At 37.8% G+C, this 66,642-nt stretch overlaps 1 protein-coding gene across 5 annotated transcripts, besides 7 other annotated features; it reads right to left on the reverse strand.

Moving 5' to 3' along the window:
• Positions 13,434-13,573: an enhancer, noted in NCBI's record as "active region_20240". NCBI's record gives its function as "activates an Ori minimal core promoter by ATAC-STARR-seq in GM12878 lymphoblastoid cells {active_cell/tissue: GM12878}" and the evidence as "EXISTENCE:reporter gene assay evidence [ECO:0000049][PMID:35858748]".
• Positions 13,885-49,543, reverse strand: BTLA (B and T lymphocyte associated). Of its 5 annotated transcripts, none has more exons than XM_017005748.3 (6): positions 49,491-49,543; positions 49,190-49,389; positions 29,374-29,688; positions 21,131-21,274; positions 19,677-19,723; positions 13,885-16,302 (listed from the first exon to the last, which is right to left on the reverse strand). In XM_017005748.3, exons 2-6 carry the CDS (start codon positions 49,275-49,277, stop codon positions 16,027-16,029), a joined length of 870 nt encoding a protein of 289 aa, XP_016861237.1. In that variant the 5' UTR covers positions 49,278-49,389; positions 49,491-49,543; the 3' UTR covers positions 13,885-16,026. The 5 variants fall into 5 exon arrangements, with proteins under 5 accessions (XP_016861237.1, XP_011510749.1, XP_047303452.1 ...); XM_011512447.4 differs by having other exon boundaries at positions 21,131-21,292; XM_047447496.1 differs by lacking the exon at positions 21,131-21,274.
• Positions 16,011-16,526: an enhancer, noted in NCBI's record as "NANOG hESC enhancer chr3:112184939-112185454 (GRCh37/hg19 assembly coordinates)". NCBI's record gives its function as "activates a minimal SCP1, AML or CMV promoter by ChIP-STARR-seq in primed H9 embryonic stem cells {active_cell/tissue: H9 hESC(primed)}" and the evidence as "EXISTENCE:reporter gene assay evidence [ECO:0000049][PMID:30033119]".
• Positions 23,583-24,083: an enhancer, noted in NCBI's record as "H3K4me1 hESC enhancer chr3:112192511-112193011 (GRCh37/hg19 assembly coordinates)". NCBI's record gives its function as "activates a minimal SCP1, AML or CMV promoter by ChIP-STARR-seq in primed H9 embryonic stem cells {active_cell/tissue: H9 hESC(primed)}" and the evidence as "EXISTENCE:reporter gene assay evidence [ECO:0000049][PMID:30033119]".
• Positions 42,043-42,092: a silencer, noted in NCBI's record as "silent region_14604". NCBI's record gives its function as "represses an Ori minimal core promoter by ATAC-STARR-seq in GM12878 lymphoblastoid cells {active_cell/tissue: GM12878}" and the evidence as "EXISTENCE:reporter gene assay evidence [ECO:0000049][PMID:35858748]".
• Positions 47,855-47,974: an enhancer, noted in NCBI's record as "active region_20241". NCBI's record gives its function as "activates an Ori minimal core promoter by ATAC-STARR-seq in GM12878 lymphoblastoid cells {active_cell/tissue: GM12878}" and the evidence as "EXISTENCE:reporter gene assay evidence [ECO:0000049][PMID:35858748]".
• Positions 48,843-48,892: an enhancer, noted in NCBI's record as "active region_20242". NCBI's record gives its function as "activates an Ori minimal core promoter by ATAC-STARR-seq in GM12878 lymphoblastoid cells {active_cell/tissue: GM12878}" and the evidence as "EXISTENCE:reporter gene assay evidence [ECO:0000049][PMID:35858748]".
• Positions 48,983-49,112: an enhancer, noted in NCBI's record as "active region_20243". NCBI's record gives its function as "activates an Ori minimal core promoter by ATAC-STARR-seq in GM12878 lymphoblastoid cells {active_cell/tissue: GM12878}" and the evidence as "EXISTENCE:reporter gene assay evidence [ECO:0000049][PMID:35858748]".
• Positions 49,544-66,642: the final 17,099 nt, after the last annotated feature.

The raw sequence follows: 66,642 nt of genomic DNA on the forward strand, positions 1-66,642 counted from the left end.
AAGGCACCTCTTACATGGTGGCAGCAAGAGAAAATGAGGAAAAGCAAAAGCAGAAACTCCTAATAAACCCATCAGATCTCATGAAATTTTTCAATGTCATGAGAATAGCATGGGAAAGACCAGTCCCCATGATTCAATTACCTCCCCCTGGGTCCCTCCCACAACATGTGGGAATTCTGGGAGATACAATTCAAGTTGAGATTTGGGTGGAGACACAGCCAAACCATATCAATGTGGAATCTCTCAGATACTGGGAGACAGTTCTCCATGAGGCTCTCACTTTCTGCATACCTTGTAAAGCAAAACATTAAATACTTTGTTTCAGATTCTTTTCCAGGATATTTGTATAGCAAACAACGTTGGAAGATAAAGATAGTGTCTCCCTTCAGAGCAAAGGAAGGCATGCTTACTACCCTTTATAAAAGATTTAGGTTCCCTATGTTTGGAGTTTTCTCCTGTAATGTAACCCACCATTTGAAAAGGCATTTATCTGAACCCATCTGTATCACCCCACGGGACTTGAGGGGCAAGGCAAACTGGCACAACTGTGCTGATGGTTATGTTACTTGCTGGGCTGTGAGGAATGATGTCCTTTGTCTCAGTCCCAGGAGTCTCATGTCTTCTACCAGCATTCATGAAATTATGAGACCCCAGTTTGTCAGCTTACAAGCAGGGTAAAAATCTCAGACCTTTAGGGGTTCTTGATTTTAAACTCAAAAATTACATACTATATGATTCTATTTATGTCAAGTCCAAAAGCATTAAAACTAACATATGATGTTAGAAGTCAAGATAGTTTCCTTGGGGAGCAGGGATGTGGCTTTAAGGAGGCATTGGGGAGTTCTGGTCTTCTAGTTGCTAATCTGGAAGAGTACTGATTACATAGGTTATCCCATTCAAATTCAACAATCTGTGCACCTGTTATTTGTGATTTTTCTCTATAAATATTTATTTCCATAAAATTTCTAATTAAAAATTTTTTAAAGCAGAAGAAGAGTTGGTGACCAGAATACCACAGATTGCCAAATTAACTAATTAAAAAACATGTGCAACTAATTATTTAGAATTCAAAATAGAAAGGATAAAGAACTGAACAACTAAAAGGTTAAAAAAAATGGAGGAAAGATCCAAGAGGAAAAGTATGCTTTTAGTTGAGATTCCAGATGTAGACAAGAGTCAAGAAATTGACATGTTTAGATATATGCTGTTTGAAATTCAGAATTGCAAAGATAATAAGTGATTTCTACATAGGAAGAACAAAAACAGAAACAAAACAACAGGGTACCTAAGATGAAATATATATATCTCTTATTTAGAACAGACTTTATGATGCTCAATTGCAGAACTAAATAAAACTAGCTACAACATTTTGAAAGAGAGAGAAAAAAGTTACCTTATCATGTATATGTGAAGACAATGGAAGTATATTCTCAGATGTAAATGTACTCAAAAGATACATGACTCACTTAACTCACTGGAAACAAAGTAGGGGAACAAATACTCCAGCTGCCTGATAAAGGAATCTAAATCAATATCCAAGAGTAGGAAGACATGGTGCAGAAGAGAAACAGCAAACCATAAAAACAACCCTCAGTACTCTTAATATAGTTATATATTACTCAGAGATGCATACTCATAGTTAAGCCTTATATTTGACAAATATGTACAGTTTCTCTTAATTTATTTTATTCTTTCTTTTTAACAAAATTGCATGTTCCTACAAGGCAGAAACCATGGTTTATATGACTTTTCTGTCCTTCCTTGGGCCTGTTGTAGGATCAAAGACATGAAATATAGGAATTGGAGAGAACCAAATAGCCACCCAAGTGCTTGGAGAGAACCAAGTAACGATACCAAGCCCCAGTATGGCATGTAAATTTTGTCTTGAAGACAAACTCGTCAACAGAAGTGGCTTTTTGGAATGTCATATAGATTGATGTAACTGAGTGTCATGGGCATGATAGGAAGGTTATCTCTACAACTAGTTTTTGTAAACCTTCATTTTTCATCTGAAAAGTTGGTACCCCAGAGAGGATGAGGTAAATGCCTTATTTGCAAACTATTCAATCTCTCCCCCGTGCTTATTAAATATGTTCCATATTTGTCAGCATGACAGTTAAGACCCAGTGTAGTCTTCCTAGGGCTAGGGATATGGGAAGATCCAATAATATCTTTTTTCAGGTATAATTATTTTCAGACGTAAGGAATTCATTTCTTTTCTTAATTTTCTCCAGAGGCCATTCCAGGTACTTCATTTCTCTGGAAGTTACAGGCATAACCCACACTTGATACCTTGAATCATTTCTCTCTAACACACATGCAGATGCATGGGTTAGGTTTGTGAGAACATAAGCCTGTAGATTAAAATGGGGACTAAGAAATTAAGAGGAAACAAAGCTTAAGCCAAAAGGCTCTCTAGACCAGATCAAGACAGAATCTAGTCTGGAATGTCTATTCGGTCAAACTTTAAGTAAATGATCAAAAGTAATTCTATAGGTAAGCTTTAAAAGTTGAGATCGTGGACATGTCAAGTAGAAATAGGAACTCAGTTATGGAAGACCATAGAATAAGTATAGAAATTCCATACCCTTGGTACTAGGAAATAAGGATAGATTGTATTGAAAAATTAGTTAAGGCCAGGCACAGTGGCTCATGCCTATAATCCCCACACTTTGGGAGGACGAAGCGGGCAGATCATGAGGTCAAGAGATCGAGACCATCCTGACCAACATGGTGAAACCCCGTCTCTACTAAAAATACAAAAATTAGCTGGGCCTGGTGTATGCCCCTGTTGTCCCAGCTACTCGGGAGGCAGAGGGAGGAGAATCGCTTGAACCCTGGAGGTGGAGGTTGTAGTGAGCCAAGATTGCACCACTGCACTCCAGCCTGGGCCACAGATTGAGACTTTGCCTCAAACAAAAACAAAAAAAAAAGAAAGAAAAAGAAAAATTAGTTAAACCAGATTATACCTAAATGTAAGAATAAATAATGTCAATTTAATGGAAATTGTTGATTCAGTGGATTTCTATATAAAATAACATTTATTTAAAAATAAATATTTGTGGTGTTTCCAGTATGTATCAGGCATTATTTTGGAAATGAATACATATACATGAAGAATACAATCCCTGACTTCAAGGGATAAGTGAATGAAAGGGTCAGATTACTTTCAGAACACAAAGAAATAATCATAATCCATAATTGTGAGGAAACACAGAATGGGGTAGAAATAATTCTGCTGGAGAACCTATGGAAGAATTTATAAAAAAAAGTGACACTTGAATTAAATCTTAAATGAGTGGGAATTGTCCAGGATGCAAAATGATGGTGGAAAACATGCAGTCAACAAATGGAAGAGAATGCATGTTCAAAGCTACAGAGGTATAAAATATTATGGGAACATAAAGAGCTTACAGGCTGTGAATTAGCAGGAAGCCTATGGAGAAGAGTATCTTCTTGTTTCCCCTATGCACATGCTGGAAAAGTAGAACTCAACACCAATTTTACAGTGCTATGATTATAAAGACTTAATTTTAAAGACATGCTGAATGCAGTGTGAAAGCAAGCATTACTGTATTCAGGATTTGACTGAAATATCAGTGACCAAACTATTGTATAGAAAGACAATCAAGCTGGGCGCGGTGGCTCACCCCTGTAATCCCAGCACTTTGGGAGGCCGAGGCAGGCGGATCACGAGGTCAGGAGGTCGAGACCATCCTGGCTAACACGGTGAAACCCTATCTCTACAAAAAAACCAAAAAAAACAAAAAAATTAGCCAGGCATGGTGGCAGGTGCCTGTAGTCCTAGCTACTCGGGAGGCTGAGGCAGGAGAATGGCATGAACCCGAGAGGCCGAGCTTGCAGTGAGCCAAGATCGCGCCACTGCGCTCCAGCCTGGGTGACAGAGCAAGACTCCGTCTCAAAAAAAAAAAAAAAAAAAACAGACAATCAAATGGTGATCCCCATTTATGTGCTTGCTATCTCTGCAAAGATGCAAAGATTCAGGGACTCTAAGGCTAAGATGATTTATGTTTTCTGTTCTTAGATACTGGCTATGCTTTTCTGTCTATTGGATATGAAAGAAAGTGGCAAAGATAAAGCTGGGGGTGTAAACTGGAACCAAATTGCAAAGACTTTAAAATGTCCTGCTGAAGAATGCGCAAATTATTATCCTTATCCGTGTTGATGTTTAGGAAAAGAGACTACAGAGAGTTGGCTCTGTGACATACAGAGAGAAGGGAGCCAGAAAGCACAGGGGGCTAACAGAAATATGAGAACTTAATGAATCACATTGATAAAGTAAATCCCTATGTATAACAACACTTATTTTGTGATAACATTTATTAAAAACTTTGGAAGAGTCTAGTTACAAACCAGGGCAGAGAAAGCATCCCTGGCAAAGGCACTGAGAATCTGCACTTAAACCCAAACCAATATAAAGCCAATATCCTGCAGTCCCAGGCTGAAGTGTTTACCCAAACAATGTCCTAAAAGGACAAGAAGAGTGGAGCTGTGGCTATAGATATCCAAATTAGAGAGACCGAAACCATCAGGCAGGGCCAAGTCCTGTGAAGAAACTTTCCCCAAAATAGGGCAGGGAGGTCTGGGAATAGAGACCAGCTCCAGGAAATTGGGCTGACCAGAATAAATAGGAAAATAGCCCACAGAGAGGTGACCAAAATAATAAGGCAGGGCCCTCTTCCCGCTATTCCCAGGGTCAGAAGTGAGAGTGGGTGGAAGGAGAAATGTTTTGTAACCAAAGGATATGGGCAAATTGGCTTTTCAGAGTACAATATTTTGACAGACTACTGCCTCTATTGCTGAGTGTTCACAAATTCATTTCTCAGTCAGGAATTAACTAATACTGCGTTTCAGCCTAGGCAAGAGAGTGAGACCCCATCTCTAAATTTCTTCTTTAAAGGAATTAGCTAAGACTGCGTCTAAGCCAAGTTGAAACACTTCAGGAAATTCTCTCAATAGCCAACCGCTCTTGATTTTCTGGGTGTCAAGGGGTAGTGGAGTCACTAGGAATGTTTTGAACTTCATTGTCAGGAGGTGGGATGATGCAGAGGTGAAATAACTATACAAGCAAGGTAGTTCTCTCCCTGACCAAGGATGTAGCCAACAGGGCTCTTTAAAACCCAACCATACACATAAAAAAAAGTCTCCTATTCTGGCTGATATTCACTGGCAATGTGTACATTTAACAGAGACCTCATCAGAAATGTTGATTGGAGCTGAAAGCCATTGTCCTCAGATATGATTTAAATGTAAAAAAGAGCCAAAGGTTGAGGAGCCTGAAGATCCGAAAGCTTCTGGGACTTCATTAAGAATCTTCTAGGGATGAACACCTTCACTATGTTTCTATAATACAAAGTTTTCCTCAAAGCTTCTTCACTTATCCTTTGCTTCAAGCATGCCACCCACTCTGACCCAGTTTCTTCCCATTTCCATTTCTCTCCATTTATTCCCTTCAGTCAGACAACCTGGTTGGACCATCTGCCTGGACATGGATTTAGATTTGCTCTGCATACTACTTCTCTGATGTACCATTTTAGTTGCATATCCTATGACCCATGGGCACCCCACTTGCAGTGCCATGGGCAGCTCGAGCTCTCATGACAACACAGCCTTGGTCTATCCTCCTTTGCTTCCACATCTTAGGTGGAAGATCTTACAGGCAAGGAAAAATTCATGAAATGTTCCAAACAGAAAGCATCATTAATTGGACCTGCTTTAGTAAATACATGAATTAACATTTTTTCTTGCCAATGACAGAATTCTAACTTTAACTGGCTTATGCAAAAGAGCAACCTCTTTAAGCACTGTTTCTCATCAACTGAGATTTTCATTGGCTCCTACCTCATAGGGATGTTGTGAGGATCAAATGAGATAAACTATGCAAAACCTGTAGCACACTGCCTGGCACATAGCTGGAATTATATAAAATTAGCTACTTATATATCCAACTGTATTCTGATGGATGGCCAATGATTTTGGAATGTTTGAGAAAAGTAGCTTTTCTCTCACATTAGTTTTCATGCTTCAAGACCTCTTAATTAAAAGCATCTGTGAGAACCAAATTGTAGTTTCTGTCCTTGTTTATAGTGTCTTGATTTTGTATCTTATGAGAAAAACTGCTTCTGAACATGCTTGACCACACTAAGGCCAGATTGATGCCCTTCCATGTTCTCAGAGCACTCAAATGACTGTTAATCTTCACAGTTATCATTAGGTGAGACAATTGCCTATTTATGGCTCTTTCACAGGCTACAAGCCTTCTAAAAATTTGTTTGAACCCCACAGAGCTTAGCACAGGGCCTGGCATGTAACAGACTTACACAAAAATATGTGTTGGGTGAATTAATGAATGACTAGAAGAGCAATTTTTTAGCATTCTGGATATGATACAGAGCTGTAGGGTTGTTTTTGTCTTTTACCTACTGGAGGTATTGTTTTTGTTGTTCCTGGAGATGCGTTTCACTTAGTTCTAGTACATTATTCTTTAAATATTTTACTGATTTTCATTCGGAAATATTTCATTTAAGGCTTTAAAAATCATTAATGATTAGAGAAATGTACATGCCCTTTTTCTTTCAACTTAATAAATAAAATTAGGAATTTATGTATATACTTCATATACATAAATTCAAAACTTGGATTTCAGGGCTCTTAATTAAAATCTTTAATTCCATACTTCTGTTAATTTTTAGCATACAAGAAAGCCATATTTCTAAATATATTAACATACATACTTGTTGTATACTATATTATCCACATATTATTTTTAAACAATAATATCACTAGGCATGGTGGCTCCTTCCTGTAATCCCAGCACTTTGGGAGGCTGAGGTGGAAGGATCACTTGAGCCCAGAAGTTCAAGGCTGCAGTGAGCTATCAGCACGCCACTATACTCCAGTATGTACAACAGAGTAAGACCCTATCTCAAAAGAAACAAAGAAACAAACAAAATAAAAATAAAAATATCAATATTACCATGACAAGCACAAAATGAAGATTAAAGTATCTTTATGGTTCTTTCTGTTCTTATAATATATCCCTGCAAGTTTGTATAGTCAAAACACTGAAGTCACTTGACATAATTATTCTATGTGGTATGCCATCAGTCTAATATACATTTAAGTTTGTTTCAGTTTGTTTTCAATTTGAGGAATTGCGTTTTATTTATGAAGTATTATTATTTAATTGTGCAAATAATTTTCATTATTTCTAAGTCAAACCCTATACCAAAGTACATTCACTGGAGTCTCCTTTCCATCCTTAATCATCGCACACTATTCTCTCCTCCCTCTAACAGGCAGCCATTTAAAAATTTTTAGTTTTCATTATTTGAACTAAGTGTATATATACACCTATTAATTTTTATGTCTGTATGTATACGTGTGTGTGACTGTGTGGATAAGTGTGTTATATCTACTAATAGTACCACTTTTTGAGATTTCTGAGATGCTTTAAGATATTCAAGATACAATGCAGAATAGGCAGTTTTGTTTTGTTTTTTTTAAAAAAACAGATTGTTTGAACTTGGAGGTTGTTCTGGGTTCTTGTAGAATCAAATATACCACAAAGTCAGTATATTTTAAAGCATTATCAGCGAAAAGAGTTTAAAACTAGGACATTTTGTGTGATATGTGGGTTTTAACAAATGGAAGACACTCTGGTTTTCCCAAGACCACTAAGGTGCATTTTTAGCTTACAGATGACGAAACTTACCCTTAACTGCAATTTTGGTTCAATGGTTTATTCCTAAGTCCTTGAGTCTCTTCTTTCTTTGACTTTGTCACTGTTTCTCCTGTTTTTCCAACATATCGATGCTTCTCCAGGGGCAGGGAGCTGTGGTGAAATATGTCAGGTCTGCCTAAGCTCCATAACTTCTCCCATCACTGTTGTTAGGAACCTCTAGATTCTCTAATTCTTCAATTCTCTTCTCCTGACAAATCTGAATACTTGTTTTTATCTGGAGATTTAAGCCCATCTCAGTCTAGGACACAGTCTGAAGGGGAATTATGTTAGAGACTCCTGCATTAAAATGCAGTTGGCTCAGAATCCAGCCTTTTTCATGCTGTTGGGCTCTGTGCTAGTTTCTCATACTACTTGTCTAATCTCTGGACATTGTCATTTAGATTCCTGACCTCCTGATTGTAGACTGCTCATTTTTGTCTCCTCCTGTGCATAGTCAACCTGATGACCATCTTGTACTCTGTCCTTGCCATGAGCGTATTATTTCTCCAATGTAGTGCCATATTTTTGCCTAGTTCAATTCCTTCCTTCTACTGATGGCCCAACGCTGATAACTGGGCAATTGCAAGCATCACCACTCTTAAGCAGGGCTTAATGAGACAATCCTGAGATGGTTTCAGCACAGATCCAAGGCTTTCTTATGCATACTACAGAGTCTAGAACAATCCCAAATTCTTCTCCATTGCTCCTCAAGTTGGTGCTGTGGTAAGAACATAGGTTCTGGAATCAGATTACTAGGTTGGGATTTAGTTTCTATCACTTATTAGTGATGAGAACTTGGACAAGTTACTTGATGACTGTGTGCCTCAGTTTCCTGATCAGTAGAATGAGAATGATAACCGCTTACTTCATAAGGTGACTGTGAGAATTAAACAAGTTGTACATTTAAAAGACTTAGAGCAGTGTTTGGCACATAGACAAGCAATAAATAAATGGTAGATATCAATTGTTATAAACATTTTATTATTGTCAAGGGATCATCAAGAATTACAAGAGGTAAAATATTGTGGAGTGCTTATAAATATATGATTACGAGCCATAGAAAGCCCTAAAGCATAGGTCTCAATTTCATATAGCAGTTAGTCAATCTGTGGGCCAGCTCCACTATTACTTGGAATACTTCCTTGGAAGAGATTGACTATAATACTTCTTAATTTGAACTTTTTAACTTTTTTTTTGAAAGATGCATAATAAACACCAATATTATTCAAATAAACTTAGGAATCATATGTTGTCCAATCACATTATAGCATACTATTCAAAGAAAACACACATTTCCAAAAGTTTAAAGAACAACGCAGTCTGTCATTATCCAGTTTGGAGCTAACATTTTTAATTGTTTTAAGGTAGATTGTCAATGGCAAATAAGAAAGTTTGAGGTTTCTAACCTCTATTTGGTTGTGACCTCATAGGGTTTGCTAAAATTCTACTCAATACTGTTCTTCCTTGTATTTAACCCCAAATAAAATCATTTATCAACTGTTAAACATAAGACTTGGATAAGTTTTAATAACATTGTCTAAAATAAAAATAAATTTTATGCCTTTATCAGCATGTCAGTTGTGCACATCTGTGATAGCCAAGAAGCTTAAAGAGAAAATCGTTGCCAATAGATCTTTCACAATGTTTTGTATAATATACAGGAAAGAACTTTGGCTACCTACATTGTATTTAAGTGGCAATTACAACCAAAATTGGTGTTATATTTTGTAATTCCCTCCCCATAACCTACTCTACAGCCACTGGCTGCCTGGCCAACAATCTCAGAATGTGCCATCCTGTTTTGAATGGCTCTTTTCTGCACTTAAAATTCTCTCCTCCCTTTTTTCTGGCTCTAAGAGAAGGCACAAATGACATTTTTTGACTTCCCTGAAAGAAGTAGTTGTTTCTTGTTTTTAATTCATTCAGTTCAGTAATTTAACATTCAGCAATTACTTACCATATTCCCAATCTAGGAAAAAGTCATTGTTTCTCTTTCCTCATGTTCTCACTTTAGCTTTGATATAAGGTCCTCCTATGATCTGCCCTCTTGCAGGCTTCTCCTTACAGAAAGAGGATTGATTTAACATACTGGTGTGATGGGCAGAGCTTCTCACCCTTTTAACCACATTAACCTCTGAAAGAACGTCTTGCATCAAAGGCAAGGAGGTTGTAGTTATATCTCTGACCCTCATCTGCAATCAAGGAAACTTGAAGCAGGCTGACATTCCCCACATGACTGGCTAGGTATCTTTCTGTAGACATAACTCTCCTATAAAGGGGTCCCAAAGTCAAGCAAGTTTAGATGGGGGAATGGGTAGGAAACACATTTTGGTTTGGGGCCCAAGCTGTGCTTGTCAATCCATCTTTATTATTAATATTATCCCCAATCTGACTCTTCCATTTTTCAGTTGGCTAACAATCTGTAGAGCCAGAAGAATGTGATTATTTAGGGTTCCCTCAAAACCCTCAGTCTCAGAAACATGAACTCTACTACAGTGAACAATATACATAGTTCTTATACTCAAGAAACTTAATATTCGATGGTGTTTTCACAACATTTTGCACCTATCTCCACAACAGAATTCAACAATGAGATTATAATTTTTTGTTTAACTTCTACTTCTTCATCTATACCATAAGCAGTGTCAGGCAGGAATGAAATCTTTCTCAACCATACTAACCTCAGAACCTAGCAAACTGGTAGGTGCTAATAGGTGGTTATAAATTGGGTGCAGATAAAACAATTGCCATGGAATGTTTCACCTGACCAACTTCAAAATAAGGGCCTGATTTTAAAGATTAACCCACAGAACTTATTTTTGAAACTGTAAGTTGATTTCTAGCACAGGACTTTCAGTTCTCATGTTCTCAGGTTTAGCAAAACTTCTATAAAATAGTACTGTGCTCTCTCACTTGTCATTTTTACTTTGTGGCCTTTCCTGTTTCTGCCTAAAATAGAACTTTCTAAATTAGTCTATCCTATAAATGTGACTTGGAGTCCTACCACACCTGACTTTGGGTGGGGAAAGATGGGTTCATAAAGGTTAAGTGGAACACAAGATTCACAAACATCAAAGTGCATACTGATTATCTGAAGATCTTGCTAAAATGTCGATACTTATTTAGCATGTGAAGGCTGAGATTCTACATACTAACAAGCTCCCAAAGGATTCCCATGTTACTGATTTGAGGGCCATCTTTTGAGTATCAAGAGAGTAGATGACTCACTTTGCAAACACAGTCATTCATTAATTAAACATTATTTAATCATAATATGCGCCAAACACTGAGCTAAAAAACTGAGGAAGAATGTGACATAGTCCTTGCTCATAAGAAGCCCACAGTCTAATATTATAGGAAACATAATAAGAAATAAGTGCTATGAATTATACTGAGAGGAAGAGAAGCCACATACTGAAATAAATTGTTTGCCAGTGGGAGCTAAACAAATGGCACACATGGATGTAAAGATGGAGAAAATAGACCCTGGAGACTGTGGAGATAGTGGGGAGGAGCTGAGGGTTGAAAAATTCCTACTGGATACAATGCCCAGTGTTTTGGTGATGGGTATACTACAAGCCCAACACTCACCATTATACATGTAATACCCATGTAACAAACATGCACATATACCCCTTGAATCTAAAATTTAAAAAAGAAAAAAAAAAAGACTACATGCAATCTAGAAAAAGAGACATATTTGATAAAGGTTGTTATCAAAACTATACAGAGAACTCTTAAAATTCAACAAGAAAATGAACAACCCAGTTAAACAATGGGCAAAAGATCTGAACAGACACCTCACTAAAGAGGATACATGGATTACAAATAACTATATGAAAAGATGCACAACAGTGTATGTCATTAGGGAATTCCAAATTAAAATAATGAGATACCACTACACACCTATTCGAATGGCAAAATTCCAAAACACTGACAACACTAAATGCTGGTTAGGATGTGAAATAACAGTAAGTCTCATTTATTGCCGGTGAAAATACAAAATGGTACAGTTACTTTGGAAGATATTTTGACAATTTCTTACAAAACTCAACATACTCTTACCATACAATCCAGCCATCATCCTCCTTGGTATTTACCCAAAGGAGTTGAAAATTGAAATGTGAGTCATAACCATAACAATGCTGTCTCACACCTGTCAGAATGGCTACTATTAAAAAGTCAAAAAATAAGACACTGGTGAGGTTGCGAAGAAAAGGGAACACTTATACACTGTTGGTGAGAGTGTAAATTAGTTTAACCATTGTGGAAAGCAGTGTGGCAATTCCTCAAAGAGCTGAAAACAGAACTACCATTTGACCCAGCAATCCCATTACTGGGTATATATCCAAAGGAATATAAATTGTTCTGTTTTAAAGACAAATACATGCTTATGTTCACTGTAGCACTACTCACAATAGCAAAGCATGGAATCAACCAAATGTCCATTAATGGAAGACTGGATAAAGAAAATGTGGTACATATACACCATGAAACACTATGCAGCCATGAAAAAGAATGAGATCATGTCCTTTTCAGGAACATCGATGGAACTAGAAGCCATTACCCTTAGCAAACTAAAGACTATTGCATGTTCTCACTTATAAGTGGGAGCTAAATGGCCGGGCGCAGTGGCTCAAGCCTGTAATCCCAGCACTTTGGGAGGCCAAGGTGGGCGGATCACAAGGTCAGGAGATCGAGACCATCCTGGCTAACAGGGTGAAACCCCGTCTCTACTAAAAAATACAAAAAAAAATTAGAAAATTAGCCAAGCGTGGTGGCGGGTGCCTGTAGTCCCAGCTACTCGGGAGGCTGAGGCAGGAGAATGGCGTGAACCCGGGAGGCAGAGCTTGCAGTGAGCCGAGATCACGCCACTGCACTCCAGCCTGGGGGACAGAGCGAGACTCCGTCTCAAAAAAAAAAATAAAAAATTAAAAAAAAAATAAGTGGGAGCTAAATGATGAGAACACATGGAAATATAGAGGGGAACAACAGACATTAAGGCCCACTAGAGGGTGGAGAGTGGGAGGAGGGAGAAGATCAGATAAAATAACTAATGGGTACTAATAGGCTTAATACTTGGGTGATAAAATAATCTATACAACAAACTTTCCATGACACTGGTTTACCTGTATAACAAATCTGCCCATGTACCCCTGAATTTCAAATTGAAGTTTTTCTAAAACCCTGCACACAAATGTTTAGAGCAGTTTTATTCATAATTGTCAAAACTTGGAAGCAACAAAAATGTCCTTCAGTAGATGAACAGATAAACTGTGGTACATTCTGACAGTGGAATATTATTCACCATTAAAAAGAAATGAACTATCAAGCCATGATAAGACATGGGGGAAACTTAAATGCATATTACTAAGTGAAAGAAGCAAATCTGAAAAGGCTACATGGGGCATGATGCCAACTGTACGGCACTCTGGAAAAGGCAAAGCAATAGAGGCAGTGGTTGTCAGGGGCTTGGAGGGAGTGATAAATGAGTAGAGCACAGAGGATTTTTAGGACAGTGAAACTATTCTGTAAATCACTATAATGGTGGATACAAGTCATTATACATGTCAAAACCCAAAGAACTGCAAGTGTGAACCCTCATGTAACCCATGAACTTTGGTTGATAATGACATGTCAATTCTAGTTACTGATTGTAACAAAGGCACCACTGAAGTACAGGATGTTGATGATGGGAGAAACTGTGCATGTGTGGGGGAAGACGGTATAGAAACTCTCAATGCTCACCGCTTAGCTTTGCTGAACCTAAAAGTGCTCTGAAAAAAGTTTATATATTTAGCAAAATAGATATGATCGCGCCAGAGAATTCATTCTGGGGACTAGATAGTTTTGGTTGGTGCACAAAACTGATCAAATAAACCACATATACCAAACCTAGCCTCTACTAGTTTTCTCAAATTGTGGACACTGGGAAACATATTAAAATTGGTTGGCATGTCTTTTAAAGATGATGATTAAAGAGCCATTTTCTAGACCTCCTGAATCAGAATTTCTTAGTGCTGCAAGTTAATAGTCTGCAGTTTAGCAAGTTATTCGGGTCGCTTTTATGTGTCAGGGGGTTTAAGAATCAGTATTCTATTCATGTCCACACATTTTGGGGTACAAAATCAGATGCCAAATTGATTTCAAATAAGTTTTAATAACTTTACCTTCTCATTGAGCACAATCACAAGCTTAAAATTTGTGAAAAACCATTAAATTATCTACATATTCTTTTTCTCAAACCCTCTATAAACTAATGAAATAAGCCATGTAAATAATAGTGAAGTAGAGTCATTTGGGAAAATGCATGTATGTCTCTGACACCATTTTGAAAAGGAATAAAAACATAAATGATTTGTGATTTTGGCAAACAGTACAAATATATTAATACATCTTAGAGATGAAATCATTATCAGCATTATCTTTACTATAAGACATACTAAGGATATTTTAAATAAGACAGAAATATTTTGCTTTTAAGTTTGAGAGAATCATGAAGGAACTGTTCAATTTCGTGTGTTCATCTGATAAGAGGACAGCTAAATGTATCCTCCCCATATTTCCTGTTTCTATTTTTAAGAATACCACAAGCAGCTATTCTAACATGTCTTTCTTACATAAGTTGTCCACAAATGCAGCCTGGCTAAAACAGCCTATCTCGAATTGGTTGCTTGAAATTCTAGGTGTAATTGGCAAAATAACAGTGACTCAAAAGAATATTTGCACCCCCAAATCTAAGGAGCTAAAACTTAATGCCAGTGTTACTTAAGAAAATCTCTCCACCACAAAACCTCAGTTTTGTCTTTTTGTATATATACCCCACTTGTATTCTAAACTCCATAATTTCACATATTATTTTCTTTAATGACCCATTTACTCTAGTATTTTGAGCTTCATAAGCAAACTGAAAATATAATGTCAATTTGATCAGTTTCTCGTGCACCATTTCTGTTGTCACCCACCCCACCTAACACACACACACACACACACACACACACACATCACATTCCTTTGTGCAGCAGCTCAGCTCACATATTTGTTGAAATGGATTTTAACCTTTGCTATCCACTTTGTATGAAGACTATTACATTATTCAGTAGCAGCACCTGAGAATTCGAATAGCCTCAAACTGTTGAATAAAATTATAGGCTATTTTTGAAATAGTTTAACTCAAGTACTTTGGAAAGTCCAAAAATCTGAATCCATCTTTTGCTATACTCTTAAGTGGCTGCAACCTCAGTATTTTAAAATAAATGATTAGCAAACTAAAATATGTCACTACAGATGATTTGCCCTGATTCCTTAGTAAGAAGAACAGCAAGATGCAGATGTGGTGAATGAAAGCAAATTGACCCCTACAGACCAATTAAATATTCTGGGTTTTCCTCCATTCCATTAATTGCACTTTAACTTGCTATCAAGTCAAGCATGAAGCAGTTTAAGCTATCTTCACTTGCCCAGTGATACCTATTCTGACTAACTTTTAAACTATTCAGATGCCCATAAGTATATTAATTCAGCAGCATTATGTCACATTCCTATCCATTAGTCTATGTGACCCAGTGAGTCTCTACTTTCCTCATAAATGTGCTATACGTTGACTGCTCCATTAATACCTATATTTGCTTATCAATCTAACAGAGTAGATATAAGCATTTGTTTGCCAGGTATGTGGAACATCTACCCTATATCCAATTGGTATATTCTATATTTTTATTGCACCATTTATTATTTTCATTTTCTTACATCAAGCCTAAAATGATTTCTCCTTTGCATTTAAGAAACACCATTCTTAGACTGACACAGCAAAAATTTCTTATTTTGGAAGACTGACTTGAAATATACAATCATTACTGTATTTATGGTTGGTTAGTCAAATTGGGACATTTTGTTTTCAAGAGTGTGTAGTGAACTGATGCAGGTAACACAAACCTCTTTTCCCTACAAGTCTTTCCAATAGCTTCAAAGGCAAGATCGAGTTTGTATATTGGGTAAAATGTAGCTAAGTTTAAACGTTCTACTATTCTGCTACTCATGATGTCAACCAGTTTTGGAGAGATTTTGTTATTCAAGGCTATAATATAAAAAGCTCCCAAATAAGTTTCTGAGAGAAATTTTAATCATTTATCCTATGGACCCTTAAGACCCAAGCACTAACATGAACATTTCTAAAGTAAAAATTCTCAAATTGAGAAATATTATTTGACATCCTGTTGAGCCCAGACAATGATGTCAACATGCTGATCATTCAATGGTCCCTGTTGGAGTCAGAAACAGACTTAACTCCTCACACATATGGATGCATATTCTGTTGGTGCTTCTTTTACATTTCTTGCCAGTCTTGAGTTCGGTCCAATGACAGAATGGTTCAGGGAAGCATAAACAATGCCTGGTTTGTTTTCTTCCAGGCATGGATTAGAATAAACTTCAGACCCTTCCTGCATCCTGAAACAAAGGTCAGGGTCATTATCATAAATTCCAGTTTCTGATAGCAGTACTTGGGAATTTTGCCTGGTGCTTGCTTCTGTTTGCTCACTCTTAAGGTGAGCATCAACCTACAATAGAAAAAAAGATGGTTTTAAGTGACACTTACGGCCATGGTAGTGCATATTCATTAGCAAACTATGAATGAAAAGCTTAAATGGAGTCATGTCCATTGTGAGAAATAATCTACTGTTCCTCACATACTCTGCTGACATCTACACTTTCAGCTAAATTTCAATTATTAAAGGATGAAAGGCTTGAGAATCACTATGTCACCCCTAAATAGTTATTTTGTGCTTTATTACTGGTCACTTTTGAGGTCACAGAACATTTTTTAATCCCCCTTCAAGATAAAAAGCATAGCCCAAATTGATGGAAAAAGCAAAAAATATCCTATGAAAACTTCAGGCAGTTTATAACATGATGAATAGTATTTAATGCAGTTTAGAATAAAAAGATTAAGGATAAAGCAGAACAAATACCCCCTAAGAGGGCAGAAACAATAAATATTATGAGTTAGCCAAGATATATTATTATAATTTGAGACCTTAAATTAAAAAATTGATGTCAGTTTTGGAAAGATAAAGCTTAGAAAAAGTTCCAAAACAGTATTCCAGTTGTTATTCCTATCAAAAGAAAATTCTTCTTTTTTTTTTTTTTTTTTGAGACGGAGTCTTGCCTATAGCCCAGGCTGGAGTGCAGTGGTGCGATCTCGGCTCACCGCAAGCTCCGCCTCCCGGCTTCACGCCATTCTCCTGCCTCAGCCTCCCGAGTAGCTGGGACTACAGGCGCCCGCCACCTCGCCCGGCTAATTTTTTTTTGTATTTTTAGTAGAGACGGGGTTTCACCATTTTAGCCAGGATGGTCTCGATCTCCTGACCTCGTGATCCGCCCGCCTCGGCCTCCCAAAGTGCGAGGATTATAGACGTGAGCCACCACTCCCGGCAAGAAAATTCTTACCGTTTCAAATATAGCCAAATATCTTAGAGCTTCTAAGAAAGAGGTGAATTTGTAAAAACAAAAAGTAAAATTAGTCCTGATGTTTTCTCACTCTTCAGTTATTTATTAGCCGCTCCTACCTATACAAAGGTTCACCTGACAAAGAAGATGTGTTCATTCTAGGGGCTATTTCAGTTTTTTAAATTCAAGTTTTGCCCATCGATTTCCGTTCTTGACATCTGGCCTAACTCCTTTAAGGTATCAAGTCCACTGTCTTTGAAAGTCAACATACTTTGTCTGGTCCTTTGTCATCCTCATTGTGATGTGTGCAGTAGGATGTCTATGGCAGATTTCCTTGGCAGAGCTCTATCATGCAAGCATGTCTGGCTTTACCCTGAGAAGCTATGTAAGAATTCCTGATACAGTGCCACCCTCTGATGTGGTGGCTGCCCAAAAATAACAGTAAGGCTGAGCGACTGAAAGAGGCAGAGGCTGCTTGGCTAAGATAAAAAGTACTCCCAACTCCACTGAAAAGAGCCTGGTTGAGGTCAGTAGGTGGCACACTAAAGAAGACTGTCAAGTGAACTGAAAAATAGCCTTTAGTCCTCAATATATCAACAAAGATCCTGTGATACTTTTCAATCTGTTTAAGCCTGTCAATTGGGTTCCCTGTCTCTCATCCCAAGAAATGGCTCATTTCCATGAAAAATTTTGTTAAAATGAATGGAGCAAAAGAAAATATAGTGCTCTGCAGCACCCCTGCTGTGGCACCCCGTCAAAGTGGCTGGGTGCCACAAGGCCAATGCACCACAATGTGGTGGATAGAGATGATAAAGCCAGAAACAGCAATCCCACCTTACATTCCTATGGCAGGTTACAGTATACAAAGCATTTTAAAATTTGTATTTATAGTATATGTTTAGATGTAATTCACATGCCATAAAATTCACCCTTTTAAGTGTACAATTCAGTGGTTTTTATTAGGCAAGCACTTTATACCCTCAAAGGACCGTTTTGGATTAAGATCAGAGCTTTGGCTTTTATATGTACCTGTTACATTTGTACCAGTTCCTTTCCTGTCATGTTTATACCAGTTCCTTTCTGTACTTTGATTTCTCCACAGTTCCCAAACTAGTTTTATGTTAAGAAATATTTAGCCCCAAGGGTATAATATGGTATCCTTTTGATTATTTTCTGAAATGCTAGACAACTGAAATGGGGCAAAAATCTTCAAATTCCTGTTAATAGCAAAAACGCTTTAAAACAAACTTCCCAGACAATTGCACATACAGAAAATACCCTTTTGAATTAAGCTTCAAATCATAATTTATCCAGCCTACCCAGGAAGAACAATGTCCACAGCTTAACCAACCTGGGTTTTACTTGCACAGTAAATTATTTAGATTTTTATCTTAAATAATTTCATAGCTCCCTGGCCTTATTGTAATCAAGTGAAATTTTTATTATTATTTACTATAGAAAGAAAATAATATTTAAGAAAATTTCCCTATTTGAGGGAACAAAGCCTTAGCACCCTACACAGTGCCTACTGATGCTAATGAAAACTTAATAGAAGTTTGTCAAGTTGAGTGTATTTGGTCTGGTTTAAAATTAAGCAGCTTGGTGGGGAATGTTGAATGCCATTTAATATTATATATAGAATTATTGGCTGTATCGATTTTGTCTTTTGTGGAATTTTTAAGAGGGTTACTACTTCTTTATCACTATTCCTCCTTATTGAAACACACACACACATCAAGTTCCTTTGCAGTATCTCATTTATGACTGTTTAGTTTTAATTAGAGAGCTTCAGAATGCTTTTCCACAAATATATTGCCTCATCTTGCATTCTTTTTTAGTTCTAATATCTCCACAACATTCAACTCAAAAGAAAAGCCTACATTTACATTCCAAACCTTATAGGAAAGATTGACTCCAAAATTCCCTTCCTTTAGTCTGAGTGGTCCCTTCCTTGATGAGCCCATACACATTGCCAGGGACCTCTGTGTAATAACTAAGCCAAAGATCATGTCTCTATTTTGCTGGTGCTATTTATGAAGATATCTAATCATTTTATGAGGTTATTTGTGGGTTCATTCTTTCATCAGCTCCCTACTCTCTTCCAGAAAGACCTTAAGGTGTTTACATAAAAAATAAATGAATAGCCTGAAGCCACATAACAGGCAAGAGCAGAGTCAAGTTTGTATGGTTCAGTCTCTGACTTTTCTGTCTTGGATCTAGACTGCCTTCCATGAACTTCCAAAGAACCACTTATTACGAGACTTGTTAACCCTAAAGAGTCTTTGCTGCATAGAGAGCAGAATGCAAAATTCACATTTTTAAAAATGGGTCTATGTATATATATATATATATATATATATATATATATATATATATAGTACATAGAATAATGCCTGGCACATGGTGTTATATAAATTCATTGAATAAATAAATAAACACAGTATAACACAAATTGCATTTGTTTCAACAGCTACATCAAGCTTACCAGGTTAATTTCCCTTCCTGCTGTGTCAGAGAGTTCATTTTGCTTTCCTGGAAGACAAAAAGAAAAAGAAGTAATCAAAAGGAGTAAAGAAAGCAGAAGTAAACCACCTTGCCACCCATGCTTATCCTGTTGAATGCCAGGGATAGTGTTGTTAGTTTTGGCTTGTTAATTTGCTTTGCCTAGCACACACTTGTTTGTGATAATTCACACTGACCAGCTCTCTCTCTGGTTCATCACTTTTCAGTCCACATAGCCCCATGGCATATCTAAAAGGAAGGGGAGGGATCTAGTATATCACTTGGAAGAGACTGGAAGTCCTTGCTCTGGGGACATTCCATACTCAATGCCAGAAATGCTGCTGTCCTGTCACCTATGTAGCCAAGATCTCCTACTACCTAGTTCACTTTGGATGTGGTAAATCAAAAGATTTATCCCTGACTCCTTTTCTGAAGTTCTGAGAGAGGTTCCAGCAGTCTCAAGAAAGATGATGAAAGATACAGAGAGGCCATAGAAAGAGCCATGGAGTTGCAGATGAAGAATTGGGGTAAGAGAGAATTCTTCAGAATCCAGAGAAGGTTCTGAACTCCAGAAGTTCTCACTCCAAAATACCAGAAGCACTTTTGCCCAGTCAAAGGTTATTCCTGTGTCACACAGAATAAGTGTTGCTCTATCTAGCTCAGTTTCTATAGCTACACTGTAGCTGGTGTTGTGAAAACAGGAATGTGAGAGGATGGAGGAGAAGAAAAAGGAAAGAGAAAACTGAAGTAGTTCAGGCCAAAGCTAGATCAGAATTCTCTATGCTTTCCTCTCTTACTTAACATATTTGGTCATGACATTGAGAGAGTTCTTGCAAAAGTAGAAAGGAATTATTTTCAAAATATCACACCATTCCCATCATAGCCAAACCCACATTTTTCATATGCATTATTGTTGGGTAAGAATTCAGGTCAAGCATATGTTTATAATGGCAATAGAAAATACAGACATATTAATTTTCTCTGGGGACATTGGTTCTTCAGTTACATAAGGGTGTGTGTGGGATTGGCATGATGTGGTGTGGCTGTGAAAAGAGGATAATACAAAATAAAGCAGATATCTTGATCTGAGAGATTGTTTCAACTTCCAATCCTGTTAAGGTTTAGAAGAGCTCTTTCTCACACAAACCTAAGATTGATGCAAAGAGAATGATGAAGTCTCAGCAATGTGCTATGCTCGCCACAACTCTAGCTGGAATACTGTGCGTGGTGAGCATGCCTCTCCCGTGACTCAAGGGAGCCCCAACCAACCTATTTAGCTTTTTAGCGCAAATATGAGTTGTCTTCTAGGAAATCATTATCCATGGTTTACAGGATTGGGAAAGAAAACAACAGGAAGAAACTAAAAATCCTTTAGCCCCAGAAATAAGAATGGCCCCAAATGTGTGGTACTGGGGGCAGAGGGAAAATAGAACCCACCTTGGTGCCTTCTCAGGCAGCAGAACAGGCAGAAACAGGTAGTGATGAGTAGAGGCAATCCCCCCAAAGGAAGTAAACGATACAGGAGCCAGGGTCTGCTTGCCATTTCGTCCTTGGAGGGTCGTTCTGAGGCACTTTTTACATCTGGAATGTTAGTAAATGCTAAAGAGAGTTAGGAAATCTGAGATATATTGGGATCAGCGGCACCCCTCTGCATTGTCAGAACTTGAGTGAAGGAGATTTCAGGCCAATGCCTCCATTTCCCCTTCAGAGGCATTCCTCAAGAATCCCAGTGCCCTCAGCCACCTCTTGCTTTCTTGCTGAGCAGACGTGGCTCTGCGATAATTTATCTTTTGCAGAAATTCTTTATTCTGATAGAGTTAATCTTCCACAGAACAATCTTCATGATAACTGTCAGAAGGTACTTCATTAAGCCTTTCTATTTACAGTATCTAACTCTCATATTCATCACTTAAGTAGGAAAACCATTGTCTTTATTTTGTCCCAAGAGTTGCTCCAAGTCAGATAGCTAGTGAGTGGCAATGGGAACTCAAGCCAACATGTTTGTAACAGGAAATTCAAGTTTCTTCAACACAATGTCCTTTCCTTGTCTCGTAACTTATCAGAATCTCCAAATATCAAATACTTTTGATAGCCTTAAAAGTGCTCTGCATGGCACACAGCTAATGCGCATTACTATTGATCAATGTTAATACGCATTGAGGCCCTGTTTGTCTGCAGTTGTTCACAGCTCATTAGCAGGTTGTGAAACAATTTAGTATGTCACAAATAGCATTTTAAAAAATGAAACAGAAGAGGATAGAAATCATCAGAATGCATCACACACACTAGAGCAGTGGTTCTCAAGCAGGGAACATGTGTGGCAATGTCTGGAGACATTTTTGGCTGTAACAAGGTAGGGGGAGGGAGGCTGGCAACCAGTGAGTAGAAGCCGGGGATTCTGCTAAACACCCTACACTATACAGGATGCAACCCCCACTTAGTGCAACAAAACATTATCCAGACCAAAGTGTCAATGGAGAAACTCTGTCTTATGGTTAAGTATGACCTTATGAAACTTTTTTATATTTGTGTGCATTATGGGTTGTGATGTAAGATCTGGTTGTTGTTGTTGTTGTTGTTTTTTTTAATTTTGGGTTACAGTTAACACAGTATGAAAAATACTGGAGTAAGATATTCTAAGGTCTGGCCTGGTGGCTCACACCTGTAATCTCAGCACTTTGGGAGGCCGAGGTAGGCGGATCACTTGAGATCAGGAGTTCGAGACCAGCATGGCCAAAATGGTGAAACCCCGTCTCTACTAAAAATACAAAAATTAGCTGGGCGTGGTATGCACCTGTAATCCCAGGTACATGGGAGGCTGAGACAGGAGAATCGCTTGAACTCGGTAGGTGGAGACTTCGGTGAACCGAGATGGTACCACTGCACTCAGCCTGGGTGACAGAGTAAGACTCCATCTCAAACAAAAAAAAAATTCTATTAATTATATTATAATGTTATTTTGTTTGGCTAGATGCTTAGGTTTGGGGTAAAAATGATTAGAGGCAACTGAAGTTGCACAAAAAGTGGTTTGGTTATTCAGAGTGGTAACAAATGTTGTCTATTGATGTTGCAGCTGCTGTTTAGGTTAGCGAGCAGCCAAACCACTGCCAGGAGTGCCAGAAACAGCTGCCTGGGGGAGGGTCTTGGATAGCAATGGGGACTAAGGTTTCTACAACAGATACCCTAATACAAACAGATCTGCTGGATCAAGAAGATCCAACTTCTGTTATTTCTTTAACCACCAAAAAAACCTAATTTCCTTAATTTTACTTGATTAGTTTGATCAAATAAAACTAATTCAGAACAAACTGTTTCTCTATTTCAGAACAAACTCAAAACTCCCCCTAACTTATTTTGAGTTTGTTCTGAAATAGAGAAACAAGGTAAATAACTGAAATTGATTGAGAAAATGATGAGGGTGTACTCTCACGTGTCCAAAACCAGAGCTAGCCTTGGGGAGGATTCCAGTGTTTGCACACTACCAGAGAATCCAACAATCTATCTCAAGATCAGTAAGCACAATTTGTGGAACATCAACCCCACGATCATTGACACAAAGTAAATATCTGGGCTTATTTTGAAGCTCACTGAAAGACTGTAAATACAACGCAATCTTTGTCTGTCTGCTTTGATCACCTCTTCCCCATTCCTTAAGCATAAGGACACAGTATAGTCTGCACAATGATATCTCTGGCACCTGGAATAAGAAGAGGCACATTCAGCAGGTGCTCCAAATCAGGGTGGAAGCCCACAAGGACTTCCTGCCCTCTCACTCCACACCCACTTTCCTGCCACAGATAATGATCACATTTTGGGGAAGTTCTTTTTTTCTTCTTCTTTTTTTTTTTTTTTTTTTTTGAGATGGAGTCTCGCTCTATCACCCAGGCTGGAGTGCAGTGGTGCAATCTCGGTTCACTGCAGCCTCCACCTCCTGGGTTCAAGTGATTCTCCTGCTTCAGCCTCCTGAGTAGTTGGGATTACAGGCGCCTCCCACCGTGCCCAGTTTATTTTTTGTATTTTTAGTAGAGATAGGGTTTCACCATGTTGACCAGGCTGATCTCAAACTCCTGACCTCAAGTGATTTGTTCGTCTTGGCCTCCCAAAGTGCTAGGATTACAGATGTGAGCCACCACGCCCAGCCTTGGGGAAGTTCTTAATCTGAAACTGACCAAGGGAAGTTTGGGAAGGGTGAAGTGGCAGGCCAATGGATGTTTCAAGGGCTGTTCCCCAGCTCTGTCAACTTTTCCCCTAGGACTTTGGCTTGTTGTGCAAGGTGCTTTTCTTCATTCTGGGAGAATAGTGCTTTCCCAAGAGCATCCAAGCCCCAACTCTGTCACAGTCCTGTTCTTACATGAACTTTTAACTTGAACATAAACAGCAAAAGAAAGTCACTTATAAAAACAAGAAAATGTCCAAAATCACTTCGGAAATATATTTCACAGGAAAAAATAAAATATTTTTTATCAGACCTCCAAAATTTCTTTATGAAAAGCATGGTCCTTAAACATATTTCCAAAATATATTTTTCTCCTCACCTTATACTTAGTTCACTGAGCACTTTCAGGTTCAGAAGGAAAAGGAATTTTTCTTTGACCCTCCCTGTTATTTTTGTTTTCACCACTTCACTAAAGAAAAATGCACACCTAGATTAAATTAGTTTTAAATCCACACAGAGTTTAAATTAAAGTTAATTCCTAAACAATTTACCTTTTGTGAAGGAAGTTAAAAGAAAAAAAAAAAAGAAATATTACACAAATTCCAGCCTTCCAGGACATTATAATCTTTCATGGGACCTAAAAGACATTTCCACACATTACTACAGTGAAAGGAAATGATAAATGAGAGGCACAGACTTAAATGGCATAAAAATTGGTAAAAAGGAGTGATCCCTTCCCCTCAGGTGATCATGAAAAGCTTCCTTAAGAACTTGGAAAATTAGCTGAGATTGAAAGGAGGGGTAGAATTTCCATAGGTGGAGACAGATGAATGGGTGCTCTACAAGTGGCAAGAGCAGCATACACAGGGCAATGATGGAGATGTGGTTATGGCAAGTAAGGCCGTCAGGCTGCAATTGAGAGGCTGTATATGGAATCCAGAAACAATCTAGAAAGGTGGTGGGATCAAACTGTGGAAGACTTTGAATGCTGGTTAACAAAGATGAGCCCAATATTGTGACCACTGGGGATGCTATGCAAGAGAGTGTTGTTATGAAGGAAGTGTATGAGGTAATTTAAGTGTATTTGGCTGAAATTGACCAAAATGGGGAAATACTAAAGACAAAGAGTCCAATCATAGAATTAATTGGAATTATTTAGAAGGAAGATAATGATGGTGCGAGATGCTTATAGAAGCAATTGGAGGAAACACATCACAGAGTGGAATGTTGTGGAGAGACAAGAGTAGGAAGCCAAAGAAAATTCTCTGGGATTTTCCATGAGGATCAAGAGCATTAATTAACAAACTGATAAGGAAGGGAGTGATAGGAAGGATAGGTGAGTAGGAAACTAAGAGAGTAGAAATGTTCAAAAAGAAACTGACAAGGCCCTTCATGTCTCCTATTTAGCTCTTAGACTTTCTCTTTCACCACTTCATACTTCACATACTTTGTTCCATAAAACCCCCCAAGGCACAGGATTTAGGAGGGAATGTTATTCCCTTTCCCCTAAAGTTGGGTTCTTTCCTCCACAAAATAGATAGATTGTTGATCCTAATCTCAGCCCCAACTTGATCCCTAGAACAGGCACCTTTATGCACTTTACAAACTACAGATTATCTTTAGTCATCATGAATGACCCAAATATGGGATAGAGCAGAAATTGCAATGCTACTTTTGTGTAACAGACTTTTGTATCACAATTAATTATTAACTTCTGACCTTTCATCTGACCTTGGCTAAATTCATGTCTCGTATAGAAGTAGATTAGTTCCCATAAAGAAAGACTGAATTACACAAGGCTTCTCTTCCAAGGAAGGTGGACTCAATGCCTCAAAATTTAATTTTATTATACATTATGTTAATATATTATATAAATTAGTTAATAGCACTTATTTATTCAATAGTATATATCATTCTAGAATTAATATTTTGCAGATTTTCCTTATTTTTGTAATTTATTTTACCTGTTTAAAAAATAGTATTTGTTAAAAATTCAATATTTTGTCTCATTAATGTGAATTAATAATGCAATTCTTTCCAGAAAGTGTTCATTCCATACATCCTTAATATAGCCTTCTCCAGGTTGATGAAGACAATTTTTGTGCTTTGCATATACTATGTTCTTTAATTCATTTACAAAGAAATATTTAGTGAGCCCCTACCATGTGCCAGGTACCCTGCCATCCATCATACAGAGCAAAGATGTTTAAGACACAGCTTCCATCCTGAAGAGGTTTATAAGCCAGTGCATGGATGGTCACAAGTAACTAGCACCGAGCTTCACGCTATATTTGCAAAAGCAGAGTCCCTAACTCTGCCATCGATTTCTTCTATATTTCATAATTGAGGGTTGTAGCTACTGCTAAACTGCTATGCATTTTTTCATGGTGCTGCTGTAAGAAATTTTAAACTAACCTAAAGCATTTTAAAAGAATTTCAATGGATTCCTTCACTGGGCTACTTTAAGGGAGTTGAAAGACACTCAAAAGTAAGCATATAAAGTAACAAATTAATTTTAAAAAGATCAGTTGTAAAATGTATGCATTCAAGTGAATGATGTCCATAAAGGAACTAAACTGTACGAGGTTGCATCCAGAGTTCAGCCATGCTGCTATTGCAATAACCCTCTTTTGAAATTTCTCCTTCCCAGTAACTTTAAGGGTCAATTTATGAGCAACAAAAGAAACTCCACATTATTTCTTATAATTAAAGGGCACTCTTCTTTGATCCAAATATATTTTTATTGTGGTAAAATACATATAACATAAAAGTTACCAATTTAATCATTTAAAATGTACAATTAAATGGCATGTAAGATACTCACAATGTTTTGCAAACGTGACTACGATCTAGATTCAGAACATATTTATCACCCCAAAAGGAAGCCCTCTACCTATTTAGTAGTCATGTCACATTCTTTATTTCCTCAGCCCCTGGCAACCACCAAGCTACTTTCTGTCTCTATGGATTTGCCTATTTTGGATATTTCATATAATCAGAATCACATTGTATGTAACCTTTTTCTTCTTTTACTTAGCGTAATGCTTCTGAGGTTCATCAATGTTGTAGCATACATTAGTACTTCATTCCTTTTCATGACTGAATAATATTCCGTGTGTGGATAAACTACATTTCCTTTATCCATTCATCAGCTGAACATTTAGGTTGTTTCTACCTTTTGGCTATTGTGAATAGTGCTGTGATAAACATTCAGGAACAAGGTTTTGTGTGAACATATATTTTAATTTCATTTGAGTATTTACCTAGGAATAGAATTACTGGGTACTGTGACAAGTAGGTTTTATCTTTTGATTTTGAGGAACTGTTAGACCACTTTCTAAAGTGACTGCACCATTTTACATTCTCCTCAGCAATGGATAGGGTTTCTATTTCTTCACATCCTTGCTAACACTTATTATTTTCTGTGTTTTTTTTTTTTATTCTAGTCATTCGATGGGTGTGAAGTGGGTTTTCACTGTGACTTTGATTTGCATTTCTCCAGTAACTAATGACATTGAGCATTTTTTTCATATGTTTATTGGCCATTTGTATATTTTCTTTGATGAAATGTCTATTCAAGTCCTTTGCTCATTTTAAAATTAGGTTGCCAGTCTATTTGTTGTTGAATTTTAGTATCTTTTGATGCACAGAAGTGTTTAATTTTTATGAAGTCCAATTTATCTATTTTTGGTGTTATTGTTGATTATGCTTTTGTAATCATAGCTAAGAAAACACTGCTAAATCCAAGATCAGAAACATTTATCCCTATGTTTTCTCCTAAGAAATCAGAGTTTTATTGTTTTATATAATGCAGTTTTTATAGTTTTAGCTCTTCTACTTAAATGTCTGACTTATTTTGATTGCTTAAAATATGGAGTGAGATGAGGGTTCAAATTAATTCTTTTACATATGAATATCCAATTATCCTGGCACCATTTATTGAGACTATTCTTTCCCCACTGAATAATCTTGGTACCCTTATCAAAAATCAATTGACTACGGATGTATGGAGTTTATTCTGGACTCTCAATTCTATTTACATTGATCTCTTTGTCTATCCATGACAATACTATTCTTTTTTTTTTTTTTTAACTGTCATTTTGTAGTAAGTTTTGAAATAGGGAAGTCTTAGCTTCAGTTTTGTTCTTTTTCAAGATTGTTTTGGCAATTCTGGGTCTGTTGCAACTCAATGTGAATTTTAGGATCAGCTTTTTTATTTCTGCAATAGCAACAAAAAGCTGTTAGGATTTTAGTGGAACTGCATTGAATCTGTAGATCACCTTGGGGAATATTGCTATCTTTACAATATTACATCTTTCAGTCCATGAATACAGAATGTCTTTGCATTTATTTACATATTCTTGAATTTCTTTCAGCCATGCTTTCTTTGTTCAGTGTACAACTCTTATACCTCTTTGGTTAAATTTGTACTTAAATATTTTATTCATTTTGATGCTATTGTAAATGGAACTGTTTCCTTAATTTTCTTTGTGGATTGTTTATTGCTAGTGTATAGAAATATCACTGATTTTTGTGTGTTGATCCTGTATCATGTGGAATTGCTAAATTCATGTATTAGCTTTAATAGTTTTAAACAAATTTTTAAGAATTTTTCTACACATAAGTTCATGCCATCTGTGAATAAAGTTTTACTTCTTTTTTTCTAAGTTAGATATCTTTTATTTCTTGTTCTTGCCTGTTTGCTCTGGCTAGAATTTTCAGTTTAATGTTAAATGGAAATGGCAAAAGCAAGGATCCATGTCTTGTTCCTGTTCTTAGGGGGAAAGCTCTAAGCCTTTCACCATTGAATATGATGTTGGCTATAAAATTTTTATAAACCAAGTATTTTTTACTCTTACCTACTCCCCCCCTATGTATTTTTTCATGTTTTATTCAGCTTGGTTTCCCCAAGCTTAACTTCTATCTGTCCTTCCTCAGTTGTCAAAGCATATTAAAGGCCTCTTTCGGGGAACAGGGAAGAGAGATGAAGCTCTGAATATTCCCAGAAAATCACTAGGAAGTCAGTTAGTTGTTTGCTGTTTTTCCTCTAAACAAACTGTGAACTATTAAGAAGTGTTTAATTGCCTAAGCACCACAAACATAACTTCAAGAAATTGTAATGAACAAAAGTAAAGAAGAGAAAAATGGGAAAAAGAGAAAAAAAAAACAACAAAGAAGGACAAGCAATCACAGAGCTATTCGCAACTATAGGTATTCACTTTATAATTTTTTCAATATTTCAGTGGTCTACTTTTGGACTTATCAAATAAATTTTATAATCCCTAAAGTCAAAAACAATAACTTTTACTATCTATTTCTCTACTCTCCTCTATCTCACTCACCTCAAACGCACACATACACACACATATGTACACACTGGCACATAACAATCTGTGAGGTGTAGCAGATTTCAGATGTGCTATAGGAGTTGGCTTTCTAACATAATCACTTGAGAAACTGAACCCCCCTCTTCCTGGAAACATTATAAGAAAAATATCAGATGGTCTAGGTGTTGAGAACTCACCTGTCACATAAAGAGTTGTTGAGTGGCTTTCAATGAGATTAGACTGAAAATTTGCAGAACAGCGGTATGACCCATTGTCATTAGGAAGCACTGGTTCAAAATGTAGAATGAAAAATGAAATGTTCTTCTCTTCCTTCCAACTTGTTTGTCTATCTTCAAGTTTTACACATGTTGTTCCATTGAGCTTGCACCAAGTCACATGAGGCCTGTTAGCACAGTATTTCACAGGGCATTCTAGTTCAAAGGGATCTCCTGCTAAGATGGAGTGTTCAGATTGTCTCTTTATATAAAGCTGTACATCACATGATTCTTTCCCTAAAAGATAAAAACAAAACTAAAATCAAATATGTTCTTCTGGAAGTACCATATATATGTGACTTCAATAGTTCTCAAGCATTATTTGGTAATTTTCAAAAACAACCCCCCAATTTCTAGTAATTAAGCCTTACTAGCAGAATGTCTCATACATATTAGGCATATAATAAATATGTTTAAAAAATGAAATAAATCATTTAATCCTCTGTCTGTCAGGCCTTTGAGCCCAAGCTAAGCCATCATATACCCTGTGACCTGCACGTATACATCCAGATGGCCTGAAGCAACTGAAGATCCACAAAAGAAGTGAAAATAGCCTTAACTGATGACATTCCACCATTGTGATTTGTTTCTTCCCCACCCTAACTGATCAATGTACTTTGTAATCTCCCCCACCCTTAAGAAGTTTCTTTGTAATTCTCCCCACCCTTGAGAATGTATTTTGTGAGATCCACCCCCTGCCCCCAAAACATTGCTCTTAACTCCACTGCCTATCCCAAAACCTATAAGTACTAATGATAATCTCACCATCATTTGCTGACTCTCTTTTTGGACTCAGCCCGCCTGCAAGGTGAAATAAACAGCCTTGTTGCTCACACAAAGCCTGTTTGGTGGTCTCTACACACGGACACATGAGACACTGTCTTAGTCTGTTTTCTGCTAGTATAACAGAATACCTGAGATTGGATAATTTTTGAATCACAGAAGTTTTATTTGGCTCATGGCTCTGTAGGCTGGGAAGTCCAAGAGCATGGTGCCAGCATCTAGCAAAGGCCTTTGTGCTGCATTATCTCATGGCAGAAAGCAGAAAGTGGAAGGGAGCACACAAGACAGAGAAAAATGGGGGCCAAAATTTATCCTTTTATCAGGTGCCTACTCCCGTGATAACGAATCCATTCCTACAATAAGGGCATTAATACATTCATAACCTCTGATCTCTTAAAGGTTCCACCTCACAAAACTGTTACAATAGCAATAAAATTTCAACATGAATTTTGGAGGGGGCATTCAAACCATAGCATTCTGCCCCTGGTCCCCCAAAACTCATGTTCTTTTCACATACAAAATACATTCATTCCATCTCAATAGCCCCAAAAGTTTTAATTTATTGCAGAATCAATTCAAAACACTAAATTCAGAGTCTTATCTAAACCAGATATGGGTAAGATTCAAGGCACGATTCATTATGAAGCAAATTCCCTCCAACTATGATCATGTAAATCAAAACAAGTTATCTACTTCCAAAATATAGTGGTAGGACAGATATAAGATAGATATTCCCATTCCAAAAGGGAGAAATAGGCAAAAATGAGAAAGTAACAGTTCCTAAGTAAGTCCAAAACCCAACAGAGAAATAAAATGGCATTGCTGGGCTTGGTTGATGCTTCAGCACTCACAAGTTGGAGACTCCTACCTGCAGCTCTCCCAGGCTAATGCTTCAGGCTAATAGCTCCACAGTTCTGGGGTCTCAGTGGCAGTCCACTCCCATGGCTCTACTAGGCACTGACATGGGAGTGGACTCTTCCTGGGCCCTCAGGCTGTCCACAACATCCTTTGAAATCTACATGGAGGAAGTTGTGTTCCACACCTCTTGCATTCTGCTAGCCTGCACACTTAGCAAGTGGGTGCCACCAAGGCTTACCAATTGCACCTTATGGAGTGGTGGGTTGAACTGCACCTGGGCTCACTTGAGCCATGGCTGGAGCAGCTAAGGAGCACTGTGCTGGAATTCAGAGAACAGAAACCTGAGGCAGATCTGGGCAGCAAGCCTGTAAAGGGCATTCTAGTTTCCCCTGAAATCAATTTGCCCTCTGAGCTCTGAGCCTATGATGGGAGGGGCAGCCTCAAAGGCTTTGAAATGCCTTCAGGGCCTTTTTCTCAACTTCTTGAATAGTACTTCACTCCCTTCTATCCATATTAATCTCTTTAACAATGGTCACTAGGCCACACCCTTAGTATTTTCTCCCATTCATGCCTTTTCACTTTTTATATGGCTAGGCAGTGAATTTTCCAAATCTTTCTATTCTGCTTCTCTTTTAATTATAAATTCCATTTTTAAGTCATTTTTTTCCCTCCTGCCTCTTACTGTATGCAGTTAAAAGTAGCCACACAGCAGCCTAAATGCTTTGCGGCTTAGATATTTCTTCCACCAGATATCCTGAATTATTGCTCTTAATTTCTGCTTTCCGTAAAGTCCTAAGACATAGATACATTTCCACCAAGTTCTTAGCAACTGTATGACAAGAATGGCCTTTACTCCAGTTTCCAATGGCTTGTTTCTCATTTCCTTTTAGTTATGCACTTGGTGTTGATTTGTATTTTTTTATTTTCCAGTAAAGTTAAGGCTAAGCACGTGATCCTAAAAGTATTTTCTTTTAAATTATTTTTTTCTCCACTCTTACAGTTCTTTCTTAGCCTTTCTTTCTATGTTTTGAACTACCGTCTCTCTTAGCAATGTCTAGTTCATCTCCTTCATTTATTTATTTCACTCATTTTCATGCATTCTTCTGAATAGATGTACAGTATCATACATTAGAATGACATAAGTGTAACAGAGATGATAGCCAAAACTCTCTTTTAAATACAAAGACAGCTAAAGGCCTTGCCTGTGATCACACAGCTTGTCAGATGTTGAACCAAGGAGCAAATTTTGACCCTGAGTTTCTCATACATGTCTATCCAGAACAAGGTTTCACCTTATTTCTACACCCTTGCCAGCATAAATATTCTCATTTTATCTATTTCCTCACACCTAATACACCTTTCACTCACATCCTACTTAAAAACCCTTCCTGCTCACATCTCATGAATCTCTGCTCAGAATAATAGAAACCTGATTGAGTTTCCAGGAATCAGAGTGAGAAAAAGGACCTGCAGACAACTTTTAGAACCTCTTAATATTTATTTATTTATAATTGCTTTGAGACCTCAAGCAAGTTCACTTTAAGACTTCTTAATTCAGTTGCTTCCAAAAGTTTAGAACTAAAATGAAACCAAACTGAAAGGTAAGTTATAAGGATGAGGTTTTCAAAAAAATGAAGAGAAAGGGTAAAATATTTTACCAAAAGGAAGTGTACCTGAATGTGGTTAGACTTAGGACAAAAAAAGTAAGAAGGCCAGAGGCAGAAAGGTCAAGTGAAACTCTTGTTTCCAGAAGTCCGTTCCTCTCCCTGAAGTTAATAGACTCCCTCAGCCTCCTAACTTCCCTTTTCATTTTCTTGGATAAGTCAATAATGGTTTATGGAGCCTCTAAGTCTGTGCTAGAATTATAAAAAACAATGAGATGGTTATAGACAAAGATCTTTTACCCTCAAAGAGTTTACCATTTAATTGGTAAGCCCCAGGAGTATCTAACAAAGAGGGCACCTTTCTTTTTTTTTTTTTTTTTTTTTTTTGAGACAAGAGTTTCACTCTTGTTGCACAGGCTGGAATGCAATGGCATGATCTCGGCTCACCGTAACCTCTGCCTCCCGGGTTTAAGCGATTCTCCTGCCTCAGCCTCCCGGGTAACTGGGATTACAGGCGCCCACCACCACGCCCAGCTGATTTTGTATTTTTAGTAAAGACGGGATTTCTTTATGTTGGTCAGGCTGGTCTTGAACTCCCAACCTGAGGTGATCAGCTCATCTCGGCCTCCCAAAGTGCTGGGATTACAGGCTTGAGCCACCACACCTGGCCAGAATCAATTTACCTTCTAGACACTTTTCTAGAATCAATTTACTATATACCAGTCTTTATTTCTTTCAGTTTACTGAGCTGAAAGCAAGCCTTGAGGGACGTTGCATGCTGGTTGTTAGGAAGCCTAGGAATAAATCAGATAGGATGTCTGCATTTGTGGAGCTTGCCTTCTAATGGGAAATAAAAATGAATGGCAATTGGGAGAGTGTTATATAACACTGTAAAGAGGTACAAACAAGGCCGGGCATGGTGGCTCACGCCTGTAATCCCAGCACTTTGGGAGGCCGAGGGAGGTGGATCACCTGAGGTCAGGAGTTTAAGACCAGCCTGACCAACATGGTGAAACACCGTCTTTACTAAAAATACAAAAATTAGCCAGGTGTGGTGGTGCGTGCCTGTAATCCCAGCTACTCAAGAGGCTGAGGCAGGAGAATTGCTTGAACCCAGGAACTGGAGGTTCCAGTGAGCTGAGATCATGCCACTGCACTCCAGCCTGGGCAACACAGTAAGACTCTGTCTCAAAAAAAAAAAAAAAGATACAAACAACTTTGCATGGGTCTGCAGAAGGTTAACTTCAGCCGGGGCAAAGCTTCATGGAAAGGCTATACTTGAGCTGAACCTTGGTGAATGAGTAGCCCTTTGGCAATCAGAGCAGTGCATGGGACAGAGGAGGTATTTTAAGAGTGAGGAAATGGAACGGAAAAGTCTTAGGGACCAGGAATCTCATGATAGATTTAGATCATTGATACACAACTGGATCATGGTTTTCTGACTTAGTGATATGGAGACCACTGGTTGTTTCAGAACAAATGGAATAAGCATTAGGCAGGAGTTTAAACTTTGCTTATCCACCATGAGAAAATACAATGCCTAATTTTGGGGGGATATTTATAAAGGGCACGGAAATAGCTACAAATGAGACTATTCATTTGAACATGTCTGTTTCAAATGCTAACACATTGAGCGAATTTGATAGTCCCCCAGTTTTGCTGGTCCTCAGTTTCTTCAAAATAAGATGAAAGGATTGAACTGTAAAAGTAGGAAAGTTCTAACTCACCATCCCCTGACCACACAAACACACACAACTTCACCTTCCTTAATGTGTGACTGAAACTACGAAACCACTTCTAGCCTGCAATTTCTATTCCTATCACAATATATTACCTTTCTATTTAGCCATAGGGCTATCACTTGATGTTAGTGGCACAATTAGACATCACTTCAAGTTCTGTCTTTTGTGACTGTATGCTCCGGAGCAGTGCGCAAAGTGGGTTAGGGGTGGAGAAAAGAGCTAGCTTTTTGTGTTGGTGGCATCACTGATTCACAATAGGATTATGGAAACATTGCAGTTCCTAAATATTCTTATCAGCAGGATAATGATCATTGACAACCACACTGACTGGCACAGGAATTTTTCTTGAATGGAGGAATGAACCGATGATGAATGTAGGCTTGCAAGCAGGCATTAGAAATCAAGAGTACTCCCTCTGTGCACAAACAAGGTATTATAATACCTCCTATCTCTCAGAGGCTAACACTGATGTTTGTAGTGTAAAAATGACACACTGAGACAAATAGCACAATTCTATTTTTTTTAATTAATTTATTTTTTTTGAGATGAAGTCTCGCTCTTGTTGCCCAGGCTGGAGTACAGTGATGCAATTTCGGCTCACTGCAGCCTCCGCCTCCCAGGTTCAAGCGATTCTCCTGCCTCAGCCTCCCCGGTGGCTGGGATTACAGGCACCCACAACCACGCCCGGCTAATTTTTGTATTTTTAGTAGGGACGGGGTTTCGCCATGTTAGCCAGGCTGATCTCGAACTCCTGACCTCAGGTGATCCACCCGCCTCTGCCTCACAAAGTGCTGGGATTACAGGAGTGAGCCACCGGCCTGGCCGACAAATAGCACAATTCTAATTGTCCATCTGACAAGCTTGTTAACACCCCTTTTCTGCCTGTTCTGAATTATGCATATCCATCTTATGATACTTAGGACACACAAAGCTATCCCCCAAAAGTTTGTCTTATCAAATAAATATTTCCCGAAGAGGAATAACTATCACAGTTGCTTTTGGCTGTTACTCAACTTCCAATTATCAGTTATTTGATTTCATTTTTTATTTATGTATTTTTTGAGACGGAGTTTTGCTCTTGTTGCCCAGGCTGGAGTGCAATGGAGCGATCTCGGTTCACTGCAACCTCCATCCCCGGGTTCAAGCGATTCTCCTGCCTCAGCCTCCCAAGTAGCCGGAACCATCAGTTATTTTTATTCCTGCTCTTATTATCTCTGCTGTTTTTCTCAAGCATTCATATCTGATGACAGGAAATTTTCAATGCTAAAAATGATTAAAATAAATACATGCAGTAAAAGAATAAAAACTTCTGGCCGGGCACGGTGGCTCACGCCTGTGGTCCCAGCACTTTGGGAGGCCGAGGCGAGTGGATCACGAGGTCAGGAGATAGAGACCATCCCGGCTAACACGGTGAAACCCCGTCTCTACTAAAAATACAAAACAAAAAATTAGCCGGGCGTGGTGGCGGGAGCCTGTAGTCCCAGCTGCTCGGCAGACTGAGGCAGGAGAATGGCGTGAACCCGCGAGGCGGAGCTTCCAATGAGCCTAGATCGCGCCACTGCACTCCAGCCTGGGTGACAGAGCGAGAGTCCATCTCAAAAAACAAACCAACAAACAAAGAATAAAAACTTCTACTCCCCCCCAGGCTCTTATATAATGAAATATCCCTTGTTAAGTCACTATAGGTTTAGAAATTCTTTCATGTTTAAAATTTTTATCAAAACCACTAGTGGTATATATATTCCACGATCAGGTGGTACCGATGATATTTTATTTTAGGTCTAGAGTACATCATTTGAGCAACCCCTTTCTCTATACATAAAAATATTTTCAGAAATAATCATGAGATAAAACAAGTAATAAAATGGCCAGAAAAGAAATATAGACAATGAATATTTTCTTGTGCTGAACTTCATGTATAAAACCATACAAATGAAAAAATGTTTTAAAAAAATTAAAATACAAAAAAAGAAAAATGCACAGGTATTTATTCAATCATTTTTATATCCACCTAAACAGTATGAACTTTGATTCTTTAGTTATAGTCTGATATAATAGTTTATGTAAATAGTTGTCCAATAACTAATAAATGGATTGTATTAAAACTGAAATTCTGCAAAGATACAATTTAGGTAACTACTAAATTGTAACACTAAAGTTTTATTTTCTAAAGTTAGTTTTAAAACAACATTAAAAAAATTTCAATTGTAAAAATATTAATCAATCTAACATTTTATGCATGAAATAAAGTTGCCAAGCCGAAGATTTTATATATCACAGTTTGTATCCTTTTCACTGTTTTAAATTTTAAACACAAATAAAAATTCAAGAAGTTTGCACCAAATGACAAAAATGAAACAGCTCCTGTTCTGCTTCTTTGTCTCAGCATTCTCTGTGGTATTATTGTTTATTTAAAATTGAATGTTGAAAGGCTGGAGTATGTAGTACCACAGAGATGAGGACACAAAGTGTCCTTGGAGGAAACTGGAGTGATCCTGGACTTTATAAATTTGCTATCAAAATGAACACAAGTAGCTGAATGGTATATGTCCAAGGCCAGCTGTATAACTGGGAAGTTCTCTGAGTTAACTTGCAAGTAGAATGCAATGTTTGTCAAATGATATATACTACAAATGTGCTAATTTGAAGTTTACATATATATCATAAAACTCAACAGTAACCATAGTATTTAGAACTTAGACCAAAAATATTTTGAAGGGTAAATATTTCACCTCTGACATTGTTCATGTTTGCTAGTATGTGGTGATAATTAAAAGGAAACCGGCCGGGCGTGGTGACTCATGCCTGTAATCCCAGCACTTTGGGAGGCCAGGGCGGGCGGATCACCAGAGGTCGGGAGTTTGAGACCAGCCTAACCAACATGGAGAAACCCTGTCTCTATTAAAAAATACAAAATTAGCTGGGTATGGTGGCGCATGCCTGTAATCCCAGCTACTCAGGAGGCTGAGGCAGGAGAATAGCTTGAACCCAGGAGGCGGAGGTTGCGGTGAGCTGAGATCGTGCCATTGCACTCCAGCCTGGGCAACAAGAGCGAAAATCTGTGTCAAAAAAAAAAAAAGGAAATCAACTTTTAGTTGTTTTTAAATTCAATACAGACAATGGAGCCACTTGTTCACACCCAGGAGTCTGGATATCCCACTGTCCTTGACACATTAGTAACGAGACAGTTTCTAGCACAAAGAAGAGGCTGAAAGTCTTACACCACTTTTCAATTTTGCCATTAGATTTTTGTTGTATTATTTTGGATATGATATAATCTCTCAGAGCTTTCAGATCCCTCAAGAGGAAGACAGTCTTTCTGGCTGGGTCAATCAGGAAAGGCTTCATGGGGGAAGATAAATCTCTTTCTTCCTCCAAGCCAACCCCCAGGCAAATTTGGTCCTCCTCTCATTATCACAGTATAATACCATCATCTACCTAATCACATTAGCCAGAACCTGGGGAGCCATCTTAGTCTCCTTCCTTGTCACCGTCCCATTCCATCAGCCATGAAGTTCAATTGATTCAGGATGGAAAATGTCTTCCATATTTGTTTCCATGACACTGCCTTAATTTGGATCTCATTCTGTTTCATGTGGATTATTGTCACAGCGTACCAAATGGTCTTCTACATTCCAAACTTGGCCTTGTTTCCCTCCCTCCACCTCAATTCTCCACATCACTGTCACAGTTTCCGTTTTCTTTTTTCTTTTTTTTTTTTTTTTTGAGACAGAGTCTCGCTCTGTCGCCCAGGCTGGAGTGCAGTGGCGCAATCTCCGCTCACTGCAAGCCTCCCGGGTTCACGCCATTCTCCTGCCTCAGCCTCCTGAGTAGCTGGGACTATAGGTGCCCACCACCACGCCCGGCTAATTTTTTGTATTTTTAGTAGAGACGGGGTTTTACCCGGTTAACCAGGATGGTCTCGATCTCCTGACCTCGTGATCCGCCCGCCTCGGGCTCCCAAAGTGCTGGGATTACAGGCGTGAGCCACCGCACTGGGCCTAGCCCAGTAAGTTTATGCAAACTTACCATACCCTCATATCCCCACTCCCTAGCAAATGTCTGATGCTATTTTGTGTGAGATGCATCACTCCTTTTTTGTTGTTGTTGTTGAGACGGAGTCTCGCTCTGTCACCCAGGCTGGAGTGCAGTGGCGCGATCTTAGCTCACTGCAACCTCCACCCACCGGGTTCAAGCAATTCTGCTGCCTCAGCCTCTGGAGCAGCTGGGAATACAGGCACCTGCCACTGCGCCCGGGGAATTTTTATATTTTTAGTAGAGATGGGGATTCACCATGTTGGCCAGGCTGGTCTTGAACTCCTGACCTTGTGATCCACCCGCCTTGGCCTCCCAAAGTGCTAGTATTACAGGCATGAGCCACCGCACCCAGCCGACATGCATCACTCTTTATAACTACATATGTGTTCATGTTTCTGTCTTCTATCTAGTCTGCTACTTCCTTGATGGTGTGTTACCTTTCTATGTAGTACTGGTTGCACAGCAGAGACAGCTAAGCCCTTAGAGAGGTGGGCTAAAAGGCACTGAGGTGAAGAACATATGCAGCTCAACATACCTTACAGTGGTTAAGTTATAACTACCAAAGAAAAGCTAGACTTTACAAGTATTCAGTTTGAAAAGGCCTGATTTATGTCCACTCAGGGGTGGATATTAAAAATATTTAACAAGTGACACTCCATGGCCATCCAGCTACACAGATCAGCTGATCAGAAAGGAGTGCCAGCCACAAACAACTGTATAGTCTCGTAACTCCCAGCTGAGCAAGTGTAGTTGCTGAGCTGAAGAGAGTAGGTAATTTTTGAAACCAATCAGCCATTTAAAAAAAAAGAGGGTTATGATTATGAATATTTTATAAAATATCATTATTTCTTATTTTTAAATACCATATGTTTTGATTATAACCATTATCATGAGGAAAATCTCACCTGAGTTTCACTATGTCTCCATTGAAAAATTCTTACAAATTTATGGAAACTTCAAAGTGGTTGCAACCATTCAAATAAATGAATGACTGTAATGAATGCAGATTGCCTTAACTTGAGCTAAGAAAGTGTCAGAGTTTAACATAGAAATTAAACAAATGATTTTTTGAGAAACTAAAATGATTACTAACGGTATAATAAACCAATAATTTTCTGTGACATCAACCAGGATTTTAGCTTCTATCAGAAAATACTATCACAGACAAACAACAAGCAAACCAAAACTTCAGACGCATGCTGGGGAGGCTACAGAAGGAATGAAGTCTTTACACTCAGGAGCAAAAAGGCATCCAGATGGTATGTTCTGCCTTACTTTAGAAGGCTGGAATGGTAGAGAGGAGGGGAGAGATGATGGCCACCAGGGAAGGGAAATAATCTGTCTCTCAAATCTTCCCTTGAAATTAGAGTTTAGGGATCCCATAAGGCAGTGGTTTGTACATAGTCAGGGCAAATCCACACACAGCAATAGCAGCCATGGAACCATACTTCAAGGATCTTGGGAGGACATTGACTTGCATACCTTGGGAAATCACACGGACGACATCAGAAAACCCAGGTAGCATACTTTCCCATCATAAACTAGCTCACATACACTCACAAAATCAGAAATGTGGTGACATGAGGTTAGGGTGGGGGAGTTCCACCTCATATAGAAAGTATTCATTTAATGTATTATGTAATGTCTATTAAAGGTATTACTTTAACTCTGTGGTAAATAAACCACTCCATAAGTCAGATATTCTCAGAAGTACTAGGAATACCTGGAGAAAATTAAGTAAGTATGACACACACAAACATATGTTAAAATCAGAGCTTCTTTTGTAAAAGTGACTATTGTTACTTTAAGGAAAACCCTGTGATTGTTCTCACGAGTACAGTGAAAACTGACTGGCCCTCAGTCCCTTCTGTAAAATGAAAGTTTATTTACATATGTCTTTCCTGAAAAACAACACTAAAGATACAGATCATAGACAATACAGATCACAGACAAGGATGTAGTATGCAATAGTAGATTTAACTTATTCTCTGTGGATATCACCTGATATTGCTCTTTAGACAAGAAGAGCCATTTTCTCCCTGGGTAAACACACACACACACACACACACACACACACACACACAATGTAAAATTTCCTTCACAAAAATGGAACTGGAAAGTATTAATGCCAAGAATACACAGGGCATAAATCTACATTTATGCCCATTATTTAAAAAAAAAAAGCAACCATGAAACAAGAAAATTGAGAGCATTTTCACAATCATCTTTTATTATTATTTCCTCTTAAAAATCCCCTTCTTATAAAAACATATCTTCTTATATTCATTTATGAAATTTTTCTTTAAGTTTACTTTCATATGGTATTAGCACACTTTAAAGCAATTTCTTCTACAGTTAGAATTTCTCATTGTTAGTGTAGTATGACTATTTGGCAAGTAAATTTGAAGACTGATCTCTTCAATGCAGTTGTATTGAGCCACTGAAGACTTTAAGCTCTGTATCTCTTGATTTTATCATGTTTGAAATAATTCTGAACTTGTTTTGTCTAAAATCAGTCATTCTAGTATTTGTCATTGCTTTTTCCGACATTTAGCAAAGCTTACAAAGTCCCCATGTCATTTCCTCTCCTTGAGATATTTAAGAGTAGAACAAGAAGAGAACCTTAGAGGTCATGAGGTCAGATGCCCAATGGAAAGTTTAAGTTACATTTAGGAGATCACCTCTAGAATCACTGCTACACATTCTTTGCCACTTGCCCACAGGTACACTCCACCTCACATTATCTATATACTGTAGACCCAACCTAGATCCATCTTAACACGAGGAAAAAAAGAATATGACTAATATTTTCAAAGTTCTTATTATGAGGTAGGCACTTTTAGATACCAAACATGTATTGTTTCATTTGACCCTCACAATGATTTTATGAGGGAATTACTATTATGGCCTTTATTTTTTTAAGTTGAGGAAACTGGGTATTAGAGAATATAAGCCACTTGCCCAAGATCACCAGCTGGTAGGAGGAAGAGTCAAGGCTAGGACTTTAACCCAGGTGTGGCTAACTCCAAAGCACAAGCTCTTATCCAGTAGGGTTGTTGTGAAAGCAAATGAGAACATATAGGAAATATTCTTAGCACTATGCTTGGCACATAACAACAACATAAAGTACCAGATATTATTATGTTTTCTGATAGGATGAATTTAGGGAAATCACACAGAAGTTGAGTCATTGTCCAGAGGTGTAAAGCCTATGAATGGTAAAGACAAGATGGAAACACAGAAGACTCTGCTGTGAAAAATTACCCCCAACAACCATTCTAGGGATCAGCAGTGGTGCATAATAACTAGTATATACACCAGGCAAAAATATATCTATATAATAGAGAGAAGAAAGGCAGCACATCCAATATAAGCATGCTCTTCTTTTATGTGGGAGAGGAAACTCTACAGAAATATATTAACCAGCAAGGCTTGCCTTGGTCAAAACTAGAATATTGAAAAAAACTTTGTCCTTTGATAATTTTCTAAGCTTGCTTTCAGGACTTCTTCATTACATCTCTGCCAAGTCACAAATGTCCCCTTGCAGATCTACCCTACTGGTCACTGACTTTGCTTCTCTAGGCCAGAGGATTCATATGCATTGCACTCCTTAGAGCCCTGTCTACTCTGTGTAACAAGGATGAGTTTCTGGTGGTTTTAGTTGGTCAACATGTAATTATCGCCCTTGAATAGTAAAAGCTTCTAGTCAACTTAATGAGTCCTAAAGAACAATGATTTAGAGAGACTTTGATTGCCTGTTACACATAGGCCCTGTCCTTCAGAGAGGCTAAATTTTCCACCTTTGTCACAGGGATTTCAGGAAGAAACATAGGGCAGCAAATGTAGACAGCATACCTGAGAAGCTGTTGACAGTAGCATCAGTGAGTGCCTCTGGCATTTGATCAGAAACCAACATGAGTATTTCTAAATATTGACTTCAGTGGAAGGATTGTTACTTGTGATGTTCAGATTAAGTGTGGCTTATGTATTATGATTGGAAAGGGAAAGTCCATCTCTACTTTCTTCCCAGATACTTCCTCACATCTCTAATACATTCTACCACAGACATCACACTGAGATTCACTGGCATTTTCAAAGCCCTTGAAGATACTAAACAATACTTATGTGGACAGAATCTGCTAAATGTCTTCCAATATTAATTCTCATCTTCTAATATTATAGAGGAAAATGAAGTGGGGCCATAACCCCCCAGATAAAAATCTCAATGCCCCAGCCTCCCTTGTAGCCAAATACTGGATAATAGGCCATTTGTGATGTGTGTGAGTTCCAGGTTGTGCTTATAAGATGAACATGGTTATCAAGAAGGCAGAAAAAAGAAATTAAAGAGCTCTGCCAGCTAAACTTGATGTTTTCCTGGGACTGATCTAACACTCTTCTGGACTCTGTTCTAAGTGAATCTCAAATTGTATGACACCTCTGCATGCATACACACAGACACATGCTGCACACAAGCCACTTCTTCCATTGAGATAAACATGTAAATCAGGTCCATAACCATGAGAGTATACCAGAAAGGTACAAAATATTGAGCTTATTTTGAGGTAAGAGAATGGAGAGTATTAGAAAAGTGAAGCAAATCGCATATGATACAATTCACTGACACAATACAACTCAAGCGCATGATTCTCAAGCACTATTAGCTTTTCTTGGTGACCAAGGATAAGAGTAGATAATGCTTTTGGCATTTTTCTCACAAAGTCTTCATGACATAAATGCCAAAAGCAATTGCAACAAACTGAAGAACTTCTGCACAGCAAAAGAAACTCTCATCAGAGCAAAAAGGCAACCTACAGAATGGGAGAAAATTTTTGCAATCTACCCATCTGAAAAAGGCCTAATATCCAGAATTTACAAGAAACTTAAATAAGTTTACAAGAAAAAAACAAACAACCGCATCAAAAAGTGGGCAAAGGATATGAACACACAGTTCTCTCTGTTTTTTTTTGGAGACAGAGTCTCACTCTGTTACCCAGCTGGAGTGCAGTGGTGCAACCTGGCTCACTGCAACTTCAGTCTCCTGGGTTCAAGCAATTCTGCCTCAGCCTCCCAAGTAGCTGGTCTTACAGGCGTGTCCCACCACGCCCAGCTAATTTTTGTATTTTTAGTACAGACAGGGTTTCACTATGCTGGCCAGACTGCTCTTGAACTCCTGACCTCAAATGACCCGCCCTCCTCAGCTTCCTGAAGTGCTGGGATTACAGGCGAGAGCCACTACACCCAGCCTAAACAGACACTTCTCAAAAGAAGACACTGGCTGGGCGCGGTGGCTCACGCCTGTAATCCCAGCACTTTGGGAGGCCGAGACAGGTGGATCATGAGGTCAGGAGATCAAGACCATCCTGACTAACACGGTGAAACCTTCTGTACTAAAAATACAAAAAATTAGCCAGGCGTGGTGGCAGCCGCCTGTAGTCCCAGCTACTCGGGAGGCTGAGTTAGGAGAATGGCATGAGCCCGGGAGGCAGAGCTTGCAGTGAGCGGAGATTGCGCCACTGCACTCCAGCCTGGGCGACAGAGCGACACTCTATCTCAAAAAAAAAAAGAAGACATTTATGCCACCAACAAACATAAGAATAAAAGCTCAACATCACTGATGGTCAGAGAAATGTAAATCAAAACCACAAGGAGATAACATCTCACGCCAGTCAGAATGGTGATTATTAAAAAGTCAGGAAACAATAGGTGCTGGCAAGTCTGTGGAGAATTAGGAATGCTTTTACACGGTTGGTGGGAGTGTAAATTAGTTCAACCATTGTGGAAGACAGTATGGCAATTCCTCGATCTAGAACCAGAAATACCATTTGACCCAGCAATCCCGTTACTGGGTATATACTCAAAGGAATATAAATCATTCTACTATAAAGACACATGCACACGTATGTTTATTGCAGCACTATTTACAATAGCAAAGACACGGAACCAACCCAAATGCCCATCAATGATAGACTGGAAAAAGAAAATATGGTACATATACACCGTGGAATACTATGCAGCCATAAAAAAGAATGAGATCATGCCCTTTGCAGGGACATGGATGAAGCTGGAAGCCATCATCCTAAGCAAACTAACACAGGAACAGAAAACCAAACACTGCATGTTCTCACTCATAAGTGGAAGTTGAAAATGAGAATATATGGACACAGAGAGGGGAATAACACAAACCAGAGCCTGTTGGGGAGTAGGGGGAGAGGAGAGGGAACTTAGAGGATGGGTCAATAGGTTAAGCAAACCATCATGGCACACGTATACCTATGTAACAAACCTGTACATTTCTGCACATGTATCCTGTTTTCCTTTTTTAGAAGAAATAAAGAAAAAAAAGAGTAGATAATAATATCAAGAGTAATTTATAGAAGACTTTTGTGAACTCCAAATTTTTATTTGTGGTTGATTCCCAATTGTCACCCAATGTTACTTTAACAGGACTATTAAACTAATGAAATGTTGGACTAAAAGAAAAAAAATTAGCTAAATATACACAGCACTGAATGGCATGCCATGCACTATTCTAAGTGTTTTACAGAATTAATTCACTTAATAGTCACAACAACCTTATAAGATTATTCTCCCATTTTTTTAGATGAGAAAACTGAGAACCAGAGATTTTATAGTCACAAAACCATTAAATGGCAGACATAGGATACTAATCCATGGAGTCTGGCTTTAGAGTCCCTGATCTTAGCCACTATACCACACAGCTTCTCCAAGGAAAAAAGAAAATGATTATTTTTTGGACCTGATTACAAATGCCTGTAAATATTTTTCTTTTAACAATTCTGAACTCTACATAAAGATGAAACTCACAAATAATGGAAATTAAGTAGGAAAGTCCCAATGAGGCAAGATAAATAGTTTTGACGTCAACTTTACAATAGAGGAAACTTTGGTAGTAGGACAGAGGAAGCAAGAAATTTAAAAACTTCTCTGTGATAGGAAAAGTATATTCAAGGCTGCAATGAGCACAAGGTTAATCTTTTCATGCTTTAATTCAAGAAGTCCTGTAACCACAGAATGCATTCCTAAACATTTATTTAATATATGGCAGGCATTGTTGTAACAATACATAGGCACTTGGCAGAAGACAGAGCTCTATCTCTAGCATTCCTCCATATGCACATTTCAATAAGAACAAATAGCTGAAGCCATAGAAATATGCCTTATAAAGATACTGTGCTACAAAACCTGAACTTCAAGGAATGATATTTTTTGACCCAAAGATATGGCCAGTTTGTAGTAGAGCAAAACAATCTGTGTGGGATGTGGAACACGGTGTTTAAAAGCTGGTCCATGGACCATACTGGACCATCATAATAAAGGGAAAAAAATGACACAAGCCAGACCAAAATGGAGACATAGCCCTAACCACTGTATTCTCAAAAGAGCCAGAATACAGGTGTCTTTCCCTTACTGAACCAGACTAGGATTGCTTTTTTTAAAAATCACAATAACCAGTAATCAATCAAACAGTTCCAACTGCCTTTATTCTGCATCATATATGGTGTTGGTGATACCCAGACATTAACTGCAGTGTTCCTGCCTGCCTAAAAGTGGAATCCTTGGTTGATCCTCAACTGAACTAGGGTCTAGGGCAGCCTCAGACAAATGGTCCAGGATGACAGGGCAGGCAATGGACAGAGACACTTCCACTTGCAGTCTAGATCTTGCCAGCATGATCTGCCCATGAAGGGAAGATATTGACATTTTTATTACTTCTATCAGGACAGAAACTGTATGCCACACACTGAGGGGCAAGTTTCTCTAATTTTTTAGAGAAACACAAAAAGTAAGCAAGCATACTTTTGTAATAAAGAAGGACCTTAAACAGGAAGTTTGTAGAGAACATTACATTTTTTCCAGCCTTATTATATATGCAGCCTCACTCCTAGGAACAAGGACACGGATCTCACATTGCTTTGAAGTAGGGGGAAAAAATCTTCAAAGGCTATCTTTAAACACTGAAAATGTATTACTGTAAAGAACTCAGCAATTAAGTAAATCACAGGAAATCCCCAAGATATAAGGTATTTAATGTGGTTTTAAGAAATGGAGCCATCAGCTCTGCCTGGGAGAACAAATTTCACCAAATGTTCCTTCTCTTAACCTATAGCTTTAATTTAATGCAACTGCTGCTGCAATCCATTATATCAACTGGTATATATCTGACCAGTACTTCACTCAAGTCTTTCCCTTTTTTTTTTGAGTGCAGTGGTGTGATCTCAGCTCACTGCAACCTCTGCCTCCTGGGTTCAAGCTATTCTCCTGTCTCGGCCTCCCGAGTAGCTGGGACTACAGGCACCTCCCAACACACCCAGCAAATTTTTATATTTTTAGTAGAGACGGGGTTTCACCATGTTGACCAGTCTGGTCTTAAACTCCTGACCTCAGGTGATCTGCCCGTCTTGGCTTCCCAAAGTGCTGAGACTAAAGGCTAGGGCCATGGCTCCCAGCCATATTTCATTTTCTGAATAATTTGATTCACTATATTTTGGGCTAAATATATTGCAAAATATATTGTACTTATTTATTTTATTTTTAACTTTAAAAACTCAACTATTTTAAATAATAATGTTAAAACATAATTCTCATTTAATTACATAGAGGTTGCATGGTGAAAATAATTTAGGAAAAATACCACTAACATTTACTGAGCTTTAAATACGTGCACTTACTATGCGAGGCACTTTACCCATATTATTGCATCTACAGTCTTCACAGCAGCCCCATAATTTAGGTACAATTATTACCTGTATTGTACAAATGAGGAAACTAAAGAGAAGAGAAGAGACTTAATCAATGCCATACAGTAAGTGGCAGAGCCAGTAAATTAACCCAGTTCTAACAGCCAAGTTCACTTTTGCAAATGCTAGGTTGCACATTGGGAGAAATAAAGGTCTTACCCCACCATCAATGTGGTTTAGCACTGAAACTCATTGTTCTTAATTTCATAGAGAGTAGTTTATGTATCCTTCAAATGGGGAAGAAATCTATTTAATAATATTTGACTCCAGTTGTAGCTATGTGACTGTAGGCATCTGATGGAAGGTGGAAAATTCAGTCAACCATCTAAGCACCTAGTTGACTTAATACTAGATACTTACAAACATAAAGATGTTTGAGTAACTAAGGACTTTTTTACTTTGCACTTGGTTGTGTGGCATCCTGGCATCATAGAGACATATTCCAAACTACACAGTTTAAAATTATAGATAGACTTTCCATAGAACCTCAGTGGCCAGATTTTCTAATTTAAAATTGCAGTAGCCAAACTGATAAATGTGTGCTTGTAGGGAATAATAAGACAGAATATTTAAAACCTGAAAAATCACTGGGCATGGTGGCTCATACCTGTAATCCTAGCACTTTGGGAGGCTGAGGCAGGTGGATCACTTGAGGTCAGGAGCTCCAGACCAGCCTGCCCAACATGCATTGCATCCATAGCTTGGCTGACTTTCTTAAAAAACAGGTTGATGGCAAGAAAAGAGAACTGAGTAGATGTTATAAATAGTTAAGTACAAATCTATCACTACTTCTTGCGAAAATGCTCAGGCTGCCACACTGATGATGAATAGATAGCTCGTTCTTCCCAAACTGAGTGCAGTAGAGTGTTGCAGTGCTCAGTTGGGTAGGACAGATGTTGGATAATTGGGGTTATCCAACATCTCTACTAAAAATACAAAAATTAGCTGTGCGTGGTGGAAGGTGCCTGTAATCCCAGCTACTAGGGACGCTGAGGCAGGAGAATAAATTGAACCCGGGAGGAAGAAGAATCGATTGAACCCGGGAGGCAGAGGATGCAGTGAGGCGGGATCACGCCATTGCACTCCAGCCTGGGTGACGAGAGCAAAACTCTTGTCTCAAAAAAATAAAAAAATAAAACCTGAAAAATCAGAAGCTTCTGATGAGCCACTCATAGGCTTTTCCTCTTGATAATATGTGGGTTCCTATGCAATATAAGGTAGGAAGCGACTTTACAATAAAAAAGAAATTGCCTTTTTTTTTTTTTTTTTTTTTTTGCCTGTATAAAGTCTTTGCAGGGGTGGCTAAATATCATCTTTGCAGAATCCAACTTATTTTCTGTGTTCAATTGACAACCAAGTAGGAACCATTCCCTTTCAACAAAATAGAAGCAATGACGAAAAGTTCTGCTCCTATATTTTGTAGCATTTTCTCAATCGGTATTCTCAAGGCATACATCCCAATGAAGCAAGTATAGAGATTTTATTTAGAGGTAATATTATTTGAGGGTAACCATGGAGATATGTATAATTCCGATTATCCAACAACTGTCCTACCCAACTGAGCACTGCAGCACTCTACTGCACTCAGTTTGGAAAGAACGAGCTATCTATTCATTATCAGTATGGCAGCCAGAGCATTTTTGCAAGAAGTAGTGATAGATTTGTACTTAACTATTTATAACATCTACTCAGTTCTCTTTTCCTACCATCAACATGTTTTTAAGAAAGTCAGCCAAGCTATTGATGCGATGCCTATGATTAGGCAGGTGAATACTATGTTCTAATTTGGTTTATGCTCTACGATGTCTTCGGTAAGCAAATGTAACAGCTTGGTTTCATCTACGATTACCCACTTCGTATAAACGTTACACCGTACTAAGTTCAGCAAGGGAGAATGTTGCCTCCAAGACCCCCTGAGAAATAAAACCAGAAATAACCTAAGCAGGTGCCTTACCATGGATGTTCCAGATGTCCAGATATGGGATTAAGAAGAAGACCCAAAATAATTTCCCAGTTCCAAGCATGGCAGGCAATGTCTTCATTTCCTGCACATATCAGTGATGGAAAAACTGCTCAAGTAGAAGGCTTTGCTTCGTCTTCTGAGTGCTGCAGAGTTGGGTCAGTTTACCTACCCCAGTGGCATCTGTGAAATAACTAAAAAAAAAAAAAAAAGAAGAGAGAGGTGGTAAGAGAGGAGAGTAGGAAGAGCCTGGATGATTTTGTGAAAAAAAGTGAACAGAAAGACGATGTGGTACTCTGTTCTGTGGTTTTTGCTTCTTGTCAGGTTGGCTGTTCACTTTCAAACACTGTGATCTGCAAAGCAGCTCAGTCCTTAACTTCTCCTTCCGCTCTACCACGTTTTTGCCCCAGGTTGAGGTTTTTCCTGCACTCAATGTTCAGTGAAATGAGCAATTAAACTTTAAAGAAATCTGTATTGTTGCAGTCTTTAAGTTGAGATTTTAATCAAATTAAGGTCAGGAAATTTATGGTAAAACTATCAATGGTAAGTATACATTTTCCCCTTTGTGATAGCTTGTGATTATGAAACTTCTTTTATGTAAAAGATTTTAGGTTTCTTTTTTTTCCTGTACATGTCACGGTAAGATGAGGATGCTTATTGTCATTAAACCAGTGAAGATTTATCTCAGGTTATGGAGAAAATGAGTGACAGGAAGCACTTCCTCAACAGAAGAAGGAAGAGCAGCCGTCTTTAATCTGTGGATACATATCAATGGAACAAGATCATCATTAATATTGGCTACATGTTCTCTCTAGATAATAAAGTTCTAATCTAAAGGAGATCTTGAATATCAATTAAAGGAAATTTCCATTTTAAACATTCTTCATGCAGTTGTTGTCTCGATGAAGTAGAATAGAAACAGTAAAGGAAGAAATGGAAAAGTTCAAGATCAGATAGCACAGGCCACCATAGGACTGTTTTCTCCACATCCACTTGTAATAATTAGCTTAGCTTATAGTCATAGGAGCTAATCAAATTCATCTGCCATTTGAGACTCCAAATGAGAGATCTAGATTTGTGGCATTAGTGATCATTGACAGAAGTCGATTATATAAGTTTTTTCCTCAGAGACTGATGATTTTATTCCAAGGCCAAACTTCAATAGTTTTAAGTTCAAGGAAAGTTTTAAGAGCAAGGAAAGTGTATAGATTGCTGGACATTTTGACCTGACATGGGAAACTGATGGGCAATACTTAATTCAGAGCTCCCAGTTGAGTTGCCAAGGGTAAATTAAAATTAAAAAACAGTTATCATGTATTTATTGAGTCAAATAGACAATGTGCTATGGTTGGAGATGAATGATGAATGAGTTGCTATTGCTGATTTTAAAGAACTCGTTCAATCAGTATTACGACTTCCTCACATCCACCTTTAGTGTTGGTCTTATAATATAGTATAATACAGAGAGGGTACACATAGCCTTTTAGAATTTCTGTTACTAATCAAATAAACATCCTGGGAAATATTAAGGCAGTATTTTCACAGCTCCTTCCTTTTCCTGTGTTCACAGTGAGTAAAAGCTTCTTGAGGCAGCTGAAGCAAGGCTCATTGTCCCTTTAAAATGGCCCACAGGTCAAAAGCCATAACCTTATGGCTTATGGGTTACATAAGCCCAAACCAGAGAGAGATCATATTAACTTTATCTCAGCTTAAAACTGTTATGTCACTATTTTAAATATTTTTCATATAAAAAGTCCATGCTAATTAGACAAAATTCGGAAAAAATCTTATGTAGCATCTAATGTATTTTTAAAAGATTTATATATTTCTTGCTTTTATTAGCATGCCTAGCACTTTATCCCTCCACAGGTAGAGTCCTGAGTGTCCCACTGTAGATAAAACCCTGCCTCTGAATCTCACTCCTGTCTTCGTTCTAGTTAAAAAAAAAAAAAAAAAAAGGAAAGAAGCCAGACTCAGAAATTAATTAGCTCAGTAACAAGTCAATCTTGCCTTAAGCTTATAACTTTTGTAATCCCATCATAATTATGTATATTGTTTGATCCAAAAATTACAATTTTCATTTATATTTGCAAATTTAAAGAGTTTACTACATTCTTGAAAGCGATGGCATTACATATTGAAACAATTTTAAAAACATGAACGTCTAATCAGTTTTATGTTGAAAGACAAAAAGGAAATAGAATTTAGTATCTTCAAACTCTCTTTACAAACATCTCAGGAACTACTTGGAGGGCAAATTTTTCAGTTCACTTGCAGACTCAGTTGCTTTCATGAATGATGAAGCAGCTATACTTTCTGCAATATTTTTCCCCCAGGTGATCAGAGAACCAGCAATCACAAAACATGACACAGGATCCTGGAAAAGTCTTGCCCCTGATGTTAGACAACCCCAAAGAGATGAATCTTGGTACTGATCTTTTTAACTTTCCCCAAAAACATTCCATAGCTTTACTGTAAAAGTAGTCCAGCATTTAAAATCTTTGACATTTTTCTATTTGATATCATTTTTTCACTAATGTTATTGTAAGCAATAGTTTCTATACATTACTGTGTTCTATAATCAACCTGGACACTTTTTATAAAATTGGTGGAATTTTTTAATCCTATCCATTTCCATTGAATCAGAATCTCACAAGATGAAGGCCAGATATCCCCATTTTCAGAAAGCTCCAAAGGTGATTTTGATATACTAGTTTGAAGGAATATTTAGAAACCAATTATGAGTTGGCAGGGGATATAAGCTTTTGAATCACACATGTGGTATCAAAGCTTTTTCAGTTATTAGCTATAGAAGCTTTCATAGATTTTCTACGTTCTTAGAGTCTGTAGTAGACACAGAAATGCACTTCTCAGATCCCCCTTCAAGGATGTGTTTGCTCTTAGATGGGGGGAATGCAATAGGCAGAGTACATCCAACTGTAAACTTCTCCCAGGTCTGCTCAGTTGAGACACATCTTGACCAAGGTCATGCTTTCCCATGACAGCTTGCATCCAATGATGGAGCAAGGAAAGTGTACAGATTTCTGGCCATTTTGAGCTGACATGGGAAGCTGATGGGCAATACTTGATTCAGAGCTCCCAACTGAGTTGCCAAGGGTATATTAGGCCTACATCACAGTTTCTTCCTCTGATCCCTTCCTTTCACAGTTGTTGATCCCTAATCTATCTATGTTTGCTTCCAGAGAACCAAATCTGCTCCACATTTCATTTTCCAGTTCTTTAAAACATAGTAACAATACCTATCTGTTTTGTTGGTTAACTGAGGTGATATATGCAGGGTAATCAGTAAATTGCAACTATAATCATTCTGGAACCAAGAAGCCCTGTATTAATAAGCCAAAATTTAATGATGGTGGAACAAGTTGAAAATGGAGCAAGTTGAAAATACTTGCTAATGGGAGTCATTGTTGCATAGAGATCAAGACTCTAAAGTAAATGCCGTAATAAAGCTTCGATTAGGAGAGGAATGGTGTAGCTTAAAGATGGTCCAAATTAAAAAACATTCGCAAAGGGGCCTTAGGTCTATATGTAGCATCTCATAGTTCCATGTCTTATGAACTAAAAATCAAGTAATATGCACCCAACATTTCCATGATAGTGTTTAAAAAATTTTCATAAGAAATGTTTGATTGTTGAGTGAAGTATTATTTGTAATAATAAAACATAATAAAGTGAGGAAGCCTCACTTTTAGGACAATTGGTCTCCCCACATGAAGAAAGAATAGAGTATTCATAGTTCAAATTCTTATATAACAGTAATCAATTCCAATTGAATAATATTTAGCCCATTTTGATAAAAACTGCTATGGTTTGAGTGTGGGTGTCTCCTTGAAATTCCTATGTTAGAACTTAACCCCTAAAATGATGGCATTAAGAGATAGGGGCTTTTGGAATGTGATTAGGTCATGAGGGCTCTGCCCTCATGAAGGGAGTTAATGTCCATATGAAAGAGCCTTCAGGCTGGGTGCTGTGGCTCACGTCTGTAATCCCAAACTTTGTGAGGCCAAGTCAGGAAGATCGCTTGAGGCCAGAAGTTCAAAACTAACCTGGGCAACATAGTAAAACCCTGTATCTACAAGAAACTTCAAAACTTAGCTGGATATGGTGGTATGTGCTTGTAGTTCCATCTACTTGGGACGCTAAGGCAGGAGGATCATTTGAGCCCAGGAGTTCAAGGCTGCAATGAGTTACAATGGTACCACTGCACTCCAGCCTGGGCAATGGAGTAAGACCCCATCTCTAAAAAAGGCTTCGGAGAGCTGCCTGCACGTCCATCTCTTCTACCATGTGAGGACACAGCATTCATCCCTTTTTGCCCCCTTCCACCTTGCTGTCAGGAGGCAATAAGAAGGCACCATTCTGGAAGCAGAGAGCAACCCTCACCAGATACTGTATCTGCTGGAACCTTGATCTTGGACCTCCCACTCTTCAGAACTGTGAGATATATATTTCTCTTCTTTCTAAATTACTCAGCTTTTATAGTGAGCTATGATTGTGCCACTGCTCTCTAGTCTGGGTGACAGAGCAAGACACTGTCTTTAAAAACAAAGGAACAAACAACAAACAAAAATTACTGTTTAAAGTATATTGTCTTACCAGCACAAATGGAAGAAGATAGTCACATAAGTTTCTGCAAAGATGTTTTCCAGGCCATGGTGCATCAATGGTCCCTATTAGAAAGCTACTTTAAGCTAAGGGCAAAAAATGTCAATATGACTAATTTTCAGTTGTTAGGGAAATAATACATAGACACACACACACACGTTCCTATTCAGAAAAGGGAATAGAAGAAACATAGGTAGCCACTGGTCAATAGCCAGGGTGCCCTGCTGCAGCAGTGGGTGAAGTTTTTTAATTTGCCCACGCAATAGCCCCAGCCTCTGATCCTTGGAAGGTCTTTCTAGTTTTTGAAAATAAAGCTCAATGGGAAGCAGAATCTGAGGCAGAGACTAGTGTGCAGGAAGTTTATTAGGGTGTGCACTGGGAATCATTAAGCGTGGAGGCAGAAAAGAGAACCGAATTCAGCAGAGAGTAAAGGGAGACATCAGGATGTGATACAGTCTCAGCAAAGGCCTCAGCAAAGCAGAAGAAGGTCTGAAGCTGAGTTGATCCTTTATAGTTTTGAGTTTGGCCAAGGAGGTTGGGACTTTATATACCTGCAATGACCAGTAATTGGATGCAGGCTGTCTCCAGGAAAGGGGATTTGCTTTTGGGTAAAGAACTTCTCTTCAGCAGTGGAAAATTCCCATACAAGACTGAAGGCTGAGGGCTCTTAGCCAGGAACACTCCCCACAGTTTGGGGAAATAAATTCTTCAGTCCTGAAGAGGATCTGAATGGTGCATCCATAGCTTCCACTACACTAGCTCTCTTTCCTTGATGATCACAGCTGAGGTGGGCATTAGAGAAGATGGCTTTGGGGGATACACAGCTTCATCATTCTATTTCCTGGTTGTGCAAGTTAGGGTCCAGGTAGAGTTTTGGTGTTTAACATAGTCTATTATAAAATAGTCGTAGAGTTCTCTCAAACATCTGGTAGGATTTCTGTCTATTCTCTTTCAGTAAGTTTTGTGCACAAATAACCGCAGTTAAAGAACTTGTGCAGTCATGGATTTTTCGAGCCAAAGAGACTTACTAGCCATTATGCTCTGCCCAGCCTCCAGTTCACATTATAATGATAGCTATCCTGAGACTATTTAAAATAGGACTTGGTAGAAAGGCAATTCTTAATCTTCTCTTTATGAGCGAGTTCCCACTGTCAGGCAAAGAACTCTTATAGAACTTTTTGTAAGAGAACTTGGGGTCAGAAACTTATCCGCCTTCTAAGGCTACAGTTTTACAATTGGGGTAAGGAAGCAGCTGGTAAAATAAAAAAATTTTATTTTTTAGGGTGGCTTTCACAGCAAAATTGAGTGGAAAGTACTGAGTTCTCATATAGTCCCTGCCCCCACACATGCACAGCCTCCTTCACCATCAATGTTGGCATTAGTGTAATACATTTATTACAATCCATGAATCTATGTTAACACATCAGCATCACCCAAAATCCATGGTTTACATTAGGGCTCACTCTTGATGTTGTATATTCTATGGCTCTTGACAGATGTATAATGACATTTATTCACTGTTATAGTAACATAAAGAACAGTTTCACTGCCCCGTGAATCCTTTATGCTCTGTCTAATCATCCTCTCTCCACCCTAACACCTGGCAACCACTGTTTCTATAGTATTGCTTTTCCCAGAATGTCATATAGTTGGAATCAATGCAGCCTTTTCAAGTTGGCTTCTTTCACTTAGTAATATACATGTAAGTTTCTTTCATATCTTTTCATGGCTTTGTAGCTCATTTCTTTTTAGTGCTTAATAACATTCCATTATCTGGATGTACCATAGTTTATTCATTTATGTACTGAAGGACATCTTTGTTGCTTCCAGATTTTGGCAATAATGAATAAGCTTCTGTAAGCATCTTTGTGCATGTTTAGGGGAGACATATGTTTTCAATTCATTGAGTAAATATCATAGTTGAATTTTTTAACTGCAAGATACCAAATTACTGAAGGCTCAGCCTACTTAGATTGTGGACCACAGGCCCACAGCCTCTCTTAGCCAAGTCCTATTCCTTCTACCTCGAGTTTGAGTTGATCTGCGTCTTCATCCTAACATTTTGGTTAATGTTTCAGGCTTAGTCAGCATGGGTTCTGCCATGTAAGGATTGTTTAACACCATATAACTAGGTTCACTAGCTTTCCAGGCTGAAAATTCAAACTCTTAGTATCTTTCTGCCTACTTCCTCCATGAAACCAAAGCCACAATTTAGATTATGATATACTCTGTATACAGTCCTGATAAAAATGACTAGTTCCTACAATAGTCTCTGACTAGTTTAATGAGAAAGGAGTCATTTTAAATTTCTTGAAGTGCCAGAAAATGAACTTAGATGCTATATAGTGAGAAGTAATACAGCAAAGAGAAATGTCCAACTATCCAACAGAGTTGCATTAGCAAAAATCATGCTGCTGCCTCTGTGCTCAGTTCCTATGAAGTCAGAAACTAAACCTTCACCCATACTGTTCTGGAAAAAATTACCTCCATGACAGTGCTATCAGAAAAGTCACAAGCCTCATGATGTCCACACCATATTCTAAGTCTTACCCAGCTGTGTGCTCAAAAGCTGTCACATGCAGACTCCCAATTGCAAGGGAGGCTGGGGAATGTGATCTTTAACTTGCCTGCTTCCAGGGTCCCAGAAGATTTGAAGATAAAAAGTAGTTGGAGTGGCTCTGAAACAAGGGTGGTTTTATCCCACAGGGAAATTTGACAATGTTTGGAGACATTTTTGCTTATCACAGCTGGTGTGGGGTTGCTATCAGCATCTAGTAGGTAGAGGCCAGGAATGCTGCTAAACATCTTACAATGCACAGGAGAGACCTCACACCAAAGAATTATCCAGCCCAAAATGTCAACGGTGCAAGGTGAGAAACCCTGGTGTAAAGTGAGCAGACCTACTGTATCTACCTCAAAGTCTATCCCCTGATTGATTGATAGTCCTTGATGGCAGTGAAGGCCCTAAGATTCATTTCTGGAGACTCACAAAACAGAAATCTGAACACCACAGTCTTATGCTCTCCCCGCTGCCACCTCTCCCTCTGTCACACACACACACACACACACACACACACACACAATCACTTATTTTAAAAAGCATTGAAATAAAGATAGAGACTATGTTTTATGACCACCTGAGTTTCAGTCTTCCATCCCACTTCCCACCTGCCCCTGTGTTATTGCATCTTGAGTCTAGAAAAGCTTATGATAAATATAAAACTCTTCTTCAATCCAAACTTGAAGAAATTGAGCATGTACCTACATCAGTCTCTCACCACACTCATCTCTAGTTCCGTTTTAGACTGGGTTCCCTCAGAAGCAACCCCCAGTTCAACGATTTGAGTGCAAGTAGTTTATTTGGAGGTGTTCCTAACATAGTAGAGGGGTGAAAGAGTTAGACAGGAAAGAGAAGGAAGCAATTAATTGGTTTGTTCTCTAGCTGTGGGTTACCATTGGTGGATAAGGCATTTAATCCCTACCTCTAGGACTCTGAGAGCCAACACTGAACAATAGGCTTCAATTATCCCACTCAAGGGCTGAGAGAGTTGGCACATTTATGCATTTTATTAGTTTCTTAGAGTTCCTGTAACAAACCACCACAAATGTGATGGCTTAATGCAAATTTATTATGCAACAGTTCTGGAAGTCAGAAGTCCAAAATGGGTCGTACTGGGACAAATTCAAGGTGACAGCAGAGCTGCATCTGAAGGCTCCATGGGAGAATGTTTCCTTGTCTCTTCCTCTTCAGCTTTTAGAGGCCATTTGCCTCCCTTTGCAAATAGAAGGTGTGTCCCCTTTATCTTCAAAGCCAGCATCAGAGTATCTTCAAATTTCTCTCTGACTATGACCTCCTTCTTCCACTTTTAAGGAAGAATCCATAGGATAAGATTGAGCCCATCTGGAAAATCCCTCAGCCCTTGAGTGGGATAACTGAAGTGTATGTTTAATGTTGGCTCTCAGAGTCCTGGAGGTGGGGATTAAGTGCCTTATCCAACAATGGTAATCCACAGCTAGAAAACAAACTAATTAGTAGCTTCCTTCTCTTTCCTGTCTAATCTTTTCACCCCCTATTATGTCAGGAACACCTCCAAATAAACTACTTACACTCAAGTCCTTGAATTGGGGATAGTTTCTGGGGGAACCCAGTCTAAAATGAAACTTGATATGAGTTTCGTGAGAGACTGATGGAGGTACGTGCTCAAATTCTTCAAGTTTGGATTGAAGAAGAAGAGTTTTATATTTATCATAAGCTTCCATCTCAAGATCATCACTTAATCACATCTGGAAAGTATCTTTGCCATGTGAGGCAACTTATTTAGATTTTGGGGATTAGGCTGTGGACATCTTTGGGTGGGCCTTTACTCTGTCAACTGCATACATCTCCTCTCATCAGTCATTAGTTGAAGACCGATTCCAAGGATAGCACTAGCACTTCATCCTGCTACTCGGGTAAGTCAAGCAGGCTCTGGTAGTCAGGGAAAGCTCACAGGAAAAGAAATGCAGGTGCCAGCAACAGGAAATTAGGAAGTGTGCAGCAAAGTGAGAAGGTGAGGGATAGAGATGGGGATCAGCCACCATCTGCTGCAAAAGGCACAAACACTTTTTTTCTTTTTTTTTTTAGCTTTTGTTTTGTTTTAAGAGAGGAAGGAAGGGAGACAGGACAAAAATCACAGGGCCTATGCAAAGTTAATGTTTATATACAAGAAAAGGTTATATAAGTGTGGAAGGGAGATGCAGAGTTCAACAAGCAAGCCACTGTATTTTTTAACTCTATAGTAAAAGAGAAACACAACTCTGAAGAATCAAAAAACTTTCCCCCTTGGAAAGCGATGTATTAAAAGAAACAGAAAATATTTTAGAAAATGTTCATGTTCTTAATGTGATTCAATAGTTCACTGTTCCTTTTGAGAAGATGATGGTGGCAGCAGCATAGTTTTTAAATCTTTCCAAATACTCACATCCAAATAAATAGGGTAACTATATAACAAAACCAAAAACTCATGAATAATTTTTACAAAAAAAAAAACAGGTAATGAAGTATATCACAGAGCACAATATACAAGTAGATGAAGACAAATTACCAACAGGCATAAATCTGCATACAACAACTTCTGTGCAAGAGGAAGTAGAGGGATGCAATGGGACATCTGACAGAGATGAGAACAAGAGAACCCTCAAAATAGCTAAGAGGAACTCACTGCAGCACACAGTGGGCCAAATGGGTTCAGCAGCTGAACCTGGGAGGGGTATTCCAGCCTCCATAAATTTTCAAAACTAAGCCACCATGGCTTCCTCCCAGGGAGCCAACACTGTATAGAAATTGCTGGGAGTGGCATCAAAATAGAAAAGAAAGAATAGTAATAATAAAGATGAAGAAAAGAAAAGGTTACTAAAAGGTAGAAAGAAAAACAGTTCAAAAAGCAAGCTACTATATTTTTTTAACTCTCTAAAGAGAAAAAGCAAAACAGAAAATAGAGCCCTCTCAAAGTAGAAAAACTACCCTGTGTCATTCCTCCTTCTAAAAGTTTGGAAAAAAAAAACTAAGAAACAGGAAAGTGGTGAGGTCAAATCCCATACGAAGTTATTAAAAGAAAAGAGAATAAAGAACAGAATAATTTTCCTACAAACAATGAAAGCATGCCAAAAAGACATGTCCACAGAATAGATTCTTAAATTAAGTAACACAAGATATGAAAGAACAACATAAGTTGGAATCCAAAAAACTCAAAACGAGGCAACAATTCAGAAAAGAATTAGAAATAAAGAAACTCATTTTAGAAACAAAGGCTAAACAATAAGGAACACAAGAATGACTCAACTCAACAGATAATGCCTTTATAAAAAGAGAAGGTGAAAATAAGACTTTTAAAAATGCACAATAAATTAATAGATAAAAAGGATTGAAAGTAACGAATATTGAAAGTAGGCCAAGAAGATTTAATATATGGTTAACAGAAACTCCTTATGAAGAAAATCAAAGCAGGAGAATACTAACAAGTATAATTTTTTAAAAAGCCTCGAATAAAAAAATAATGTTCTCCTAAGACCACTATGTGTGTAATGTGGAACAAAGTAATTGTGGAATCATCTACTTCTACCAATTGCTATGTCTTTGAGAATTATAATTCTCCAGTTCTCCATGTAAAGAAAGGAAATACAGATAAAATATAAAGTTAGGTCAAAGACTCTGGAGAGTTGGATAGAATTGGAGACCATTAGGCTAAGTGAAGTAACTCAGGAATGGAAAACCAAACATCATATGTTCTCACTCATAATTGGGAGATAAGCTGTGAGGATGCAACAACAAAGGAATGATACAATGGTCTTTGGGGACTCTGGGAAAAGGGTGGGTGGGGCATGAGGAATAAAAGGCTATACATTGGGTACAGTGTACACTGCTTCGGTGATGCGTGCACCCAAATCTCACAGATCACCACTAAAGAACTTATTCATGTAACCAAGCACCACCTCGTCCCCAAAAACGTATTGAAATTAAAAAAATAGCCATTTAACACTGACTAGTTTCCTAATATCTATATCCAGCTGAACCACCCTGGGTAATGAAAAATGTCTATGTGTTCCTTCTATATCTGCCCTGATTCTTCTGACTTCAGGGAAAGAAAAGAGGTAGTACAAAAACCAAGTAGTAGTAGTAGAACCACCTTCTAAAGAGGACCCAAACAAGACAACAATTGTCCAAGGATGACAAAAGGTTTTAGGGCAGCCATAGTCAAAGACACAATTGACAAGGAAATTTGTTACCTCTGTGGCATACGACAATTTAGCATAACAATTATAACTGTTACTGATAATGTATACCAAGTCATATCAGAATTATAGGAGTTTCCCATGATCTTGGAACACATATCAATAACACAGTTATACAACTACAGCCCAAACGAAACCAATCACCATTTCATATTTGACAACGCTTCCTGTGTAATTTTTATACTAAATATGCCAAATTATGTCATTTTTGGATTCTAGGGAACCTAATATCTTAAAGGATTAATTAGGTCAGAAAAATACATAATTTTAAATTTGATTTTGGAAAGTCTGTCAAATATTAAAGGTTTAAAACACTTGATATCACAGGTCATTGTAAAATAAGTCATTCATTTGACCAAAGTGATAACTCAAGGATTTCAAAAAAAAAAAGGTAAGAACCTTTATTCTTTGGGAGAGGAGACTTAATTTTCAAAACAATAAACCCTAATGAAACAGCATGAAGCCTATTAAACTTGTTTTTCAAAATTTTATCAACAGTCTATAAAAGTTTAATCTTGACCATAAGATATAACTTCCATAAGCCTTTTATAAGCTTTATAACATTTATTAAGGAGTCAGTTAATGCTTCAAGAAAACCTTGTTAATCTGACTCAAGAGCCCATATGCTGGTCTTGCATCAGTGTGCCTTTGACATTAATGATTAACTTATAGAGAAACTGAACTTATTTTATCTCTCAAAATTGGCCATTACAATCTTACATCCCTACCTCTTCTGTGATAGTCCCAGGGCCTCAAGGAGTTGAATAGCTTTAATTTCTGGCCCTGTGTTTCAGGAATACAGTTTATTTTGATTGGCATCTTCTACTGGGTGTGAAAATGAGGCTTTCATTTTGGTCAGTGTTTAAGATTTAGCAGGACTTGGTGTCCTTTTTAGACCCAGGAGTCAAAGCCCTGTAACTCAATGTCACAAGGACTTTAAAAGCACATACAGAAAGATACATGAATGTAATAACCTTAATTAAAATTTTTTGTTTCATTCTTCATCCTAAGCACACCAAAACTTAATAATAATGGCATAGGAATAGTTTTTATAAACCATAAAATCTGGTAGTCCAGTTACCAAAAGGCAAAAGAAAAGACCTTCTGCCCTCCACAGAACATTATGTTGGAAGAAAACATTTCCTTTAGATCTTTCAGAAAACATTGTTAGCATCAGGCCACAACAAACAGAACTCAAGGTAACAAATTTATATGAACTGAAAATGAGTTGAAGGGGAGTATTACTATTTTGCATCCTTTAAAAGGGAAGAGAAAACTGAAAATGGTGAGATGCAATAAAAGTTGAACTTTGAGTTTAAAAAATTAAAATATATTATAATTTGTTAAGAGTAAAACAATCCCTTGGCTGGGTGTGGTGGCTCACACCTGTAATTCCAGCACTTTGGGAGGCCGAGGCGGGCGGATCATGAGGTCAGGAGATCGAGACCATCCTGGCTGACATGGTGAAACCCCGTCTCTACTAAAAATACAAAAAATTAGCAGGTGTGGTGGCAGGCGCCTGTAGTCCCAGCTACTCGGGAGGCTGAGGCAGGAGAATTGCTTGAAACTGGGAGGTGGAGGTTGCAGTGAGTGGAGATCGCGCCACTGCACTCCAGCCTGGGTGACAGAGTGAGACTCCTTAAAAAAAAAAAAAGAAAGAGTAAAACAATCCCTTAAGAAAATTTCATTGTTCTAACCAAATATTTAGTGTGTAAGTGTTTTTTTCTTACATCAAGCCTAATCTCTAGAAAGACCATTACAATTTCCCTTTAATTATAGACAACTTTAACATATAAAAGTTTTTTGTAATATATAAATTCTCTTATTGTGACTTACACAGACTGTTCATGACATGTTTGGACTTTCTGGTTTGTGCTGAACATCCCTTTTCTTTAAACAACCTGTCATTTTATTCTAGGACTAAACTTACCATAAATGATTCTTTCTCATATAAAATTATGTCTCTTTAAGCTTTCTTACAGGAAAAAAAAAACCTCTTTATTTTTAAAACTTTCTTCATATCTATTTCCTGGTTCCTTTTGCCTTGTTTTATACATAACCTTTAAATAAGCTTTGAATTAGACAAAAATTTTTCACCTTTTAAAAAATGACACACTTTTGATTTTACAAAGAATGCTTTCCTACAATATATTATTGGAAAATACCCAAATAATGGAATATCTATTATTTAATATAACTTTAGATTCTAAATTATAATGAGTTTGTCTACAAGTATTTATCCCATTACATTTGCCCAATTATTTTATTTTAATCATTTACCTAGATTGTTTATGGAAATTGCAATAGTCATTATTTAAAGTTATGGAACTGCCATTGCAAAATTATAACTGGGGCAGTAAAAAAGATCTGACCTAACTGACTCCACCTTGCTTCTAACCTCCAACCTGTCCTTGTTTATTCCTGTGCATAGGCCAAACTAACTTTGGGAGGAACTTAGTTTATAGTTTAGCTTTGAAACAAAGATGGTAACAGTCCTTTTCCAAAACATACCTTACTGCCTGTGGACTAGACCTCCTAAAGCCACAAGACAAGAAGTTATGGTAATCATACTAAATTCAAGATGTAGCTATTTTCATTAAACCAATATCAATGTCTTATTTATTAAAAATTACATAAGCAAAGATAATTCTGTATTAGGTTGGGTTTATAGTTTTGTAACCCCTGTGCCAAATTTTGACACCTTATAGAATTTGGCAGGGATAAGTAGGAAATTGCTTGAATAATAAACACAAACAAAAATGTATGCTGGCAATTTGTAAGACATTTCTAATATTAATTTAGCAATAATTTTAAAGCTAGCTTATTTATTAAAGATTTTACTTAAGTTATGTAAACTTGAAAAAGCATTTGACTAGTCCTTTTTCCTGATAACATATTTGATTCAAGCACTTTTATTTTCATAAGCCAATTAATTAGAGTTCATATTTTCAGTAGTGAAACATCATGTACACAATGCATAAATACATAGATGTATTAGGTATGCTGACAGAAGTACACTTTACAGATTCTTAAAGATCTTTTTTCCCTATCTTAAGACTTTCAAATTTTTTTTTGTTTCTTTGAGACGGAGTTTCACTGTGTTGTCCAGGCTGGAGTGTAGTGGCGTGATCTCAGCTCACTGCAACCTCTGCTTCCCAAGTTCAAACAATTCTTGTACCTCAGCCTCCTGAGTAGCTGGGATTACAAGCATGTGCCACCACACCTGGCTAATTTTTTTGTATTTTTAGTAGAGATGAGGTTTCACCATGTTGGCCAGGCTGGTCTTGAACTCCTGACCTCAAGTGATCCACTTGCCTCAGACTCCCAAAGTGCTGGGATTACGGGAGTAAGCCACTGTGCCCAGCCTCAATTTCTTGATAACCTGTTTTACTACCCTAGGCAGTTGTCAGCTAACTAGCCTTAAATTTGCATATTAAAGGAAACAGGTGAAAATCAAACAGCAAAATTTACATTATAAGGTACTGAAAGAAAAAGTCTCCTGTGCTAGAAGGAAGTTAAAATGGATTTAATTGCCAATTCAACATAAAATTACATAAATTATAAAGGCCTTTTAAATATGCACACACACAAACACACACACACACAAAATCTTATAGCTTTTACTTCAGAACTTAAGCCATGAGGCAAACACAAATTCACCTGCTTGCAAACAAACAGCTTGCTGAGTCCAAACAGTGCTTTGTATCTTAATAGAAAAATAACAGCAGATTTAAAGCTGGCAGAAAGGAAAATAGGGAAAAAAGAGAACTTAGGAACTCTATAGTTTGCAGGTTGACCTTAGTGCTCTTTTTCATTAACATATATATGCACAAATACCATATTACTTCCATTTCACATAAACTCTGGCAAGTGGAGGTGCCATAAAACCTATGGAGTGCTTGAAAGGGGATCATTCTCCTTGTTTTCTCCTCATTCTTAGATTATTATTTTCTCATTTTTTTTCTTAAAATAACTGAGCTGTGGCCTAGCGTTTTTGTGTGGTGATGTGTGCTGCTTGCACTCAAGACTCCACAGTGTGTTACCATTGAGTCATTTTCACCCTCTTAAGTGTTTCAGTTTCTCTCTCCAGAGGTCTATGACCTGTGAGAGGACTCAAAACGCCAGGTGACCAGCCCTTATATGCATTTCCTGGATGAGCCTTTTTAAAAAATAATTTTTGTTGGGTGTTTCCCTGTAGGGCTGCTGCACAGGGGTTCAACCCCCCTAACCCCTTGCCCAGATACACCCACAAGGCCTCTGGTCACTCAGCTGAGTCAAGTATGTACTACAGTTAATTTTGTGTAGTTTAATACTGCCTTTACATTTGTTTATATTTTTCTGAACTTCAAATTGCACCATGTATGGTGTGTGTTTGCTTGTGTCAGTTTTGATAAATAACTTTTTATATTTTGTTATATGTTATATGCTCATGACATAACTTTTTCTTAATTTTTTTGTTATCTCTAGGCTAAGTGGTTCATCTGAGTTTTTTCAAATCGTCACAAATCTCCAAAAAAAATTCCAATATATGTATTGAAAAAAATCCACATATAAGTCAACCTGCACATTTCAAACATTTCAAACCTGTGTTTTCAATGGTCAACTGCAATTTGGGTAAAGTGTATGGATTCCTGTAAATTCCTTTAAAATGCATTTTAAAAGATGAATTAAATGGATGGGTAAAGGTACAGATAGAAGGATAGTTATATTGTTACTATAGTAAAATGTTAATGGTAGAATCAAGATGGTGTGCATTAGTGTTTGCTGTAAAATGAATTCAAACTTTGTTGTATGTTGTAAATAAAATGTTGGGAGAAAAGATGCTTTCACTTGTAAGTGCAAATAAAAACTAATTTTATTTTTAAAAATGCTAAATAATACATTCTAATATTATTAGTGACAGTGTAGATATATAAGAACTCATGTTTTTTTAATTTTTGTGGTGAGTGTATAAATTAGTATAAACTATTTAGAAGATAGCTTAAAATTATTGTATATATTAAAATAGTAAAGTGGCTGCCAACTTTGTATTCTTACTTCCAAGAATTTACTCCATGGGAATTATCACACAAGTGTGCAAAGATGTAATCAAGACATAAGTCTTGATTATAACAGAAAAAATATAAGCAAATTAAATGACCTGTTAGATGATTAATTGAACATCCATACAACTAAATACTAGGTAAGCATTGTTAATCATAATATAGATCTATTAATATATTTCTTAAAGAAGACGGTCCCCTCATATTGTTTAGTGACGAGGATTACAGGAATACATAAATGGTACAATCCCAGTTTTGGTTAATGCATACATATCCATATACTCATTTACATATATTCATGAACATATACATCTATATATGTATTTAGACACAAAGGGCTCATTAAAAGAATATTCATCAAAATGTCAAAAATATTAGCTCCAAGAGATAATAATGAACCTGATTTTTTATTTTCTTCTTTGTACTTGTTTGCAATTTTTACAATGAACTCATAATCCTTTACAAAAGCACTAATTATTATTTGAGGTTGTGTAGGGGGGAGTAAGACAGAAGGAGAAGGAAATATAGTCCAATAATGAAATAAAATGAAGCAGCCTTTATGTGTTTGTATGGATTGATCTCCAAGATTTTTTATGTGATCATTATAGACTGAAGTGTGTTACACCAAATTTCATGCTGAACTTCTAATACCCAATACCTAATAATGTGACTATGTTTATAAATAGGGTCTTTAAAGAGGTAACTAAGTTAAAATGAAGTCAGTAATGTAGGCCCTTATCGAATATGATTTATGTCCTTGTAAGAAGAGGAATTTTGTACAGATATTGACACAGATTCTAACTTGACCAAACTTCAGTCAGGCTCCCTAACCTTCTCCTAGGCCCATCTGTGCACCTCCTTGTAAAATCTGCTTTATCCAAAAACTCATTTAGTAAGAACCCCTCTCCCCCAGTAGCTGATCAACCGTGACATCTGATCAAGTTCCTCATCCTCCACTATCCCACAGGTAATAAATCACCTTGTTCTGTTTTTAGCAAGAATCCTGTG

Source organism: Homo sapiens, chromosome 3 (genome assembly GCF_000001405.40).
Source record: "Homo sapiens chromosome 3, GRCh38.p14 Primary Assembly".
Classification (NCBI taxonomy): Eukaryota; Metazoa; Chordata; class Mammalia; order Primates; family Hominidae; genus Homo; species Homo sapiens.

Coding starts and splice junctions, on each gene's coding strand:
- BTLA (XM_011512447.4), bottom strand. CDS start 49,277: ATGAAGACATTGCCTGCCATGCTTGGAACTGGGAAATTATTTTGGGTC. Junction 29,689..49,189: donor GGACATCTGGAACATCCATG/GTAAGGCACCTG, acceptor TTTATCTTTTAG/GGAAAGAATCATGTGATGTA. Junction 21,293..29,373: donor AACAACTCTTTATGTGACAG/GTGAGTTCTCAA, acceptor AACTCTCTTTAG/CATTTACTAACATTCCAGAT.